Source organism: Aquarana catesbeiana, linkage group LG05 (assembly GCF_042186555.1).
Source record: "Aquarana catesbeiana isolate 2022-GZ linkage group LG05, ASM4218655v1, whole genome shotgun sequence".
NCBI classification, from domain to species: Eukaryota; Metazoa; Chordata; class Amphibia; order Anura; family Ranidae; genus Aquarana; species Aquarana catesbeiana.
In genome coordinates, this window is record NC_133328.1 from 453,045,131 (window position 1) to 453,117,219 (window position 72,089).

A 72,089-nucleotide genomic window follows, 5' to 3' on the forward strand; every position below is an offset into this window, starting at 1 on the left:
TCTGTCGGGGACACCGCGCATGGCCGTTAGTCACTGCTGCACGGAGACGGAAGCTAGTATTGTGAGTTCTCTGACAAATAGGCCCCAGGAACAAAGGCCCAGTACCAGTGCTGCCACCAGCGATAGGCCCCACAAACAAATGCCCAGGCCCAGTACCAGTGCTGCCACATCACACCTGAGTACCAGCACAGGAAATTCAACTCCCCCAACTACTGGAGTGTCACGTCCCCCCAAGAGTCAGGGCCGCTACATACATGCCAGATGGTCTTGCCAACCTAACATGGCTGCCTTCCAACTCGGGATCACCAATTATTCCCCCTTTCACAGCACAGCCAGGTGTGCAGGCCAACACCCAAAATTTCACAGAGATCGATTGCTTTCATCTGTTTTAGCCCGACACTTTGCTGCAATTAATTGTGGACCAGACAAATTTGTATTCCCAGCAGTATATTGCCAACAACTCCCAATCATCTTATGCCCGTCCGTTTGAGTGGAGAGATCTGAATTTGGAGGAGTTCAAATTGTTTTTGGGCCTTGCCCTAAACATGGGGCTTACAAAAAAAATGAAGGACATGCCTATTGGTCCACGAACCCCATCCACCATATGCCCATGTATTCTGCCGCAATGCCCAGGTCCCAATATGAGATGATTAGGAGATTCTTTCATTTTAACGACAACACCCAGTGCCCTCCCCGCGATCATCCAAATTCCGATAAGTTATATAAGATTCCCCCACTGATAAATTTATTTTCTCAACGATTTGCAGAACTCTATGTCCCCGAGAAGCATATATGTGTGGATGAGTCCCTGGTACAATTTTAAGGCCGGCTAGGAATAAAACAATATATTCCTAGCAAAAAGGCCAAATACGGAGTAAAATTTTACAAGCTCTGTGGGAGAGCCACGGGATATCTGTATGCGTTCCGCATATATGAAGGAAGAAATTCCCAGCTCCAGCCCCCGAGTGCCCGGCCTACATGGGCACAACTGGAAAAATCGTATGGGACCTGGCTTACCCACTTCTGAAAAAAGGATATCATATATACTATGACAACTTTTATACCAGCCTGCCCCTTTTCAGACACCTGTATATCGAAAAAACCCTGGCCTGCGGAACCTCAAGAAAAAATAGGAAGGGCTTCCCACAATCCATAGTAAACAAAAAGCTGCAAAGGGGGAAAGAGCAACACTGAAATGCAATGAAGTGCTGGCCTTGAGGTGGTAGGCTAACAGGAATGTGCACATGATGTCCATCATTCACAATGACACTACAGTTGTAGTTCAGCCAAGACGAGGTCTCATTGAAAAATCAACATGTGTCCAAGATTATAATCTCTACATGGGGGAGGGGGGTGGATTTCAATGATCAAATAATTCATGCCTATTTGTCAATAAGGAGGTCCCGATTCTGGTACAAGAAGGTAGCAATTTATCTCATCCATTTGTCTGTTTATAATTCCTACATAGTCTACACAAAATCCACAGAAAGCCCCGCCCCCTTCCTAAAATTCATAGAAGTAGTAGTCACGTCCCTCATCTATCAACAAAGACCCCCCCAGAAGACCTTCGCTCTGATGCTGTTAGCCGACTTCATAAACGCCACTTCCCGTACAACATTCCACCATCAGAAGCAGGCCGAAGACAGCAAAAAAGATGTTGCGTGTGCAGCAGAAGAGGATTTCGAAAAGATACCAGCTTGCATTGTTCCCAGTGTCCCTCCCAACCTGGCCTTTGCATTGATGAATGCTTCCAACTTTATCATACATCCCTAAAATATAAGCTCATATTTTCCCCATTTTCATCATCTGTGCTGACCATTTTCCATGCTTCCCCAAATAACCATGCCACTGCCTTCCACGTGAACTGACCCTGGCCTGCTTTTTGACTATGCCTCTGCCTACCGTTTGGACTGCTTCCACATGAACTGACCCTGGCCTGTTTTGTGACTATGCCTCTGCCTACTGTTTGGACTGCTTCCACGTGAACTGACCCTGGCCTGTTTTGTGATTATGCTTCTGCCCACCGCTTGGACTGCTTGCACGTAAACTGACCCTGGCCTGTTTTATGGACTATGCTTTTGCCTACCGCTTGGACTGATCTGTTGCCCTGCTACTGTAGTACACAGGGGTCTTACATATGTGAGGGGCTCCAGTATAGTTTTTCCGGATGGAGAAAACAATTTTTTTTTGTTTTCTCCGAGTTTTGTAATTTCCGGACTAGGGTCTGGAGTCCAGAAGCTTCATAGAGATTTGGGTGGGTTAAAGCCTCTACCCCTGTGCCCCTGTGCACAGGTCTTACCCGATTCCGGCTCTCAGCCTGCTGCTGACTTACTGCCATCATGCCTTTGCCTGCCGTATAAACGGACCACACCTCTGCCTGCTACCTGGGCTATGCAAATAATTAGCTGTAGCAAAAGGCAGTATGTTTATGAAGGGCTGGAGAGTGGTACAATAATGAGGGTCTGCAGGTAACAGTGTACTAGGGGTGCAACGGATCAAAAAACTCACGGTTCGGATCGTTCCTCGGATCAGAGTCACGGATCGGATCATTTTCGGATCAAAAAAAAAACACAAGACAAATAAACATAAGTTTCGTCTTCTTGTTTATTAACACTTTTACATTACTTGAAAATATATAAAATCAAGTTAAAGTGCACAAGGCATAATCTCTTCTTTGTAACATAATGAAAAACTTAAAGTGCAACATAAAAAAAGGCATATCTCCTTCCTTCAAACATGGACCGATGGGCAATGAGCCAAAAACAACTTAAAGTGCAACATAAGAAGGCACATCATCTTCCTTGAAACATGGTGTGAAAGCCTAGTATGTCCACACCATCAAAGAAGAATAAAAGAAAGAAAGCAAAGCATTCCTGAGCTTATAATTGCAAATTCTTTTTCAAAAAGACAAGGGTGTCTACATTGTCTGGGGAGAGTGTGGACCTCGTTGCAGTCACTATGTCCCCTGCTGTTGAGAACACTCTCTCGGAAGGAACTGAAGAGCCTGGCACAGCGAGATAGCATCTTGCCATCATGACAATATGAGGGTATCTACACTCATTGCTTTTCCACCATGTCAGCGGATCACCATCCACTGTAATGCCGCTTGCTGCCAGGTAGGATGCCACCTCCTCTTTGATGATGTCAGCAGGAGTCTTCTTGTCTTTGCTGGAAGTGGCAAAGGTCTCTCCAAAAAGCTCTGCCATCGCTGACTTCTTTTGTGGAGGACATGATGAGTCCAAGTTTGCTCCTGTTGGTTCTGCAGCTTGACCCTGCAGAAAAAAAAATTGTTGATTAATTAAACCTATTATTTATTTTCATGTTTCATAGACATGAAAAATGTGGCAATATTATTGCCACATTTTTCATGTCTATGAAACATAAAAAAAAACAACATCTAAAAAAAGCCATTATTACGAAAATAAAAAATGTATTTAGATTTAAATTTATGATTTTTAAATAATATTCTTTTTCTTTACCTCATCACAGTCTTCAGTGCCCAGACTGCTCACAATCTCAGTGGTGAGGTCACTGTATGTCCTCTGGCGTAGGGCAGGGTCCATGTGAGACAGGGACTTGAACCTCGGATCCAGGGCAGTAGATCTGTGAAGGTAGTCCTGTAGAGTAGGGGGTGAAGTGTATCTGTGCTGCAGGTCCTCTCTAATGGCAGTCTTGACATCTCGAGTGATAATGCTGTCTTCCACACTTGGAGCCATGGATTGTAGAATCCTTGTTTTAAGCGGCAGGATCATTGACACAGATGGTGAACTTTCAGTGCTCAGCAGAGATGTAACAGTTTTGAGGGGTTTAAGCACCTGGAGGACCTCCTCTGCCACTCTCACATCATCATCAGACAGGGTAATGATGTCTTTGACATTTTTCTTCAGGGTCTTGTCGGTCAATGCAGAGTATATAGCTGCCTGCTGCTCCAGATAACGCTCCATCATATCATAAGTAGAGTTCCACCTTGTTGAGACATCATGTATGAGCTTATGAGTAGGCAGCTTTAGCATTTCTTGCTTTGTCTTAAGCACATGAGCAGCTGTTGTGCTTCGGTGGAAGTAGGAAACCACCTTCCTGATCCTCCCAAGGAGGCGGTCCATCCTATTGATTGAGATTCCCTTCTGTGATGCCAAATTCACTACATGTGCAAAGCACCCTATATGTGGGCCCAGTCCTGCCTCATTCACTGCATTTATTTGATTTTTGGCATTATCAGTTGTGACTGGGATATTAGTACTGGGCCTCTTCAACTTTCATTCCTCCACTGCTTGAGTCAGTATCTGCGCAAGATGAGTGCTTGTGTGACTCTCGTAGAGGGGACGTGTCTGCAGCACCGGACTTCTCATCTCCCAGTCTGCTGTGATGAAGTGAGCGGTTATCGTCACATAGCTCTGTGCTCCCCTGGATGTCCACCCGTCTGTCGTTAGCGCAACAGAGGATGCTCGGGATAGTTCATCCACAACTTTTTTCTTCTCCTGCTCATAAAGATCTGGCACAATCTTTTCGCTGAAGTGGGTACGCGACGGGATGTTGTAACGTGGCTCAAGCACTTTCAGCATGTGTTTAAAGCCCTCGTTTTGGACAACCGAATATGGCCTCATGTCTGCACCTATAAACACACCGATGGCTTTTGTGATGGCTTTAGCCCGGTCTGATTGTGCAACAAGTGGCTGCGTAAATGCTGCGGTGATAAGCGGTTGTTGAGTAGCTTTCGTTTTCAGTTTCACTGCTGTCAGTGAAACACCGGGGTGATGTCGCTTCAAATGCGTAGCCATGCTTGATGTGTTTCCAGTGTCATATGGCTTTCTTGTGCCACAGTGCCTACACGCCGTCACGGTTTTATCCACTAACCTCTTTCCTTCATCATCATATTTGACAGGGAAGCCAAAATGCTCCCATACAGGGGATTTCAATGATGTGGGGCGTTCAAGCTCCTCTGTTCCTCCGCTCGCCATGACCACACTGTGTGTGTGGACTGATTCCTTCCCCAAAGTAGAGGCAGGATGTGGAAGCGCTTCGGTAGCCTGAAGGACGTTCCAGGGGAGGACGAAACAGTGGGCAGTCGTTTGCCCGACTCGCCAGTCAGGGAAGGCAGGGGAGCTCACCTGGAAAAAAAGGAAAGAAACTGCGCTAAGACCTAGAAGCGATCTTGTGCGGCCGAAAATTGCCTAAGACTCAGTGGAAGCAGCAATCCTTCTGCAAAACCCCAATACAAGGAAAAAAATATAGAAAAAATAGGATTGCGCTAAACGTAATATTACAATAGTGAACGACGTAAACACATGAATTGACAAGAACACCAAAAATATGAAAAGTAATTAGAACAATATATGAATCTAAAAGTCAATTTGGATAAATGTGCAAAATGCAATTCATTGAATTTGCAAAAACCTGTGAAAATTCCACCACCATATAGTTCCCACTGTAATCCAGTTATCCACAATCTCCCCCACTGCTGTAATATCCACGTCATCTCCCCCACTGCTGTAATATCTACGTCATCTCCCCCACTGCTGTAATATCCACGTCATCTCCCCACTGTAATATCCACGTCATCTCCCCCACTGCTGTAATATCCACGTCATCTCCCCACTGTAATATCCACGTCATCTCCCCCACTGTAATACCCACGTCATCTCCCCCACTGTAATATATCCACATCATGTCCCCCACTGTAATACAGCCACATGTCCCCCACTGTAATATAGCCACATGTCCCCCACCGTAATCTAGCCACATGTCCCCCACCGTAATCTAGCCACATGTCCCCCACCGTAATCTAGCCACATGTCCCCCACCGTAATCTAGCCACATGTCCCCCACCGTAATCTAGCCACATGTCCCCCACGTAATATAGCCACATGTCCCCCACCGTAATATAGCCACATGTCCCCCACCGTAATAGCCACTCCACATGTCCCCCACTGTAATATAGCCACTCCACATGTCCCCCACCGTAATATAGCCACATGTCCCCCACCGTAATATAGCCACATGTCCCCCACCGTAATATAGCCACATGTCCCCCACCGTAATATAGCCACATGTCCTCCACCGTAATATAGCCACATGTCCCCCACCGTAATATAGCCACCTGTCCCCCACCGTAATCTAGCCACAAGTCCCCCACCGTAATATAGCCACATGTCCCCCACCGTAATATAGCCACATGTCCCCCACCGTAATATAGCCACATGTCCCCCACCGTAATATAGCCACATGTCCCCCACCGTATTATAGCCACATGTCCCCCACCGTAATATAGCCACATGTCCCCCACCGTAATATAGCCACATGTCCCCCACCGTAATCTAGCCACATGTCCCCCACGTAATATAGCCACATGTCCCCCACCGTAATATAGCCACATGTCCCCCACCGTAATAGCCACTCCACATGTCCCCCACTGTAATATAGCCACTCCACATGTCCCCCACCGTAATATAGCCACATGTCCCCCACCGTAATATAGCCACATGTCCCCCACCGTAATATAGCCACATGTCCCCCACCGTATTATAGCCACATGTCCCCCACCGTAATCTAGCCACATGTCCCCCACCGTAATCTAGCCACATGTCCCCCACCGTAATCTAGCCACATGTCCCCCACGTAATATAGCCACATGTCCCCCACCGTAATATAGCCACATGTCCCCCACCGTAATAGCCACTCCACATGTCCCCCACTGTAATATAGCCACTCCACATGTCCCCCACCGTAATATAGCCACATGTCCCCCACCGTAATATAGCCACATGTCCCCCACCGTAATATAGCCACATGTCCCCCACCGTAATATAGCCACATGTCCCCCACCGTAATATAGCCACATGTCCCCCACCGTAATATAGCCACATGTCCCCCACCGTAATATAGCCACCTGTCCCCCACCGTAATCTAGCCACAAGTCCCCCACCGTAATATAGCCACATGTCCCCCACCGTAATATAGCCACTCCACATGTCCCCCACTGTAATATAGCCACATGTCCCCCACTGTAATATAGCCACATGTCCCCCACCGTATTATAGCCACATGTCCCCCACCGTAATATAGCCACATGTCCCCCACCGTAATATAGCCACATGTCCCCCACCGTAATCTAGCCACATGTCCCCCACCGTAATCTAGCCACATGTCCCCCACGTAATATAGCCACATGTCCCCCACCGTAATATAGCCACATGTCCCCCACCGTAATAGCCACTCCACATGTCCCCCACTGTAATATAGCCACTCCACATGTCCCCCACCGTAATATAGCCACATGTCCCCCACCGTAATATAGCCACATGTCCCCCACCGTAATATAGCCACATGTCCCCCACCGTATTATAGCCACATGTCCCCCACCGTAATCTAGCCACATGTCCCCCACCGTAATCTAGCCACATGTCCCCCACCGTAATCTAGCCACATGTCCCCCACCGTAATCTAGCCACATGTCCCCCACGTAATATAGCCACATGTCCCCCACCGTAATATAGCCACATGTCCCCCACCGTAATAGCCACTCCACATGTCCCCCACTGTAATATAGCCACTCCACATGTCCCCCACCTTAATATAGCCACATGTCCCCCACCGTAATATAGCCACATGTCCCCCACCGTAATATAGCCACCTGTCCCCCACCGTAATATAGCCACATGTCCCCCACCGTAATATAGCCACATGTCCCCCACCGTAATATAGCCACATGTCCCCCACCGTAATATAGCCACATGTCCCCCACCGTAATCTAGCCACCTGTCCCCCACCGTAATCTAGCCACCTGTCCCCCACCGTAATCTAGCCACAAGTCCCCCACCGTAATATAGCCACATGTCCCCCACCGTAATATAGCCACATGTCCCCCACCGTAATATAGCCACATGTCCCCCACCGTAATATAGCCACATGTCCCCCACCGTAATATAGCCACATGTCCCCCACCGTAATATAGCCACATGTCCCCCACCGTAATATAGCCACATGTCCCCCACTGTAATATAGCCACATGTCCCCCACTGTAATATAGCCACAAGTCCCCCACTGTAATATAGCCAGTCCACATGTCCCCCACTGTAATCTAGCCACATGTCCCGCACCGTAATCTAGCCACATGTCCCGCACCGTAATCTAGCCACATGTCCCCCACCGTAATATAGCCACATGTCCCCCACCGTAATATAGCCACATGTCCCGCACCGTAATATAGCCACATGTCCCGCACCGTAATATAGCCACATGTCCCGCACCGTAATATAGCCACATGTCCCGCACCATAACATAGCCACATGTCCCACACCGCACCGTAACATAGCCACATGTCCCGCACCGTAACATAGCCACATGTCCCACACCGTAACATAGCCACATGTCCCCCACTGTAATATAGCCAGTCCACATGTCCCCCACTGTAATACAGCCAGTCCACGTCCCCCACTGTAATATAGCCAGTCCATGTCCCCCACTGTAATATAGCCAGTCCATGTCCCCCACTGTAATATAGCCAATCAATGTCCCCACTGTAATATAGCCAATCCAAAACATGTTCCCCAATGTAATATAGCCAGGCAGTCCATGTCCCCCACTGTAATATCCACACAGACTCCAGCAGTATACATTAGTGCTGCTGTGCCTGTTAGTCATACCTTGCTTGCTTTAGAGAAGCCGACAAACCCACGAGTTGGGGGCGGGGTGATGACGTCAGCACGATGCTCAGCGCCGCCGGGTGTACCAAGATGGCCGCGGCTCCGGAGCTAGGCCGAAGCCGCGGCCTTTCCTAAAACCCGAGGCCGCGGAGCGCTCCGCGGATCGCGGGTGTGCCGATCCGAACAGGTTGGCCCGTTCGGATCGCGGATCGGTGACGATCCGTTGCACCCCTACAGTGTACCAGGACCAATATTATGGCTGTGCTGGCTGTCTCTGCCTGGACAATTGCTATGGACAAATGCTTTGGTTGTGCTGACAATATCCTTGTGCTGACTATAGACAATATTCCTGCCTGCTACCTGGATAATTACTATTGCTGTCGCTAAGCACATCCCTGACTGCTGCCTGGACCAGTGCTCTCTTCTGTGGACACTACTAAAAGCACAGGTAATACTTTTTTTTTTACCCTTTCTGCAATAGAATTTATTTTGGATTGTAATTCTTGGTATGTACGTGCTATGTGTTAGAAATATGAAGGGCCTTCAAAAATGATAGGTTGCCAGGAAATTATCTATGTAATGTATGCTCCTAGAACGTCTGATGGTGCTACTTGGATGTTGGGCCTCTGTATGTGGCCAAGCTGTGTAAAAGTCTCACACATGTGGTATCCCCATACTCAGGAGGAGTAGCAGAATGTATTTTGGGGTGTCATTTTTGCTATGTGTTGGAAATATCTTATAAATGGACAACTTTGTGTAAAAAAAATTGCTTTTTTTTTTTTCCACATTTTCCAAAAACTTCTGGAAAAAAAATAACCGTTCAAAAGACTCATTATGCCTCATAGATTATACGTTGGGGTGTTTGCTTTCCAAAATGGGGTCATTTTGTGGGCAATTCCATTGCCCTGGTGCTCCAGGGCCTTCAAAAATGTAATAGGTGGTTGAGAAATGAGATGTGCAATTTATGCTCGTAGATTGCCTAATGGTGCTACTTCAATGTTGGGCCTTTGTATGTGGCCAGGCTGTGTAAAAGTCCCACACATGTGGTATTGCCATACTCAGGAGGAGTAGCAGAATGTATTTTGGGGTGTCATTTTTGCTATGTATTTGCTATGTATTGGAAATATCTTATAAATGGACAACTTTGTGTAAAAAAAAAGCGTTTTCATTTTTTTTCCACATTTTCCAAAAACTTCTGGAAAAAAAATAACCGTTCAAAAGACTCATTATGCCTCATAGATTATACGTTGGGGTGTTTGCTTTCCAAAATGGGGTCATTTTGTGGGCAATTCCATTGCCCTGGTGCTCCAGGGCCTTCAAAAGTGTAATAGGTGGTTGAGAAATGAGATGTGCAATTTATGCTCGTAGATCGCCTAATGGTGCTACTTCAATGTTGGGCCTTTGTATGTGGCCAGGCTGTGTAAAAGTCCCACACATGTGGTATTGCCATACTCAGGAGGAGTAGCAGAATGTATTTTGGGGTGTCATTTTTGCTATGTATTTGCTATGTGTTGGAAATATCTTATAAATGGACAACTTTGTGTAAAAAAAAGCGTTTTCATTTTTTTTCCACATTTTCCAAAAACTTCTGGAAAAAAAATAACCGTTCAAAAGACTCATTATGTCTCATAGATTATAAGTTGGGGTGTTTGCTTTCCAAAATGGGGTCATTTTGTGGGCAATTCCATTGTCCTGGTGCTCCAGGGCCTTCAAAAGTGTAATAGGTGGTTGAGAAATGAGATGTGCAATTTATGCTCGTAGATCGCCTAATGGTGCTACTTCAATGTTGGGCCTTTGTATGTGGCCAGGCTGTGTAAAAGTCCCACACATGTGGTATTGCCATACTCAGGAGGAGTAGCAGAATGTATTTTGGGGTGTCATTTTTGCTATGTATTTGCTATGTGTTGGAAATATCTTATAAATGGACAACTTTGTGTAAAAAAAAGCGTTTTCATTTTTTTTCCACATTTTCAAAAAACTTCTGGAAAAAAAATAACCGTTCAAAAGACTCATTATGCCTCATAGATTATAAGTTGGGGTGTTTGCTTTCCAAAATGGGGTCATTTTGTGGGCAATTCCATTGCCCTGGTGCTCCAGGGCCTTCAAAAGTGTAATAGGTGGCTGAGAAATGAGATGTGCAATTTATGCTCGTAGATCGCCTGATGGTGCTACTTCAATGTTGGGCCTTTGTATGTGGCCAGGCTGTGTAAAAGTCCCACACATGTGGTATCCCCATACTCAGGAGGAGTAGCAGAATGTATTTTGAGGTGTAATTTGTTGTATGCATATGCTCTGTGAGAGAAATAACCAGTTAATGTGACAATTTTGTAGAAAAAAAAAATTGTGGGAAAAAATTACAACTTAAAAAAACTCACCATGCTACTTACTTAATACCTTGGAATGTATACTTTCTAAAAAGGGATCATTTGGGGGGTATTTGTACTTTTTTTACTTTTTAGTACCTCAAGAAATGAGATTCACCTGATGTACTGAAGGCCTGATCACATGTTTTCAATTTTCAGTGATCGGCACCATAGTTTGTAGACTCTATAACTTTCACAAAGACCAAATAATATACATTAATTTGGGAATTTTTACCAAAGATATATAGCAGTATAAATTTTGGCCAAAATTTATGAAGAAAAATTACCGGCTGACTCCTCTGGAGAACTGGACGTGCTGACTCTCTCACACTATCCTCTCCCTACTCCTTTCCTCTGTGTGTAGTAGAGGGCCCCTCCAGCACCCAAGCCCCAGGCCCAAAGTTACCCCCCCAGACTAGGGAGCACCCGCAAGGGCCACTGACAGCCTCCTCAGTACCCCTTCTCCATCTTCCACCCGACTGCCCCCGCTGGCATGACCCATGTGTATTTATGAGGTGCCTACCCCTTGACAGACTATTTTGCTGGGGATTGGCTGGGGCGCTCGTCAATACTCCAAGCAGCTCGTCCTAGAGTCCCCCCTCTACTTCTGGAAGCTTCTCCAATGTTCCAGAGAGTAGGGGGATTTACCAAAGGTGCTGCTTGCTGAGTCATCCAGCCTCCCTTAGTCACTCAGCCCTGACATAGATTCAACTTAGGCCTAGCTTTGTACTATGTACACTAGCACCTAGCTAGAGGGTGCTCCAATATGTAAACCCAACATTTCATATTCCTGATATATGCCTGCTGTACCAGGTACTTGTATGAAAAAGTATTCTGTTCTCTTTGTATTGCTTCCTTTGTGTGATATCCTTGGTGTTCCTGCCAGTCCCACAGCTTTCCTATTAAAGTCTGACCACACTAAACAGGGGAACACACTGTGGTCAGTTCTCTAGCTATTCTGGGGTCCCAGCCTGCTTTCCTCAAATGGTGACTTGTCCTGACACATCCCCCCTCTGGGGAACAGCCTTTCACTGGGAAGCTCAAGGTACTGCTGTTTCTCCTTCCCCAGGTGGCCGTTCCTTCAGAGCCCATGTACAGTAAATATAAATGAAATATATAAAAAGCTGCGCATTAAAAAATGATAAATCAAAATCAAATTATTAATATATAGTCCTTGTGATTGAATTTCCAACACCAGATAAGGTGAATAAAAATAAATGGTGAAAAAAATTATAATGTGAAAAAATATTTTCTATATATGCAGTGGCTGATAGTAGACGTTCAGGTAACGCAAATTCCTGTTAGATGAAATGCTTACCAGATAGCAAGCCAAATAAAACAGGTGGCTATAAACCCAGCCTGGGCCTTTGGGGAACCTTTTCGGAGACGTCCTGGACGAATCTCACTTGCAAGCCGAATCGGATCCACGAAGGTTCCCCATTGAAAACGTCAGCCTATGACGAAACGCGTCTGGGAGGGACGTGCTGACGTCACCACGTTGCCATATTGAGGACGAGAGTTTGTTTGTATGCCGGCCGGCGTTGCGATTTTAGTTTGCTACACTGTATGCCCCGTACACACAGTCGGACTTTGTTCGGAAATTCTGACAACAAAATCCTAGGATTTTTTCCGACGGATGTTGGCTCAAACTTGTCTTGCATACACACGGTCACTCAAAGTTGTCGGAAAATCCGATCGTTCTAAACGCGGTGACGTAAAACACGTACGCCGGGACTATAAACGGGGCAGTGGCCAATAGCTTTCATCTCTTTATTTATTCTGAGCATGCGTGGCACTTTGTCCGTCGGATTTGTGTACACACGATCGGAATGTCCGACAAAATTTTATATCCTGCTCTCAAACTTTGTGTGTCGGAAAATCCGATGGAAAATGTGTGATGGAGCCTACACACGGACAACAAGGTCCTATCACACATTTTCCGTCGGAAAATCCGACCGTGTGTACGGGGCATAAGTGTTACTCTTTTATATACAATAAACAGTCTTTATGTATTACACTATTACCATCATTCTTTACCATATGTGCACTGCGGAGCCTGAGATATGGAAGGTCTAATAGATCCCCCCAGCCCCATGCCAGGATGCCGGTTCTGTGATTAAATCAGTCTGCCATTATAGAGTCTGCTATCTGGTAAGCAGGACTTTCATGCGGTTTGCTGCACTTTGGTATTCCTTTTCATTTATCCTCTGGTGGTCAGTTATATGCCCATTTTTACATAATTTCTGGTAAGCGGCTCCAGATACCTTCCTTTTTTCCATCTGTCATCTGGTGGTCAATCACATGCCTCTTTGGTTTCTATCTCTGGTAAGCGGCTTTTTTGGAAGGTTTTCTGCACCAGTTCTCCATATAGGAGATTTTTCACTTTACTGCATGTTTGATGTCACTCACTTTACAATTCCGTTTGTGCCTATAGGCACTGGATGGTTTATGATTTATATGATTTTATCACTGGTGGAGTGTCACATATATATAAAAAAATCTCCTTTTTTCTTTAAATACCACATAATTTGTGTCAGTATTACGCTATGTTATCCTAAAATTTATTTTGGGTACAACCTTCGTGGATCCGATTCGGCTTGCAAGTGAGATTCGTCCAGGACGTCTCCGAAAAGGTTCCCCAAAGGCCCAGGCTGGGTTTATAGCCACCTGTTTTATTTGGCTTGCTATCTAGTAAGCATTTCATCTAACAGGAATTTACGTTACCTGAACGTCTACTATCAGCCACTGAATATTGAAAATATTTTTTCACATTATAATTTTTTTCACCATTTATTTTTATTCACCTTATCTGGTGTTGGACATTCAATCACAAGGACTATATATTAATAATTTGATTTTGATTTATCATTTTTTAATGCACAGCATTTTATATATTTCTTTTACTATTGGTGTGGTTAACTTATAGCTGCAGCTTCACGTTTAGGTTTCTAGCGCAGTTTTCTTCTTCTTTTTCATACAGTAAATATATCCTAAACAGTAAACGTTTAGGAGATATTTACACTACCTATAGGTAAAAGTCAGAGATGAGAGTTTGCTCCCCCTTTAAAATAATCACATTTTGTTTCTTTGCCACCTGAAATGAAGACAGACACTATTTTTGTTTTAGGCAGGTTACTCAGTGCAACTTATAACATCCAAGTGAAAGATATCACACCATGTCAGAAAAAAATAGAACAGAATCACTGAGTTGGAAAAGGATCACCCCATTGTGTCAGTATTTTGTTGAACCACCTTTTGCTGTAGTTACAGCCTTTAGTCTGTTGAGATACCGTATATATTCGAGTATAGATCGATCCGAATATAAGCCGAGGCCCCTAATTTACCACAAAAAAATGGGAAAACTTATTGACCCAAATATAAGCCGAGGGTGAGAAATGCAGCAGTTACTGTAATGCCGCGTACACACGATCGGACTTTACGGCATACTTGGACAATTCGATCATGTGTGGGCTCCAGCGGACTTTGTTTTCTCAAAAGTTTGACGGACTTAGATTTGAAACATGTTTCAAATCTATCTGACGGACTTGAGTCTGGTCGAAAAGTCCGCTCGTCTGTATGCTACTCCGATGGACAAAAAACTACGCTAGGGCAGCTATTGGCTACTGGCTATGAACTGCCTTGTTTTAGTCCGGTCGTACGTCATCACGTACGAATCTGTCGGACTTTGGTTGATCATGTGTAGGCAAGTCCGTTCATTTGGAAAGTCCGCCGTAAAGTCCGTCGAAAAGTCCGCTGGGCAAAGTATGCCGTAAAGTCTGCTCGTGTGTACGTGGCATTAGTGGAAAAAGAGGGTCAACAATGCCCATCTGTAGCTACATGTCTCCCTGTGCAGCCTACCTGTGTCCTGTGCAGCCTACCTGTGTCCTGTGCAGCCTACCTGTGTCCTGTGCATGTGTCCCTGTGCATGCAGCCTACCTGTGTCCTGTGCATGTGTCCCTGTGCATACAGCCTACCTGTGTCCTGTGCATGTGTCCCTGTGCATGCAGCCTACCTGTGTCCTGTGCATGCCTCCGTGTGGTGATCTGCAATCTCCGTGTGGCGATCTGCATCCTCTGTGTGCCGCTCTGCATCTACCGATCAGAGTTTCATAATAACATTCGGCGGCCATTCCAGTGTTGAAAAGCCGCGCCTCCTCCTTGTCTGTGATAGACAGAACACTCAATTTCCCAGCAGTCAGTGTTCAGCCTATCACGGACATCCTCTCATCCTCGTCTGTGGTATGAGGATCAGCGGATGCCTGTGATAGACTGAACACTGACTGCTGGGAAATTAAGTGTTCTGCCTATCACAGACAAGGAGGAGGCGTGGCTTTTGAACAGTGGAATGGTCGCCGTCTGTCTGCATGACACGCTGATTATGTAGGCAGACGGCGATGACTCGAATATAAGCCGAGGGGGGCACTTTTAGCCTAAAAAAAAGGGCTGAAAATCTCGGCTTATACTCGAGTATATACGGTATGTCTCTACTAACTTTGCACATCTAGACGTTGCAATATTTGCCAACTCTTCTTTGCAGAACTTCAGTTAAATTTAACGGTGACCATTTGTGGACTGTGAACTTCAAGTATGCCACAGATTTTCAATGGGGTTTAAGTCGGGGTTCTGACTGGGCCATGCAAGGACATTCACCTTTTTCTCCTTCAACCACTGTGTGGTCATTTTTGCTGTGTACTTTGGGTCATTGTCATGTTGGAAGGTAACTTTCTGGCAGAGGGCAGCAGATGATCCTCAAGAGCTTGTTGTTATTTTGCCCATCCACTTTTCTTCTATCCTGACAAGTGCTCCAGTCCCCGCTGCAGAGAAACACCCCATAACAGGATATTACCACCTCCATGCTCTACTGTAGGAATGGTGTCGTTTGGATGGTGAGCTGTATTGGATTTCCACCAGACATATCGTTTAGCGTTGAGACCAGCCCATGACTCTACAGAGCTTTAAAATCCTTTAGCTGTCATAGCCTGCAAAAGCAGTACGAGGAAACACTTGTCATCACAACATCAAGTCATAGACAGTAAAGGGCTTGATCAGACCGGCATTGAGCCCTGTGTAGTGTTTTCCTTTCTAATAAATATGGACGTCTGTGATCCCTCCAGTGTGAGTTCGTTTTCTTCCTAGCACCTGGTCTGTCAGCGGAGATGGCTTGTATAATCCCCGGCACCCAGGTTTGAAGTGGCAGTGAGGAGGATCAGCTTGGAGTGGAGAATTTTTTTTTTGTAGAGCTGTTATTTATATATATATATATATATATATATATATATATATATATATATATATATATATATATATATTTTTTTTTTTTTTTACCATCAGTGAGCTGCATCCAGGCAGGCTGTAGAAAGTGAACATGTATGCACCAGCTGTATGCAGTATGCAGACTCACCCGCCACGTTTGACAGGTACACAGACCTGAACACACAGACTCTGTGTCAGACTCAGGCGTGCTCCCGGATCTCGGGTCTGTGTGTCCATTCACACATGGAGCCGCAGCTCGGCCCTGCACCCTCCATCTCCTGATTGGCTCACTGGCTGTGATTTACAGCCAATGACTCCCGCTGCTAAAAGCTAGTCAGGAGTAAAAGTCCCCAGAGAGGCAAGGCTCTCGTGAACATCACTGAATCAAGATGGGACTCAGGTAAATATTAGGAGGGGCTTTGCACACAGTAGGTTTTTTACCTTCAGAATCCATGAAGATAAAAAACCTTGTGCCTTTACAACCACTTTAAACACTCAGCATAACTTTCATTTGTTTTTTCATGTACTGTAGATACCCTACACTCTAAATTTGCAGTGCCTAAATTTAGTTCTGCATGGCTGCAGTCAGTTAATGCTAATGTATAGTCTGTGTCTTGTTCAGCTTTCCTCTAAGACCCCATACACACTATAAGATTTTCTGCAGATTTTTGTCTTCAGATTTACCAAAACCATGTAGTGCAAGGGCCTGCCTGATTGCATACAAATTGAAACTCATTGCATTATGGTAAAGGGTATAAATATTTGGGGCTGACTGATGCAAGCTCTCTTCCCCTCAGTCTCTGGCCTGGGGAGGGTGCATGTACTGCTTCTTTTGGGCTCACCTGCCTAAAAGGGCCTAAAGGTGCATGAAAATAAATAGATTTGGAGCTGTTCTTCAGGATGGAGGCGGGTTGACTCTCCTGGACAAGAAGGATGCTGTTGCTACCAGTGATGTCTGCCTCAAATTGAAGGTCCTGCGCAGTGATGCATGAAGCACAAAAATCTGCTTTAATCTGAGCACCTGCAACCCTAACTCTCTCCTTCATGGACTGTAAGTAATAAAATCCTTTTTTTGTTTCACCTAAAAGTGACTGGCGCCATCTTTCTTTATATACCTACTACACCTAATTGATCTACCCCTGCGGTAAATGTCAGCCCACCCTGTCTCTGGGGGTACCATCATGACTCTGGGGGTCAGGAGGGTACTACAATACTAAATGTAACCTTGCCACCAAGGGGAAGAGGGGCAAACCATTGTTATGGAGTGCAGACACGTAGAGGTGCCTTCGTATATTTGCAGCAGCAGGCTCCCAGACTCTTTTCTCACAGATAAATTAGGGACTGTTCTGAACAAGCTTCCTTGAAATAATAATTTTCCAGTACTTTTGGATGAGACTACAGTCTTATCATATGATTTGTTGTTGGCAGCTTCCAGAACTACAGAGGGTTATGACAATCCTCTAAACATCAATGCTCCAGAATTTGGTCCATAATCCAACTGCAAGACATACCGTATATACTCGTGTATAAGCCGAGTTTTTCAGCACATTTTTTATGCTGAAAAAGCCCCACCTCGGCTTATACTCAAGTGAGGGTCCCACTTACCTGTTCTCCGGTGCAGTGTGGGTGTTCTTCAGTCTCTCCCGCTCATCTGCGGGCGCCTGCAGCCTCTGTGGGTGGTCTGATGACTACTGATATCACCTCTCTTCTCAAATCCAGTCTGCAAGGCCTTGTTATATATCACCCAGTTTTGCAGCCGGAACGTGGTGGAACTCCATTCTACCATCTCCGGCTCTCACCTTTTGTTCACGCTCCCAGCTGTCACTTGTAAACACAGAAGACTTCTGTGTTTACAAGGGATGACAGCTTTGCTCTCAGTGGCTCCCAGATCTAACAGATCCCTGCAAACAAGCACAGCGGGGACAAATCTCCAGAATCTGAGAGAGAGAATGATCTGCTTGCGAGGCAAGGCAGAGCTGCCTACACAGGGAGGTATTAGAGCCGAATACATGGGTAGTAGAGCCGCTTACACAGGGAGGTACTAGAGCCAGGCCAGGTAGGAGAGAGTAGAGATTCGAGGAAGCTTTGGGAGGTGAGGAGTTGGGGTTGTTCTCCTTAACTCTGTACTCTGTACTCTGTATGTAACACCCTCCTTACACTCTGCACTCTGTACATAGCACACCCCTGAACTCTGCACCCTGTGCTTAGGACAGCCCTGGAACTGCACTCTGCACATAGCGCACCCCTGAACCCTGTACTGTGTACATTATGCACTTCTGAACTCTGCACTCTGTACATAGCCTAATCCTGAACTCTGCACTCTGTATGTAGCGCACCCCAGATATAACCATCCCTTTGAGGGCAACCATACTGCTGATGTGGCCCGCAATGAAATTAAGTTTGACACCCCTTGCCTATGCTATCACAGGTTTAGGCTTAGGGACATTTAGAACCTATGTTTACCAACATGGGAGTGCACCTCTCCAAAGTGACAGTGGTGCAGTTAGTCTGTATTGCCCTGTGATGCTTTGATGTTCATTTTTTAATAAAGGTGAACTTTTTTGGAGTGCGGCTATCCAGCGTTCTATTTTTCCATATGTTTACCAACAATCATAGAGATTTAGCGAGCAGCTAAATGCCAAGATGAAAACTACAGCCACTAAAAGTGTACCCAGATTGAGTTTAAACGCTGAACTTTCATGTTTGACTGGAATTTATTTAGAAGGAATATCCACAGATGCTGTACTTACAACTGCTATTTTACCTTGATGCATTCCCAGAGTTGTGCTTCTCTGGTAGCTGTGTGAGTTTGCAAATTACAATTGCACTTCAAAATGACGTGCATGCTTGGTCACATCACCATGGAAAACCACCATTCTCCCAAAGAAACACGGAGTGCTACAAAAGCATGTTGTTTGCCTCGAGCTTACTTGTTTCATCTTACTGCTTAGAGCAGCTATATGCCCCATAACAGTGAAATGGTTCTACATCTAATCTCATGGAGGACATGTGCATGTCTTAAACTCATTTAAAGTGTGTCCCTTTTTAAGATCTTCATGGAATGGTTTTATCTGCTTGTCACACCAAGAAATCTAAAGTAGATTACAAGAAAGCCCTGTCAGGTATCAATGATTCAGTTTGAGGTCCACACTCTGATGGAATGACTCTTGCAGAGTAGCGGCTGCATCCTACTGAATGATAATGAGAGCAACTTCCCCAATGCATACAAATCTCATGCCGTGTAGCCTGATCCGTGACTAATTCCACCCCCGTCCTTTGACCCTCCAATGCCATCCCGAGATCATGACTAACATATTAAAATGCATTCAAAAGACATTTGCAATTATTATGTAAATGAGAAAATGTCTTCTACATTCCATAAATTATATGTTTGTTATTGTGTTTTTCTACCCTGCACAATAAGAGTTCACCTACCAGCTCTCTAATAGACTAAAAGTCGTTTATACCCAGGAAAATCTAAATTAGTTTGACTTTAATGGTAAGCATGTAAGATCTTTATAAGGTGATGCATTTGAGATTTAAAACACAATAATAGTGGCTTTCAAGCAATGTTGTTGAAGGTCTTCTAATTGTAATTGACACCTTTCAATGTATTCGTCCTAGTGGGCTGCATAATATTTTTTGTGACATTGCATACAAGCTAAAATTACAAGTGGAATATAAAAAGACTATTGGTTCTGGAAATGGGTATTGGTTTGCTCACTTGATTATGCCTTACTAGTAAAAATGTCTGACCCTGTAACAACCTCTCGCAAAAAGGATGACTGCAACTTTCTGGCTTTTGGAATGAAAAATATAGGGTGCTCTTCCAGATAAACCATAAATAAAACCAGCTATCTACCCATCAGTTGATTCACCCACAAACACTGGGAGCAACGACCCCAGACACCTGTTGTAGTGGACCATTCACTCACACGTTAACCTTGTTGACCTTTAAAAGGGAAGCCTGTTTTTTTTATGTGTCAATGTGTACATATAGTAAAGGTTTTGCATATGCTGTCTTGATGTTTGTAAACATACGCACAAAAAAATCAATTTTTGTATGAAATAAAAAGGCTGTAAAGAGTTAAATATCTGCCTTGTTTAAATCCTGTCTGTGTCCCTATTGAGGAGATTTTCTATTATCTCTTGCACTGCCTGACAACTGATACCGGTACAGAGAAAAGAAGCAGTTTAAGCTTACACTGCATAGAGGGTTCTTTACTGTCAGAGCGGTATGGATGTGGAACTCCCTTCCACAAGTGGTGGTGTCAGCGGGTAGTGTCGATAGTTTCAAAAAACTGTGAAATGGGTATGTAACAATGGCAACAGAGGGATATGGGAATTTTTATTGACATAAACTCACGCACACCCACACAGGTTGAACTGGATGGACTGGTGTCTTTATTCAACCTTACCAACTATGTAACTACAAAATGTCAGAGAAGATCGCCTAACTGGGAGTAGACAGCATCAAAATCCAGAGAGGGATGACCCAACTACTTTTAAGAATAAACAATCTTTAGACTGGCTTATAGTTCCAAGCCTCAGCTTAATCAGCACTGACGGATACCACAGGAAAACCTATTGTAATGAAATTTTTAAGAGACTTAACCATAAAAAAAATCTTTGTATGCACCGATATCAGTTTTTTAAGACCAAGTACAAGTACTATTACTTTTTCTCAAGTATTTGCCATTACCAATTATCGATACTTAGTTTTAGTGTCATGTGACAGCCTCGGTTCACACATGTACGTTTTCATAGTGCAAATTTTCATGACAAGTAAAATAGAATGGTTTTCTATTGAGGCCGTTCAGATAGATGCGGGCGAATTCACATTGCATTTCAGAAAAAGAGTCTTGTGCGAGTTTGGTCCGGTGCAATTTGAAATCGCACTCTATAGATTAGAATGGGTCTATTGAGAAATCAATGAGTTTTTGCTTTGAATTGTCTTTTGTACTGACTTTCCTGGGGGAGGCAGAAGATGCTATGTGGCAGAGAGAGAGTCTGTCGGTGGTGTTTATGTTCCAGCGGCTGCCTCAGCTTCCTTCTGGTGGTGCTTCCTCCGGTCCATCTTTTCAATGAGGCCCTTTGTGGATCAGCAAAGCTGTTGCTGGTCAACGGTGTCTGTGGCTTTCAGCGACCTTTAGCGGTGCATTCCACAATCCATCCCTCAACACAGCTCTCTGCTAATATGTGTTGATTGGCAGCTTCACACATCCCTCTGATGGCTACTGACAGACTCCTCTATCCTGATCCCCTTTGCACATGTAGCGGTACCCCCGTGAGGGCTTCTGATTGACTCTATACCCCACTGGCTACCCCGACTCTGCAGATCCTCTCTTACCTCTGACACCTTCCATTCTGTAATAGGATGTTATCAATGAGAAACTCACACAGTGTCACTGAAACACTCAGAAAGTTTACTAGAGTGAATAATAAACACAATGAACCATGTGAATAAACACAAACAATAAATGACAGTTGGTAACAAACAATTTCAGATATGAAACTGTGGATTAAATAATCAGCGTAGGGAGTATATGTAGACAGGTGCACAATGGGACAAGTGTTCAATATCCTCCAATACCTATATTATACACCTTCCCACTGAGGCCTCAATACACACACCAATTTGCAATATAATGTCACTTACACTTAATTATACAATGCAATATATAAAATGTACTCAATGGCTCCCCCTAGGTTGCAATTCAAAGTTCAAGTTGCAAGTAGAACAGTAATGTTCTGCAGAAGATGATAAAAGTTTCTTGACTCCAGATATCTTCAGCTAGCCTGTAGTTTAAACTGCAGTATTTGTAATCCAAAAGGCAAAAGAGAGAAAACGCAAACTGTAGAATAAATGGTACGTTGATAACTGCTTAACTGAAGAAATATGGCACTTGTAACTTTCTCCTTATGTGTGAGTGTAATACAGTACTGACCTTACAGTGCAGGGCACAACAAACCCCAGAGTTCAGCTGTATGTTGCCTGTGAAGAAGTAGATTCACATCCGTGGAACTACAAGTCTCACCAGCAGTCTGTAAAAGAACTCACTCAGCAAACAGTGCACTTTACTGAAATGGGCAGGTGCCCTCTCACCACAACAGACTCAGAGGCTGTGAGGCTCCATCTGGACTCCCCTCCTGATGTCTCAGTCTGATGAAAAGATGGTCCTGCCGCGCTGTACCGCTACTTCGGATGGCTGAAGTGCAGGAAACTTCCAGATGTTCTGGTACTGCAAACGATCCGCTTCCTAAGCTGGCAGGGCTGTACTCTGAAATACCTCAGAGGCTAGCGATCCGGCTCCGCACTGTACAGGCCGCAGTCTCTCACTTCTGGTCACACACACAGACCTCCAGCGTCCAGAGAGGCTGAAAGATGGCCGCGCTGCTCCTTTTATTACTGCTCCCAGCATGCAGTGCTACATGCTTTGCATTGTTGATATTGTAGTTCAGGGCTGATACAGCTAACAGAGACACTTCCTCCTCCAAAATCTCCCACAATGCCTTGCTGCGTTCCTTCTCAGGAATTAAAAGAAAGTCCTAACAGCATTAAGAAGACAATAGAGGGAGCCAAACTCATTTGAAACAAAAACAACTGTAATGCCTTATATTAGCAAACCCTTGGCTACACACACATAGAGAGAACCAATAACACTGCTGTAAAATCACATCAAAAATGGACTAGTATTCATATACAACCATAGGTAAATTGCATAGCTGAATCGCACTACAAAACAGTGTGCTTTTACATTGCATATATATGAACCTAGCCTGAAAGTATCAGTTTTAGTATCGGAGCATTTGCACAAGTACAAGTCAAGTACTCGTGCAAATGCTTAGTATCGACACCGATACCGGAATCGGTGCAGCGAAACTCTATAAGCCTGCCTTCCCAGGTTAGGACCTTGTTTTTTTCATCCAGCCCATAACATCAGAACAGTTTAAATAAATGTATTTCTTTTTGATATCCCTGTGGTACTTAAATTGTATCCCTTCTAACTGAGGTCACTTCAGCACAGGGAGTATTACAGCTGATTACATAATACGTCCAAGGAGTGAAGGGCTAAGCAAAAGCTGATGGCTGCAGTAGTAGTCATCAGCTTGTGCCCATTTTCCTCAGCCCGCTACTAGCAGTATCCACCAGATCATTTTCACAGTGCGGGCGACGCAGCTCCCCCTTCATTGTGGTTCTCCTGGTAAGAGAGGGAGATCCCCGGACCTCATCCTCTGGTTTCAGGATGGCGAGAGGGATTTGACTGAAACATCCGTTCCTTGATCTCCTCTGCAATGACTGAAGATGGAATTAACAATTATTTCTCCACTTCTAGTTTTTGAGTTGTCATTCCCTGGCTTATACAGCCAGGCAAGCATCTAACCAAGTGTAGTGCAACCTCTTAGGAGCCACAAGAATACTGGGATCCTCCACCCTGCACAGCCAAACACACCAAATTTTCACAGACACTTCAGAGCCATAGAACAGTCCATGACTTTGTTTTTGTTTTATTGAGGGATAATAACTTGGATAGGATATCCCATCCAATGACTTGGATGAGATATTATGGAGTGCCCACTTGACTTCTGAGTAAACTTCCGAACAGTCTCTATATACAGCTCCTCTTCCTCCTCCAGCACTCACTTGCTTACAGATCCCAGCTGGAACACTGTGAATTATCCAACAGTCACTCAGCTAGATGAAGCAATAGCCCATTTCAGTCAGGAACCCGAGGCCCATATGTTGTGTAGCCAAATGTTCACTGTCCAGCATACATTCCTACTGTGGCTACAGATCCCAGCACCGCCTCTTCATGCGCTGCCAACCGGCCTGGCTGCAGCTGCCCCTTTCACTAGCCCTCCAGGCTAACATCTTCCCACAGTCCTCCAGACTGCCACTCTATCCACAATCCTCCAGACTGACACTCAGGACTCTCACGAGATCTCCCAGATGTGCTGACCTGCTCCTGCTGTCCTCTCTCCTGGCTCCTGTGCCTCCAGGAAGGGTTTCTTCAGTGTGTTTTAGGGGAATCTTCCAGCACCCAGGCTCCAGGTCACCCCCCCCCCAGACTAGGGAGCACCCCAAGGGCCACCGACAGCCTCCTTAAAACTCCATCTCCATCTTCCACCCAACTGCCCCTACTGGCATGACTTATGTTTATTTATGAGGTGGCCTGCCGCCCTCAAGAATCTTTTTGCTGGGGATTGGTCAGGGCCCTCATAAATATGCATGACAGCCCCTCCGAGCTTCCACCCGCTACATGTGGAACATTTTCCAATGCTCCAGAAAACAGGGGGAGGCACCAGAAGTGCTGTCAGGATGAATCATCCAGCCCCGTGAGCCACTAAAGCCTGACCCAGATTTAACCCAAGCCTGGCCCTCAGCCAAGCTAAATTTTCCTACACTAACAACTACTTCTAGCACACACTGTAGGCTGCTACATAAGCAAGACATGTGCTTGGTTAGATGCTTTGGAGAGCAGAGGGGACAATAGAGTTTCCCAATGTCTCCATAAAGAGTACCTTTCATCTGACCAATGCTTTCGCATGGGAGTTTGTTAACTCCTTGTGATGGCAGTAAAGTTAAATAAAAATAAATACATACAATTATAATAAAATGTATAAAATAAAAATTAACCATAACCCCCACTGCCCTGCACACACCTACATATGCAAATGCACACAGGGTGCACATGTGTATGTAAACCATGATTGCACCACACATGTGAGGTATTGCTGCAAATTGTGTGAGAGTAATAATTCTAGCACCAGAGCTCACAGTTAACTCTAAACTGATGAGCTGTAAAGGTTTATAAAGCATCGCCAATTGAGATCAGGGTCGCCACCAGGGGGGGCAGCCTATACACATGTAGGAGGCGCAGGCATCCCGAGGGGCCCCGTCACCCAGCAGGGCAGGGGGAAGGCAGGGGCGCCACGTGGCTGCGCTGGGTTTCTGTATACGTACACTACAAGAGGAGTCAGCAGCTGCTGCTGCTCTGTGTCATTGAGCTCACATTGAGCTCATTAATTCCACCAGGCTACTTCCTACATTTGCACTCTTTGTGTGTGTGCTACCTGTACTGTATTCTGGACTGTGCTTGGCTCCAGCTCCTCTCTGTGTCTCAGTGACATGTGTCAGTTTTGTGTAAACAGGAAGTGGGACTAGGAGGACCTCCTCCACAAGTAGGGGTTGTGTGTACAAGTGAATAGAGGGGGCTGTTTGTGTACAGATAGGGCCAGAGCTGTGTGTGCATTTACAGATGTGTGTGTGTAGGGAAGGGCCTGCATATATACAGATGTGAGTGTGTACAGGTGTGAGGTTGACTGAGTGCGTACAGGTGTGATGTTGGCTGAGTGTGTACAGGTGTGAGGGGGCTGAGTGTTTACAGGTGTGAGGAGGGCTAAGTGCGTACAGGTGTGAGGGGGGCTAAGTGTGTACAGGTGTGAGGGGGGCTAAGTGTGTACAGGTGTAAGGTTGGCTGAGTGTGTACAGCTGTGAGGGGGCTCAGTGTGTACAGGTGTGAGGGGGGCTGAGTGTGTACAGGTGTGGGGGGGCTGAGTGTGTACAGGTGTGAGGAGGGGCTGAGTGTGTACAGGTGTGAGGGGGCTAAGTGCGTACAGGTGTGAGGGGGCTGAGTGTACTGGTGTGAGGGGGCTGAGTGTGTACAGGTGTGAGGGGGCTGAGTTTGTACAGGTGTGAGGGGGCTGAGTGTGTACAGGTGTGAGGGGGCTGAGGGCGTACAGGTGTGAGGGGGGCTGAGTGCGTACAGGTGTGGGGGGCTGAGTGTGTACAGGTGTGAGGAGGGGCTGAGTGTGTACAGGTGTGAGGGGGGCTAAGTGCGTACAGGTGTGAGGGGGCTGAGTGTACAGGTGTGAGGGGGCTGAGTGTGTACAGGTTTGATGGGGCTGAGTGCATACAGGTGTGAGGGGGTGAGTGTGTACAGGTGTGAGGGGGCTGAGTGTGTACAGGTTTGATGGGGCTGAGTGTGTACAGGTGTGAGGGGGTGAGTGTGTACAGGTGTGAGGGGGGCTGAGTGTGTACAGGTGTGAGGTGGCTGAGCGCGTACAGGTGTGAGGTTGGCTGAGTGTGTACAGGTATGAGGTGGGCTGAGTACGTACAGGTGTGACAGGTCACTCTGCTACGTGAACTGCAGAGTGTGGCCTCAACTTGTGTGGTGGGACAAGCGAATATAAGCCACACCCTCTGCCCAATCTAAAGGTGTGAGGGGGCTGAGTGTACAGGTGTGAGGGGGCTGAGTGTGTACAAGTGTGAGGGGGCTGAGTGTGTACAGGTGTGAGGGGGCTGAGTGCGTACAGGTGTGAGGGGGGCTGAGTGCGTACAGGTGTGGGGGGGCTGAGTGTGTACAGGTGTGAGGAGGGGCTGAGTGTGTACAGGTGTGAGGGAGGCTAAGTGCGTACACGTGTGGGGGGGCTGAGTGTACAGGTGTAAGGGGGCTGAGTGTGTACAGGTTTGATGGGGCTGAGTGCATACAGGTGTGAGGGGGTGAGTGTGTTCAGGTGTGAGGGGGGCTGAGTGCGTACAGGTGTGGGGGGGCTGAGTGTGTACAGGTGTGAGGAGGGGCTGAGTGTGTACAGGTGTGAGGGGGCTAAGTGCGTACAGGTGTGAGGGGGCTGAGTGTACAGGTGTGAGGTGGCTGAGTGTGTACAGGTTTGATGGGGCTGAGTGCATACAGGTGTGAGGGGGGTGAGTGTGTACAGGTGTGAGGGGGCTGAGTGTGTACAGGTGTGAGGGGGCTGAGCGCATACAGGTGTGAGGTTGGCTGAGTGCGTACAGGTGTGACAGGTCACTCTGCTATGTGAACTGCAGAGTGTGGCCTCTTTTTGTGTGGTGGGACAAGCGAATATAAGCCACACCCTATGCCCAATCTAAAGGTGTTAGTGGGCTGAGTGTACAGGTGTGAGGGGGCTGAGTGCATACATGTGTGAGGGGGGCTGAGTGCGTACAGGTGTGGGGGGGCTGAGTGCGTACAGGTGTGAGGAGGGGCTGAGTGTGTACAGGTGTGAGGGGGGCTAAGTGCGTACAGGGGCACTTTTCTTCTGTCTATGGATATTTACAAACCATCCTTAAACTTATGGACGGTTGGCAACACTTCTTCCACCACTACACTGCGGGACCTTTTTCCATGATAGGCTTCCAGCCGTACCACCAACTCAGAGACAACCCCCTTCCCGCAGTGCAACCATTACCGTATTCCAGCTAACTGTTCTACTGGAATACACCAGAGGGGCACATACTACCGATGAGCCCCCCAACACTTGCACTCGTATGTTTTCTGACATCATCAAAGACCAAAAATATTGCCGTTACTCCACTGCTATGATGAACTGATTTCCATTGAACCTGAAATTAAATAAAAACAGACAGACAAAACGAACAAGACAACCACACAGGGAGGGAGGGTGGGAAACTGCTTCCTCCTCTCTGTCCCTTCCTCTGCTGCCCAGAAGTCCCCACCTCCTCCTTAAATAATGCTCTACCTCCTCAGTCTTTCTCAAACGGTTCCAACCCCTTCCTGTTACACTTTCTTGTTTCACCATTTTGTTAACCCTTTGTTGTCTCCCCTTGCACACTGTCATGCCCGGCCCTGCACTACTTTCTTCTTTTCTTTCCGTTCTGGGCCTCACTATACAGTAAAAACATAATAGTGAAAACAGAAAAAACGTAACAGAACAAACTTTCAGAAAGCACCTGCTTGCATGTGGATACATGCTTTCCTACAGCAATGATGGGTCTAGGCTAGGCAGCTATCACTGCTGAGTCCCCAGCTGCCACAGTCCCTGTTGCTGATTCTTCTGGATCCTGCTGAGATCCTCTTTGGCCATTGGGTGGCTGATGATGATGTAAACTCATGCACTTGCAAACCTGCCTGGTTCCCTTACCAGGAATGGCGGAGTTGATTTGGTCAGTTAAGGCTGACGTTTAGATTTTTCTCCCTGCAAACATCACATCACTGCAAGCAGTGAGTTGGCTTTTGGAAATTATGCAAATACTAAAATATCTTATGCCGCATACACACGTTTGGAATTACCGACAGAAAAAGTCCGATGGAAGTTTTTGGTCGGATAATCCGACCGTGTGTATGCCCCATCGGACTTTTGCTGTTGGCATTTCTGACGGACTTAGAGAACATGCTCTAAATTTTTCCGTCGGAAATGCCAACGGAGCATGTCCCGTTGGCAAGTCCGAACGTGTGTACGCGGCATAAGGCTCTATTCACACCTGGGCGTTTTGGGATTGCGGCAGATTTGCTGCGATTCTGTCCGTGATCTCAAAACGCACAACAATGGCAAAACACATGTTCGGGTGCCATTATTTTCAATGGCACAGTTGCAGCAAATTGCATCATGTGAAGCTTGTCGCCCAAAAAGGAGCAGGAGCTTCTTTTGGGCGACAAGCTTCAGGCAATGCAAATTACAGTGCAATTGAAAATAATGGCACCTGAACCTGTGTTTTGTCATTGTGTGTTTTGAGATCACAGGTAGAATTGCAGTGATTCTGTTGCAATCCCAAAACGCCCAGCTGTGAATGGAGCCTAATGGCTCGTACGCAGGATCAGAAAATCATACAAAAAATACCGCTTTTGAAGCAATCGTACGATAATTTGATCTTTAGTACACAGCTTTCGAGTGCCGATCACGACAAATCATGCAAAATTATCCGAAGCATGAAAATCTTTCTCTTACGATACCAGATCGTTTAATCAGTACAGTTGTCGTCCAAAAATACAGTACAAATACAATACAATACATTACATCACTTCTGAATTTTACGTAGAGAATTTTCATCACTTTAGTAACTGCTTTTATTTTTTTTATTTTTATTTTTTTTATAATTTTGTTTATTTGGTATAAGTACATATCTTAACATACATTTGCAGTATTCTTTTTTTTTAAAAAGGTTTTTATTTGCCAGATGTTCATACATTGCATGTAAGGTATATTGTCGGTTGCAACCGTCAAAATATAATTAATATTCAAGGGTAGTTTCGGATAAACATCCTATGATAAAGGACAGTACAGGTAGAAATTTTTTTAACTCTAAAATACCAGTTATTTTCTGTAATCGTAATGCAAATTATCAGCAATCCAATATCTGGTAATAAACATAAAATAAAGTAAAAAAATAATATAAAAGTATATATATATATATATATATAAAGTTAAAGAACTAAACTAAACTACAACGGCCCGGGATAAACCCAGTTTGATCCGAGTTGATCAATTTAAGGATTACTGACTGCAATCTACCAGCCAAGATTTTGGCCAATATTTTGACGTCAGTATTGATCAAGGAGATCGGTCTATATGATTCACATTCACTTGGGTCTTTACCGGGTTTTGGTATCACAACAAAAAGGGCCTCATGCATGGATTCCGGTAGTATACCTTTTTTTTCTGCATTTACAAACACTTTTTGCAGTCGCGGGATTAAGCTTTCTTTGTGTAGCTGATACCATTCTGCCGGGAAGCCATCAAGTCCAGGTGACTTACCCGGCCTAAAGGAGGAAATAGCACCAGCTATCTCTTCTGAGGTAATGGAATGTTCCAATGCTACACTATCTTCCGGTGCCAAAGATGGAAGGTTCAGGTCCCCCAAATAGGAGGAAAGCTCCTGATCAGTACATCTTGATTGGGACTGGTATAGGTTGTCATAAAAGTCTACAAACGTGTTCAGAATATCTCGTGAATCCCTCACCAAGTCTCCCCCTGGTTGTTTAAGGTGCAGTACCGATGTGGGGGCATACAGAGGACGTGCCAAGCAGGCCAACAGGCGGCCACTTTTGTTGCCAAATTCAAATATGGATCTAGCTTGTTGTAGTTGTTTCTTCATAGTCTGGTCAGTCAGAAGTCATTTAAATTACCTTGTCAGGTCTTGCCAAAACTGATAAGTCTGAGGTGAGGGGTTTTGTATATATTCCTGTTCAGCCGTTGCAGCATCACATTAAGCCTGTTTAATATCTGAGTTTAAGGCATTTGCAATAGCTCTCATCTCTTTATTGAACACCCCCCTCATGGTGGCTTTAAAAGCCTCCCATTGATTATGTATCGAGGTCTCAGCACCGTTCTCCCTCCAGTAATGATTAATAGCCGTCTTGCAGCCAAGTGTCACGTATTCCTCCTGTAACCATTGTGTTTTTAGGCGCCATTGTCGTCTTCCAATGGGCACATTCAAATTTAATGTGACTTTCATTGGAGAGTGATCCGACAGAGCTCTAGGAAGATACCTGACCCTGGATATAATTTGGAGACCATCCATGGAGGACAGGAGCATATCTATTCTAGTCAGTGTCTTATGAGTTTCCGAGTGGCATGAATACATTCTGACTCCTGGGTTATTGCGACGCCATACATCAATAAGTGCATAACTATCGAGCCAGGATGAAAGGGTGTGGTGCACACCAGACGCACATCCATGCCTGTCAAGATCCCCATCCCACAATACATTAAAATCGCCCATTAACAATAGCGAACCTGTGCTATCTTCACAGTTTCATTTAGAATGCTTTCTAGTGCTTGGAAGGAGAACGGTGGTGGAACATACACACACACCAAAGTTAAACATATACCAAACATTTGACACACTAATATGGCATATCTACCATTAGGGTCTGATTTGACCTGTATAATTTGTGCCGCTGCTTTCTTAGTAACCAAGATGGCCACTCCCCGAGAATATGTTGAATATTCGGCACGTATGACCCTCATAATGTTAGCTTTCTTTAACGCCATGACTTTGGACCCCTGTAGGTGTGTCTCTTGTAACAGGACAATATGGGGTTTATATCTTCGGATAAAGTCAAAGACAAGAGACCTCTTTATCTTTGAGTTCATACCACAGACATTCCATGATAATATATTTATCTTACCCGCCATTGAAAGAGGAGTGATACCAGAACTCGCTTTCCAGGAGAGCATCGGCTAACCAGCCTTTGGCCAGCCACTTCAATGTGTGAGGACTAAAACAGAGAGAGACAACAGCACACAGCACAAACCAACAGAGCATAACTTTCGTTCCCTTCCCACCCTGCACACAGCCCCAACATGCCGTGCGCCCATATCCCATAACTATAACAATAATAGACGACCTCAGGGGGTCATAGGTCGTGGTCAATTTCTAAAGTTATAGTTCTTCAGCACGGGGGGGACCCACTGCTTACCAGTTTGTAGTGAATCTTGCGGTGGTAAGGGGAAAAACAAAAAGAGTGAACCACCGCTCCCTGTATGTATTAGGGAAACAATTTCTGTAGCTAATACCGGCGACAAAAAAACCCAGAAAAGAAGCAAAAGAAAGAGAAAAAAAAACACCTCCTCTTCTTCTGTATAAAAGGATCTTAAAAGTACAAGTTCCCGGCAATACACAGTTCAGTACCTCTCAGGGGGGTAGATAATAAAGTTCCCCAAAGAAAAAAATAATAATAAAAAATGTAAAATAATAAAAGGAAGGAGAAAAAAACCTCTTGTATCCAAGAGAAATTTAGTAGAATGAACTTTGAACCAACATGTAGAACCGAGCAGGACAAGCACGGTGTAATTGAGGTGTCAGAGCTCAAGGACACTATTTTGAGCCTCATGACTGATAAGCAAAAGAAGATTGGAGAGGTATGCTGCAGTGGCAGGGGCGACTGACCATTAGGGCTCTCGGACACTGCCCGAGGGCCCGGGGCCAGCAGGCTCCTGGTACTCTGTGTCGATCCTGGAGCCCAGTGCCATAACAAGTTCCAGCACTGAGCTCCGGTAACTGGTCCAACAGGGGCACGCTAGCGTGGGCACTCAGGACACCTTCTCCAGATCTGTTGCAGGGTGCCCCGGGTTCCCCACGCAGCGATCGTTCCTCTGTAGCACTAGCAGCCGACACTGGCATCTCTCCCCACTGAGCCTGCACACATCACACAGAAAGAGCTTACAGAGGATCCCCCTCCTTGGCTCCGATGTACACAGACAGGACGTGGGAGGAGCCGGGGAGGAAAGACATCCACTGCAAGAGCTGTGCTGTTCATCTGCAGTGTGTATATAGTTTGTTGATAGGGGAGGGGAACACACCATGACCGACACAGTAACCAGGAAGGGGGGGTCAGGATGCACACATTGAGAAGTGATGGTGGGGGTTGCTTTTGGAGAGCAGTTGACTTGTGCTGCCCCCTCTCTGCTCTTGTTCCAGGGCCCCCTCTCTGCTCTCGTCCCAGGGCCCCCTCTCTGCTCTCGTCCTAGGGTCCCCTTTCTGCTCTCGTCCCAGGACCCCCTCTCTGCTCTTGCCCCAGGACCCCCCCTGCTCTCATCCTAGGGTCCCCTCTCTGCTCTCGTCCCAGGGCCCCCTTTCTGCTCTCGTCCCAGGACCCCCTCTCTGCTCTCGTCCCAGGGCCCCCTCTCTGCTCTCGTCCCAGGGCCCCCTCTCTGCTCTCGTCCTAGGGTCCCCTTTCTGCTCTCGTCCCAGGGCCCCCTTTCTGCTCTCGTCCCAGGACCCCCTCTCTGCTCTCGTCCCAGGACCCCCTCTCTGCTCTCGTCCCAGGACCCCCTCTCTGCTCTCGTCCCAGGACCCCCTCTGCTCTCATCCTAGGGTCCCCTCTCTGCTCTCGTCCCAGGGCCCCCTTTCTGCTCTCGTCCCAGGACCCCCTCTCTGCTCTCATCCCAGGACCACCTCTGCTCTCATCCTAGGGCCCCCTCTCTGCTCTCGTCCCAGGGCCCCCTCTCTGCTCTTGTCCCAGGGTCCCCGTTCTGCTCTCACCCCAGGGCCCCCTCTCTGCTCTGGTCCCAGGGCCCCCTCTCTGCTCTGGTCCCAGGGCCCCCTCTCTGCTCTTGTCCCAGGGTCCCCTTTCTGCTCTCGCCCCAGGGCCCCCTCTCTGCTCTCGTCCCAGGGCCCCCTCTCTGCTCTCGTCCCAGGGCCCCCTCTATGCTCTCGTCCCAGGACCCCTTCTCTGCTCTCATCCCAGGACCAACCTCTGCTCTCATCCTAGGGCCCCCTCTCTGCTCTCGTCCCAGGACCCCCTCTCTGCTCTTGTCCCAGGGTCCCCTTTCTGCTCTCGCCCCAGGACCCCCTCTCTGCTCTCGTCCCAGGGCCCCCTCTCTGCTCTCGTCCCAGGGCCCCCTCTCTGCTCTTGTCCCAGGGTCCCCTTTCTGCTCTCACCCCAGGGCCCCCTCTCTGCTCTCGTCCCAGGGCCCCCTCTCTGCTCTCGTCCCAGGGCCCCCTTTCTGCTCTCGTCCCAGGACCCCCTCTCTGCTCTCATCCCAGGGCCCCCTTTCTGCTCTCGTCCCAGGACCCCTCTCTGCTCTCGTCCCAGGACCCCTCTCTGCTTTCGTCCCAGGACCCCCTCTCTGCTCTCATCCCAGGACCCCCTCTGCTCTCATCCTAGGGTCCCCTCTCTGCTCTCATCCCAGGGCCCCCTTTCTGCTCTCGTCCCAGGACCCCCTCTCTGCTCTCATCCCAGGACCCCCTCTGCTCTCATCCTAGGGCCCCCTCTCTGCTCTCGTCCCAGGGCCCCCTCTCTGCTCTTGTTCCAGGGTCCCCTTTCTGCTCTTGCCCCAGGGCCCCCTCTCTGCTCTCGTCCCAGGGCCCCCTCTCTGCTCTCGTCCCAGGGTCCTCTTTTTGCTCTTGCCCCAGGGCCCCCTCTCTGCTCTCGCCCCATCTCCCCCTGTCTGCTCTCGTCCCAGGACCCCCTCTCTGCTCTAGTCCCAGGACCCCCTGTCTGCTCTCTTCCCAGGACCCCCTCTCTGCTCTCGTCCCAGGACCCCCTGTCTGCTCTCGTCCCAGGTCCCCCTCTCTGCTCTCGTCCCAGGACCCCCTGTCTGCTCTCGTCCCAGGACCCCCTCTCTGCTCTTGTCCCAGGACCCCCTCTCTGCTCTCGTCCCAGGACCCCCTCTCTGCTCTCGTCCCAGGACCCCCTGTCTGCTCTCGTCCCAGGACCCCCTCTCTGCCCTCATCCCAGGACCCCCTGTCTGCTCTTGTCCCAGGACCCCCTCTCTGCTCTCGTCCCAGGACCCCCTCTCTGCTCTCGTCTCAGGACCCCCTGTCTGATCTTGTCCCAGGACCCCCTCTCTGCTCTCGTCCCAGGACCCCCTCTCTGCTCTCGTCCCAGGACCCCCTCTCTGCCCTCATCCCAGGACCCCCTGTCTGCTCTTGTCCCAGGACCCCCTCTCTGCTCTCGTCCCAGGACCCCCTCTCTGCTCTCGTCCCAGGGTCCCCTCTCTGCTCTCGTCCCAGGACCCCCTCTCTGCTCTCGTCCCAGGGCCCCCTCTCTGCTCCTGTCCCAGGACCCCCTGTCTGCTCTCGTCCCAGGACCCCCTCTCTGCTCTCGTCCCAGGGCTCCCTTACTGCTCTCGTCCCAGGACCCCCTCTCTGCTCCTGTCCCAGGACCCCCTGTCTGCTCTCGTCCCAGGACCCCCTCTCGGCTCTCGTCCCAGGACCCCCTGTCTGCTCTCGTCCCAGGACCCCCTCTCTGCTCTCGTCCCAGGACCCCCTGTCTGCTCTCGTCCCAGGACTCCCTCTCTGCTCTCGTCCCAGGACCCCCTGTCTGCTCTCGTCCCAGGACCCCCTGTCTGCTCTCGTCCCAGGACCCCCTGTCTGCTCTCGTCCCAGGACCCCCTCTCTGCTCTCGTCCCAGGACCCCCTGTCTGCTCTCGTCCCAGGACTCCCTCTCTGCTCCTGTCCCAGGACCCCCTGTCTGCTCTCGTCCCAGGACCCCCTCTCTGCTCTCGTCCCAGGACCCCCTCTCTGCTCTCATCCCAGGGCCCCCTCTCTGCTCTTGTCCCAGGGCCCCCTCTCTGCTCTCGCACAAGGGCCCCCTCTCTGCTCTCGTCCCAGGGCCCCCTGTCTGCTCTCGTCCCAGGACCCCCTCTCTGCTCTCGTCCCAGGACCCCCTGTCTGCTCTCGTCCCAGGACCCCCTCTCTGCTCCTGTCCCAGGACCCCCTGTCTGCTCTCGTCCCAGGACCCCCTCTCTGCTCTCGTCCCAGGACCCCCTGTCTGCTCTCGTCCCAGGACCCCCTCTCTGCTCTCGTTCCAGGACCCCCTGTCTGCTCTCGTCCCAACACTCCCTCTCTGCTCTTGTCCCAGGACCCCCTGTCTGCTCTTGTCCCAGGACCCCCTCTCTGCTCTCGTCCCAGGACCCCCTCTCTGCTCTCATCCCAGGACCCCCTGTCTGATCTCGTCCCAGGACCCCCTCTCTGCTCTCGTCCCAGGACCCCCTCTCTGCTCTCGTCCCAGGGCCCCCTCTCTGCTCTCGTCCCAGGACCCCCTCTCTGCTCTCGTCCCAGGGCCCCCTCTCTGCTCTTGTCCCAGGGCCCCCTCTCTGCTCTCGCCCTAGGGCCCCCTCTCTGCTCTCGTCCCAGGGCCCCCTGTCTGCTCTCGTCCCAGGACCCCCTCTCTGCTCTCGTCCCAGGACCCCCTGTCTGCTCTCGTCCCAGGACCCCCTCTCTGCTCCTGTCCCAGGACCCCCTGTCTGCTCTCGTCCCAGGACCCCCTCTCTGCTCTCGTCCCAGGACCCCCTGTCTGCTCTCGTCCCAGGACCCCCTCTCTGCTCTCGTCCCAGGACCCCCTCTCTGCTCTCGTCCCAGGACCCCCTGTCTGCTCTCGTCCCAGGACCCCCTCTCTGCTCTCGTCCCAGGACCCCCCTTTCTGCTCTCGTCCCAGGACCCCCTCTCTGCTCTCGTCCCAGGACCCCCTGTCTGCTCTCGTCCCAGGACCCCCTCTCTGCTCTCGTCCCAGGACCCCCTTTCTGCTCTCGTCCCAGGACCCCCTCTCTGCTCTCGTCCCAGGACCCCCTCTCTGCTCTCGTCCCAGGACCCCCTGTCTGCTCTCGTCCCAGGACTCCCTCTCTGCTCTCGTCCCAGGACCCCCTCTCTGCTCTCATTCCAGGACCCCCTGTCTGCTCTCGTCCCAGGACTCCCTCTCTGCTCTTGTCCCAGGACACCCTGTCTGCTCTCGTCTCAGGACCCCCTGTCTGCTCTCGTCCCAGGACTCCCTCTCTGCTCTCGTCCCAGGACCCCCTCTCTGCTCTCATTCCAGGACCCCCTGTCTGCTCTCGTCCCAGGACTCCCTCTCTGCTCTTGTCCCAGGACACCCTGTCTGCTCTCGTCTCAGGACCCCCTCTCTGCTCTCGTCCCAGGACCCCCTCTCTGCTCTCGTCCCAGGACCCCCACTCTGTCCTCATCCCAGGGGCCCATCTCTGTCCTCATCCCAAGGGCCCATCTTTGTGCTCATCTCAGGGGTCCCTCTCTATCCTTATCTCAGGAGTCCCTCTCTGTCCTCATCCCAGGTGTCCCTCAAACACCAACTCTGATAGGGGGCGCAGGACAGTTAGGGCTTGTCTACATTCACAGTTTGGGGGTGGTAAAACCTCATAGTTGAGTCCTGTTTTTACTTACCCCCAACCACACCCCCTTTAACTGTAGTGGCCAGGGGTTTACACATGTTGCAGCTGCAGCAGGAATTTTACATGCTGTTACGCTTGGCAGGTGTAGTGCCTGCCAAGCGTAACCCATTCAAGTGAATGGGGCTGCTCTACAGAAGGCCGTGCAACCTTGTGCATTACAGCGAAAAAAAGGGTTAAGCTTTGTATTGCCTTCTCATCACCTGCTTTAACCCCTTGGACCCACACTAGCATGCTGCAACTTCGTGCATTGCACAAAGTTGCAGGGTGTTTGCAGAGTGGCCCTATTTACTTGAATGGGTCACAATCACCCACCAAAAGCAACAGGAGGTATAATTCCTGCTGCAGCATCTGTACATCCTTAGCTGTAGCCACTGTAGCTAAAGGGGGAAGGGACGAACGTATGTAATGTGGGCGCAGTGCAATAAGTAGGTGGTGTTTTGTGTGGCTTGTGTGTGGACAGGGACACAGGGGCCCCATGATCTCCTATTGCCCAGGGGCCCCATAAGTTGTCAGTCCATCCCTGTGAAGTGGCATACATCAAAGGGATGTGTGTCTTTCTTTCGGCGTCTATCTTCAGGGCTATTACGCCCCCTAGTGTCCAGCCAGCGAGAAGCTTCCGTGGGAGAATTAAAGAAGGAAACTTTTCCCCTATCCACCACTCTCAGTTTTGCAGGATACAACATGCTATAGACCAGCTGGAGATCTCTGAGATCTGTGGTAACCCATCCAGGGAGAGTCCTTTCCTCATTCCCTTAGTTCTAGGAGGCAGTGGGCTTACCTTGCCAGAGTGAGAAGGGGATTTATCTGGTCCGCTCTGCTGTGTATTGCTGTGGTGTCTTTCCTCTGCCTCATGGCCGCCTCCATCTTGAGATCCCCAGGCATACTGAGAGAGACGGTGTGCCGAGGATTCCATGGGCGCTCGCCCGTATTTAACCATACTGCCATGTTCAGCCAGGTCCAGAGAGGGTATTGAAGGCTTTGGTGTGGAGATAGCACTGGATAGCACTGATTCCCAGTGCAGGAGTATAAAGCATAAAAATCGAACCAGATGGGTGGCTGTACTGACGTCACGAAGCCCCTGCACGTGTATCGTCCGTATGGACGTGAAAGATTCGCTGAGGAAGTCCATACGGACGATACGCATGCGAGAGGCTTCGTGACATCAGTACATCTGGTTCGACTTTTATGCTTTATACTCCTGCGCTATATCTATTTCATGTAGTCATTTAGTATAGCAGGTTAGATTTGGTACATGAAAGCCTCCGTACTTTCAATCCCATCAGGCCTTGCATCAGCTTCCTCCACCATTTTCATCTTTTCCTATCATGGAAGCATACACATCTGCTGCTAAGCTCTACGTTAGCCATCTGGATCCATCTTCGGTATGTTTACTAATTGTATCTTCAGCTAGATAGATAGATAGGATGGCACTAATTTTATGATCTTTGTTAATTGCATTTTGTCTGTATCTGTTACAGTTTTACTCTATCTTATATCAATAAAAGTTCAAAAGGATTCTGCACCTACTGGAATGCATTGGTATGAGAGGAGTTAACAGTGTGCCCGAATACACCTCAGTCACGTGTAGTGAGGGGCATAACAGTAAAACGAAGGCTTCCAAGCACGGCTGGCATACAGAACAGCAGCAAAGCAAAGGCTTCTAAGCACGGCTATCATACAGAACGCCAGTAATACAGCAGTGTTATCAGCTTCCATATAGCTGGACACCATGTCACAGACAAAGTCAGAGCACTTCACAACAAGGTCAGAAGTTTACTCCATGAGCACAAGGAGGTCAGTGAAAAGCGAAACAATTGCCATTGCCCGCGCAAAGGCGGAATCTGCAAAAGTAAAAGCTGACTTTGCGGCAAAGGAGGCCAAAATAAAAGCTGCATTCGCCGAAAAAGAAATAAAAGCTGTGGCCGAGATGCAACTTAAATTAGAAAAGTTACGTATGGAAACTGCATTGGAGGAACTAGCTGCAGAGAAGGAGTCAGCGGCTGCTGCGGCTGAGGCAGACATCTTAGAAGAACTTGCAAAGCCCACCAGTGAGCGGCTCAGCAACGTACTTGAAAGAAAATCTGTTCCTGACGACGGTACAGAGCATACCTCAGAATATGTGCGGCGACACGCCGAACCAGACAACTGCCCAGCACCGAGAGCGGAATCAACCCCTGCCATTCACAGGCCTTACGTCAAGCAAGAAAGTAAACCCGCACTCAGTCAGTTTTCAGCACATTGTGAAGCCAGGCTATCAAAACACTACGTCACAGTTGACCAAATCGAAAATGGAGAACGACGGGTTAAAAGACACAGCGGCTGTATCTCTGATGATCGCAAATACCCACCAAGTTCCTGCCACAACAGAGCGCCCCCTGGCTACTCACACAACGATCAAGGTATGTCAGATTTCTTCAAGTTCTTAGCACGACGTGAACTGTTAGCAAAGGGACTTGCAAAGTTTAACGATCGCCCTGAAAGTTATAGAGCATGGCGTTCGTCCTTCAGAAATGCAACTAGAGACCTTGAGCTAAATGCAAGTGAAGAAGCCGATCTCTTAGTCAATTGGCTGGGGAATGAGTCGTCAGAGCATGCAAGGAGAATCAGAGACATTAACATTAATTACCCAACCAGAGGGCTGAGCATGACATGGGAAAGGGTTGATGAATGTTACGGTTCCCCAGAAGTTATAGAAAACTCTCTTTTTAAAAGAATAGAGGACTTTCCCAGGATTCCTAACAAAGGCTACCAGAAGCTGAGAGAATTGAGCGACCTAGTGACAGAACTCCAAATAGCCAAAGCAGAAGGAGACTTGCCAGGCCTTGCCTTTCTGGACACAGCCCGTGGCGTTAACTCTATAGTGCAAAAGCTACCTTACAGCCTTCAAGAAACCTGGATTTCACGAGGCTCCAAATACAAGCAAAAGCACAACGTCCCCTTCCCACCATTCTCTTATTTTGTGGACTTTATTCGCTATCAAGCAAAGGTTAAAAATGATCCTAGTTTTGACATCTCATCATCTGATTATGCTTTCCCTAGGTCAAGTAAGCCTGCTCTAACCCGCAACTTCAAAGACGCACCTGTTGCAGTACGCAAAACAAGTGTATCTCCAACACAGGATCCAAGCAGAGATTGTCCTCTTCACAAGAAGCCTCATTCGTTGTCAAAGTGCAGAGGTTTTAGAGAAAAGACTCTCCAAGATCGCAGAACCTTCCTCAAGGAAAACAGACTTTGTTACAGGTGCTGCGCATCAACTTCTCACCTTGGGAAAGACTGTAAGGTGAGCATCAACTGCTCTGAGTGCAACAGCTCAGAGCACAACACAGCTCTACATCAAGGGCCAGCGCCATGGACTCTTACCCCCTCACCCACAGTGGAAGAGCACGGCGGGGAGCAACAAGACACAGTACCTCCTGTAGTTACACCCCGGTGCACCCAAGTCTGTGGAGAAGGTCTGTCTAACAAATCCTGCTCTAAGATTTGTCTTGTCACAGTTTACCCCACGGGTCGCAGAGAAAAGGCAGTGAAGCTATACGTGATCCTGGACGATCAAAGCAACAGATCACTCGCCAGCTCAGCCTTCTTTGACACTTTCAAAATCAAGGAAGCCGGCTCTTCATACTTACTTAAGACTTGTACAGGGGTAAGTGAAGAAACTGGGAGACGAGCCATTGGTTACCAAATCGAATCCTTTGATGGTCAGACAACCCTGCCTCTGCCAACTCTAATCGAGTGTAATCAGTTCCCAACGGATAGAGAGGAGATCCCTACACCAGAGGTGGCACTTCATCACGGACATCTGAAGGGCATAGCACATCTCATCCCTGAACTGGATCCCCAGGCCGAGATAGCGCTTCTCCTTGGGAGGGACATCATCAGAGTTCACAAGGTGAGAAAACAAATCAATGGTCCTCACAATTCCCCTTATGCCCAGAAACTAGATCTGGGATGGGTCATCATAGGCAACGTATGCTTAGGGAGTGTTCACAAACCAACCAGCGTGAACTCTCTCTTTACAAAGACACTAGAAGGCGGGCGTCTTCTAGTGTCTTTGTAAATCTGCACCAACATCTGCAGTATCTGCACCAACAGATTCCTTGTAAGAGAGAAGACTGCCAGTGTAATTCATTCCAACCCTTACACCGCTAATCTTCTTTGTCATGAAGACAGAGATCATTTAGGGTGCTCAGTTTTCCAAGGGACTAAAGAAGATCACAAAATTGGCCCATCTATTGAAGATCATATCTTCTTGGAGATAATGAGACAGGGATTCTACAAAACCAACGAAAACAGCTGGGTGGCACCCCTGCCTTTCAAAGCGCAGAGACCCCGTCTTGCTAACAACAGAGAACAAGCTTTGAAACGCTTTTCTTCCCTCAGATCCAATTTTCAAAGAAAAACAGAAATGAAAGGACATTTCTTCTCATTCATGAGTAAGATGTTTGAGGATGACCATGCTGAGATAGCCCCACCTCTAAAAGACAATGAAGAGTGCTGGTACCTACCAATCTTCGGTGTCTACCACCCCAAGAAGGCAGGTAAAATCCGGGTAGTGTTTGACTCCAGCTCACGGCTTTTAAGGGGTCTCATTAAATGATGTCCTCCTAAAAGGACTAGATCTCAACAACACACTTCTTGGTGTTCTCATCAGATTCCGCAAAGAAGCAGTTGCCATAGTTGCAGACATTCAGCAAATGTTCCACAGCTTCCAAGTCAAGGAAGAACACAGGAACTTCTTGAGATTCCTATGGTTCAAAAATAATGACCCTACTAAAAACATTACAGAATACCGCATGAAAGCGCACGTTTTTGGTAACAGTCCATCTCCTGCTGTTGCCATCTATGGACTTAAGCTATCTGCCCAAGAAGGTGAGAAAGACGTTACACAGTTTATTGAAAGAGACTTTTATGTAGATGATGGTCTGAAATCACTTTCTTCACCTGAAGCTGCAATAAGTCTACTGAAGAGGACTCAAAGCACGCTTGCCTCTTCAAATCTCAGACTGCATAAGATAGCATCAAACAGCAAGGTCGTCATGGAGGCCTTCCCTTCCCAAGATTATGCCAGTGACTTCAAAGATCTGGACTTAGCTACAGACTCCCTTCCTATGCAACGCAGCCTAGGACTCAACTGGGACCTCAAGTCTGACACCCTTACCTTTCAGGTTGACCAAGAGACAAAGCCCTTCACACGGCGAGGTGTCTTATCCACCATCAACAGCCTGTATGATCCACTCGGGTTTGCAGCACCAATTACCATCCAAGGTAAGATTCTGCTTAGAGAGCTTACTGCAGACACATGTGATTGGGATTCTCCACTACCTCCTGAGAAAGAGACATTATGGGTAACATGGAGAGACTCTTTAAAGACTTTATCCAACCTACATGTACATAGACCATACACCAACTTTCCTCCCACAAGGGTTCAGTCTACAAAGTTATGTGTATTCTGCGATGCTTCAGTTAAAGCAATAGGAGCAATAACCTACCTCAAGTCAGTAGACATTGAGGGCCAAGTTCATATTGGGTTTGTTATGGGCAAAGCCAAGCTAGCACCATGTCCTGAAACCACCATTCCAAGATTGGAACTGTGTGCTGCTGTACTAGCAGTAGAAATAGCAAAACTTATTACATCTGAGATGGATCTAGAACTCGAGGACACAGAGTTTTACACAGACAGCAAGGTAGTGTTGGGTTACATTTACAACGAAAGTAGGAGATTCTATGTCTATGTACACTACAGAGTCCTAAGAATCAGGAAGTCGACACAGCCCACCCAGTAGCGTTATGTCTCAACTGATCATAACCCAGCAGATCATGCTACAATGCATCCCGTCATGCATCCCGTCTCAAAGACACTACATGGCTCACAGGACCACCCTTCCTGTACAAGTCAGTGCCTACCACTCCAGTAAGGGAGACATATGTACTGCTGGAACCTGAATCTGACTCAGATATCCGTCCTCAGGTTTCCACACTACATACAACAATTTCTAACCAACTGTTGGGATCCAAGCGCTTCCACAAATTCTCCACTTGGAAGTCCTTACAAAGAGCTACTGCTTCAAAACTCACACATGAGACTCTGACAACCTTCATGGCTGAAGTATCAGCTGTAATGAATACCAGACCTTTGACATCTATACCTAATGATCCTGATGATCCTTTCTTGCTTACACCTTCCACTTTGCTCACTCAGAAAGTTGAGGGGATCACAGCTCCTCCAGTCAATCTAGACACAAAGGACTTATACAGATGTCAATGGAAAAGAGTACAAGTGTTAGCTGACACCTTTTGGAACAAGTGGAAGAAATAACACTTGTCTAATCTACAGACCAGGAACAAGTGGCAAGACAGCAAACCCACCTTACAGCCTTGCGCCATCATTCTCATGAAAGACTCTCAATTGAGGAGAAACGAGTGGCCTTTGGGTCTGATAACCCAAGTGTTTCCCAGTGAAGATGGAAACGTCAGGAAAGTTGAGCTCAAAGTCATTAGGCAAGGCCAGCCTAAACTTTTCCTCAGACCTGTTTCTGAACTTATTTTGTTACTCTCCTCCAGAGTGCCATGATGTGTGGTATCCGTGGGAAACCAAGCGGGGAGTGTCATGCCTTCTTTAATAAGGCTTGTGATTTTCCTATTGACTCTTTGATTTAATTAGATTGCTCTATGCTGCCATCTAGTGACCATTTTGCATAACTGCGCTATATCTATTTCATGTAGTCATTTAGTATAGCAGGTTAGATTTGGTACATGAAAGCCTCCGTACTTTCAATCCCATCAGGCCTTGCATCAGCTTCCTCCACTATTTTCATCTTTTCCTATCATGGAAGCATACACATCTGCTGCTAAGCTCTACGTTAGCCATCCGGATTCATCTTCGGTATGTTTACTAATTGTATCTTCAGCTAGATAGATAGATAGGATGGCACTAATTGTATGATCTTTGTTAATTGCATTTTGTCTGTATCTGTTACAGTTTTACTCTATCTTGTATCAATAAAAGTTCAAAAGGATTCTACGCCTACTGGAATGCATTGGTATGAGAGGAGTTAACAGTGTGCCCGAATACACCTCAGTCACGTGTAGTGAGGGGCATAACAGCTATCCTTGTGAGTAATATTTGTTTTATTCAATAAATTTTATATTTTTCGTATGGAGAGCACTATGTCCTGTTATTTTGTTTTAACATGACACATATCTACCGATGAGATTGATCTTGGGATACTGCAAGTGGACCTCCGTCTATATATTTTACCCTGAGGAAGGGAATGCATGAGTGACCTTGCTGTTAGCACAGAAGGTCTACTCAATAAGGTGAGCAGCCTAGACCCCCGGTGGAGGTACACAGTGGTGGTGATACACGAATGCATATTTTTTCCTATCACTGCACCCTTTCTTACCAACTGAGGGATTCCCTTTCTACAAGTGGGCAGTTATTCATCTCCTCGGATTAAGATACTTTTGATACCTTTGGGACTTTGCCTCATACGTCTTATATATATATACATTTCATGCGTATATGTTTTATTTTTATTGAGCGCTGCACTGCTATATTTTGTGAATTATCTTTTAGGTTTTGTATATTGGCCTACAGTGTTCAGCTGCTGAGTTTATATCAATCTGGTTTTGCGCTGTCTGTTTTTTCTGCTTAGTATTCCTGATCAAGAACCTAGATGAGAAAATACCATTGATTTTAACTTGTGCACTGGGTTCAGAATAAAGGGCCAGAATCCAAGTAAGATATTTGGTCCTAACCCTAAGGTTTCCAGCACCCCACGGAGATACGCCCAGTCAATGCGGTCGAACGCTTTCTCCGGGTCTGTGCATAATATCAAATAAGGAGGCAGCTCCTGTCTATGTCTAGCGCAATGTATCAGTTGAATTGCCCTAATGGAATTATCTCTGGCCTCATGCCCAGTGATAAAGCCCGTTTGGTCAGGATGGATGATGTGAGGCATGAGATATTTCATTCGATTCGCTAAGATTTTTGCCAATATGTTAATGTCAGTGTTTAGCAAGGATATAGAGTGATAACTTTGGGGGACAGTGGGATCTTTACCTTCCTTCAGTATCACCGAGATATCAACCACCAGCGCCTCTGGGGGGGATCTTGTTGCTGTTCGCTAGGGAGTTAAAATACCTACACATGGGGCCTATCAGTAAAGGGGTAAACTTTGCGTAGTATGTTTTAGTGAACCCGTCTGGGCCTGGGCTTTTCCCATTGGGCAGCGATTTCAGAGTTGATTCGATCTCTGCTGCAGTGATTGGAGATTCCATATCAGACCGCTGGTTGTCGGTCAAAGGTGGTAGGCCAGTCGTAGCCAAATAGTCCCGAATCCCAGTCAGCCTAGTGGCCTTAGCGTCGGAAGTCAAGTTAGCATCCAAATTATACAGTTATGCATAATAATCGTGGAACCCAGAGGCAATTTTGGATGACTGAAATACCAGTTCTCCAGAAGGGAAGCAGAGTTTATGCATGCATGTCTGAGCACGTTTCATACGTAGAGCTCTAGCTAGCATACGGCCGCATTTATTGCCATGTACATAGTACTTGTGTGACAAGTACCATAGCTGTTTCCGCGCCTGGTGGTCTAGCAAGCGCGAGAACAGCTTCTTTATCTTCCTCGGTTTTAGTATAGCCTCAGGGTCTCCACCATTCTTATGTTTGAGTTCCGCTTGTTGTAGCGCGGTCAGTACCCTGTGACAGTCTGCTTGGCATTCCCTTTTTAGTTTAGAGGGGAAATCAGTTCTCCCCTTACCACTGTCTTATGGCCTTCCCAGATCATCCCGTCACGAAGGTCGTCTGTTTTCCTTAAAATAATACGTCAAGGTGTCCAAGATCTTTGAAGCAGCTACAGAGTGGTCCAACAGATTTTCATTTAATCGCCAAGACCAGGCGCTATGGGCACCTGCGGGTACGGTGAGGGTGACCGTGATCGGTGCATGGTCTGACATAGTAATGCGCTCAATGGACAAGTGCTGCAGGAGCTCCAAAGTGGGGTGGTCAATACAGAGAAGGTCTATACATGTGTAGACATTGTGGACCTTAGAATAGTAGCTAAAGTCTCTTCCCGAGGGGTGAAGTACTCTCCAGCTATCAACCAACCCATAGGTCGGAAGTGATTTACGGAAGTGCCTAAGGAATGCGTGGAAATGAGTAGGTCTACCATGTGAAGTATTGAGGGATGGACAAACAAGATATTTGGGGGGCACACCCTAAAAGATGCATTGAAACTGGTGCAGCCATAAGACGATACAGCAAAGCAAAATATTACAGCGCACACATGCAAAAAAGACATTTACCTCCAGCAGGGCTAGTTTAAAACACCTAGACAATTTCAAAAAATATTATCAAAAAATATGGGGATTTGGTCACACCATATTTCTATATGGTGCTAAGCCACTTACTGCGACAAAGTACCCCATGATTAGTGGGTCCTACTCTATCCATAGATTGGGAGATCCTACTTCTCTGAACCATGAGAGCATACACTCCTCTATATGGGAGAACTGGAGAACTTTGAGGTCTCCACCCATGACACAAGTGGACACTAATGAGGAGAGGTACTTAATGAGAGAGTGGGGTGCTCCTCACCCAAAGTGAGGAGCAAAGGCTAGTTCTCAGCAGTAGAAGGCTGGGAGCAGAGGTCTGAGGTCACACACTGCACAGCTAGAGCACAGAGATTCAGTGTAATCTGAGAGCTAAACTGAGGGAATGGACACACCCCTCTCTATATACACTATATTGTCAAAAGTATTTGGACATCTGCTTTTACACACACATGTCCTTTAATGGCATCCCAGTCTTAGTCCGTAGGGTTCAATATTGAGTTGGCCCTCCCTTTGCAGCTATAAGAGCTTCAACTTTTCTGGGAAGGCTGTCTGCAAGGTTTAGGAGTGTTTCTATGGGAATGTTTGACCATTCTTCCAGAAGCACGTTTGTAAGCTCAGGCACCGATGTGGACAAGAAGGCCTGGCTCGCAGTCTCTGCTCGAATTCATCCCAATTCATTCCATCTGCACAAAGTCCTGACCTCAACCCGATAGACCACCTTTGGGGTGAATTTGAGTGGAGATTGCGAGCCAGGCCTTCTCATCCAGCATCAGTGCCTGAAATGCGCTTCTAGAAGAACGGTCAAACATTTCCATAGACGCACTCCTAAACCTTGTGGACAGCCTTCCCAGAAGAGTTAAAGATGTTATAGCTGCAAAGGGTTGGCCAACCCATTATTGAACCCTATGGACTAAGAATGGGATGCCAATAAAGTTCATGTGTGTAAATGCAGGCATCTCAATACTTTTGCCAATATAGTGTAGATTCATAAGGAAAAATACACAGCTGAGTCCGTCAGTCACCTGCTGTGTGCTGGAGGGGGGTGGGCCATCACCCAAGATTCTGTTGTCACAGCATAGACTATTAGATATGACTCCGAGGCGAGAAAGACCAGAGAGAAATTATGCCCAGAGCTTTGGATAGAGGCAAGAACACACTATAGAAGGGTATGCTTTGTTCATTTTTCATATCAGAGCTTTACAACCACATTAAGCCTTCAATCATTGGCTTATGCCATAGGCAGGTGCAGTCTATGTTCTCCACTGCAGGTGGCGCTGAACCGCAGTGGCAGTGCAGAGGGAGAGAAAGTCAATGGGAGGATGATTCATTTATGGTTATCTGGGTCACTGGAGCAGCCATCCATTTGGATGCTGACAGCCCATGTGACTCTGGTAGCCATCTTGGGTTGAGCAGAGTCTATTTAAGACACTGGCTTCTGCGTTTTGGTGCACATTTAACATGTGGGTAGTGTGGGGACAGGTCACCTGTCTGTCAGGGACAGTAACAGCGGCAGTGAAAGGTCCCAGACCAGGAGAGAAAGCCTAGGGATCCACCATTCTTCATGGAAGCCTTCATGCTTGGGCACAGACTGGCCGGGCCACATTCCACCCCTCAAGACAGATGATGTCAGTTTGGCTGTGTGAGATCTGCTGTGTTACAATCGGCTGTTCATCCATGTGTGTTTCCATTTGGGCTGCCTTCCCACCGGCAGTGAACTATTATACTCTGACTACAATACAAGTTCTCTCTATTGCATCTGGACTGTGTATGTGTTACTGCCGCCACACCACACTGCACCCATGTACATGCAGCTGCCTTCATGTAAGGAAAACCCTTTATAACGCTCCCAGCAAGCCTCATTTGTTTTTTTAAGCAACCACTGAGAGCGGTAGATCACAAAAAAAATTAGGGAAGAGGGTCTGTGTCCTGTAATGTACTCTAAGAAAAGGATTTTACCAAGACAGGCTCTTTAAGTCTTACACAGTTGGGATGCACAAAAGCAATCCAACCTAGAGTGAGGCAACACAGCAAAAAAATCTATGTGCCATATAACCCCTAATCTTTGATAATGACATTGCTAACAACTGGCTGAAATTCAAAAGAGAATGGGACGTGTACAGCAAAGCAGGACTCTTGGACAAGTCAAAAAAGGTACAAGCTTACACTCTTCTTAATTTTGCTGGTCCAGATGAACTAGATAAATATGAGTCATTTCATTTTCAAGATAATGAGGACAGAGAGGACCCTGATGTCTAAAGCCTCATACACACGGTACGATTGTTGGCAGGGGATTGTCTGTTGACAGACTGTTGTCCTAAAATCTTACCGTTAGTACGCTCCTTTTGACAATTGTAGTCCAACTTTCGGCCAACAAATGTTGGATGACAGGCTAATAAATTTTCAGTGGACAATGGTTTGACGTCAGATTTTCGTATGGTCAGTACACAGATCCGTCACACAAAAGTCGAAAGTACAAACACGCATGATCTGAATCAAGGGGCCCAAAGGGTGGCGCTCAAGAGCTGAAATTCCTCGTACTACGTCACTGCGTTCATGTTTGTGGCACGACAATTGTGTAACGTTAGTATGCAAGATAAGATCTTGGCACACACCCTTTTGACAAAAATCAGACGCTCGGTTGGCCAACAATCATACCGTGTGTATGAGGCTTTAATCAAGAAATTTGATGAGATATGCTTAGTACAACATAATGTGATAATAGACAGACATGCATTTAACATGATGGCTCAGAAACCTGATGAAGGGACACAATCCTATGCAGCCACACTGAGACTGCTGGCTAAAAAAATTTGATTTTGGTGCAGTTGCAGATGAACTGATTGTATGTGGGATCTACAATGATGCAGTTCGTGTTCAGTTGTTCAGGGATAAAGATTTAACACTGGAAACAGCCCTCAGAATATGTCTGTTGTTTGAACATTCTGAAAGGGCCACTAAGGAACTAAAAAGAGAGGCAGAAGTGTTTGTGGTGCAACAGAACAAAAGGCAATGAAGCAACTGTGGTAGTGAACATGCTATTGAGCGCAACAAGTGTCCGGCTTTTAACAAAAGATGTAACTCATGCAACAAATGGAATCATTCTGCAAAATGTTGTAGGTCCAAGCCTCAAAATAGAGGTGCGCGGATGACACCATCTAGTTAAACTAAACAACAAAATGTGCACAGAACTGATGAAGTGGAAAGTGAGGATCGCTAAAATTGTGTTCATTGTGAAAGTGTGGACCTAATTGCAAATAAAGGAGAAATATTCACCACTGTCTCAAGAGCATGCAACAAACATGTCAATCTGAAAATTGACACTGGTGCCAAATGCAATGTCATGTCCTTTTCCACATTGCACAACATTGACCCCAAAGCTGAAAATTGATCAGTCAAATAAAGTAAACCTGATAGCTTATGGCGGTCAAACAATTCAGACACTGGGCACTTTTACCTTGGATCAAGGGGACAAGCTGCTATTCCACATTGTGGATAGAAATGTTAAGAGCCTACTAGGCTTACCAGACAGCATTTGCTTAAATCTAATGCCGCATACAGACGATCAGACTTTCTGGCATACTTGGTCCGGCAGACTTTCCGACGGACTTTGTCCGCCAGGTGCGCCGGACTTAAAAACGGATGGACTAGCCCACACACGACCGGACTTTTGCCAGAGTTACGGCGGACTTTCAGATTGAGCTGACTTGCCCACACACGGACAAGTCCAGTTCATTTTGAACGTGACTCAGGTACAACGGGACTAGAAAAGGAAGTCAATCTTGCCGCTTTTATCGGCGAGATTGACACCTTGCGAGCCCCGTCGCGGGTCATACCGGACCAAGTATGCCGGAAAGTCTGCTCGTGTGTACGTGGCATAATACAACTCAGTCCAGAAGTACATGCAGTACAACAGGCTCATGAGATAAACACGCTTATTTCAAACTGACACTGGTGGTAAGCTTCCAGTCATGTATCACATACGCTTAGATGAAATGATACAGCCTACCATGTGCGCCCCATGAAGGATCCAACTGGCTATAAAAGAGAAAGTCTTGCAAGAGTTGGAAAGGATGACTAGACTGGGCATCATTACAGCAGTGCAGGAGGATACCCCCTGGGTGTCTGCCATGGCAGCAGTAGTCAAGAAAGATGGCACTGTCCGCATATGCATTGATCCTGTGCACCTCAAAAAGGCTCTCCTGAGGTCTTATAACCCATTAAAAACTGTAGAGAAAGTGAAAGCTGACATGCCACAGACAAAGGTCTTCAGCATTCTAGATGCAAATTGTGGATTCTGGCAAATCCCTCTGGATGAGGAATCATCATTGCTCTCAATATTTATGACCCCATATGGGAGATACAAATGTTTATGAATGCCATATGGAATTTCAACTGGAAGAAAAGTCTTTCAGAGATGTATGGAACAGCTCTTTGCTGGACAGCCATGTGAAATAGTCGTTGATGATATCTTGACTTGGAGATTCTCCGTTGAAGAACATGACAAACAACTTAAATGCATACTAGCAGTGGCAGCTGGTGAAGTTTTAGGATAGGGGGGTGTCAGACCCTGCTATTCCTTTTTGACCCCTCCCACTTCGCATAAGCCCCACCCCTTATAGAATCTACTCACTCCGTCCCCTGTATTCCACTTGTTTCCACCCATAGTGTCAGGAGTATACAGCCGCAGCATCACAGCACAGAGTATACAGCCCCAGCATCACAGCACAGAGTATACAGCTCCAGCATCACAGGACAGAGTATACAGCCCTAGCATCACAGGATAGAGTATACAGCCCCAGCATCACAGGACAGAGTATACAGCCCCACACCGCAGGACAGAGTATACAGCCCCAGCATCACAGGACAGGGTATACAGCCCCAGCATCACAGGACAGAGTGTACAGCTCAGCATCACAGATCAGGGTATATAGCTCAGTATTACAGATAGGGTATATAGTGCAGCATCACAGATCAGGGTATACAGTGCAGCCTCAGTCACAGATCAGGGTATACAGTGCAGCCTCAGTCACAGATCAGGGTATACAGTGCAGCCTCAGTCACAGATATATTACACCCCCCTGTACATATTACCCCCACTCCCTGTACATATTATCCCCTTCTGTACATATTACCCCCCCTGTACATATTACCCCTCCTGTACATATTACCACCCTCCCTGTACATATCATCCCCTTCTGTACATATTACCCCCCCCCGTACATATTATCCCTCCTGTACATATTACCACCCTCCTGTACATATTACCCCCCTGTACATATTACACCCTCCTGTACATTTCACCCCCCCTGTACATATTACCCCCTCCTGTACATATTAACCCCTCCTGTACATATTAACCTCCTCCCTGTACATATTACCCCCTCCTGGACATATTACCCCCTCCTGTATATATTACCCCTCCCTGTACATATTACCCCTCTCCTGTACATATTACCCCCCTGTACATATTCCCCCTTCCAGTACATATTACCCCCTCCCTGTACATATTACCCCCTCCTGTATATATTAACCCCTCCTGTGCATATTACCCCCTCCCTGTACATATGAACCCCCCTACCTGTACATATTACCCCCTCCCATACATATTGCCCCCCTGTACATATTCCCCCCTCCCAGTACATATTACTCCCTTCCAGTAGATTTTACACCCCCTCCCTGTACATGTTACCCCCCCTCCCGGTACATATTACCCCCTCCTGTGTAGGAGCTGGAGGACAGGGCGGAGGTAGGCTAGGAAGAGGTAGAGCTGGTCCGTACCGCAATAGCGAGTGACGCCACTGCACTCCACACAGCAGTGAGCCGGGAAACCAGAAGTGACGCGACAGTGGCTGCAAAAAGCACCACCCAGTCTTCCTCCGTCCCCGCCAATTAAAAATTGGAAAGGAAGCAATGTATGAATCAGTGACTGGGAGTGTTTGCAGGCGCACCGCTTGTACCCAGAACCCTCCCTTAACACGAGCAAATCAGCTTCCCAGCATGCAATCAGCTGATTGCAAGCTGGGAAGCTTCCCATAGACTGCTGTGTGTCCGGCGCCTGGACACTCTTAAAGGGCCATTTAGAAAAAAAAATTTTTTAGCTTGGGGGGGGGGGGCACGCCCATGTGCCCCCTATGGACGGGCTGCCACTGCGTTCAGGGTCTCAGAGGTTCCATATGTTGGACACCTTCTCACAGATAAAAATGTCAAGCCTGACCCAGAAAAAAGCCATCCATCAAATGCCTGCTCCAGAGGACAAACATGGATTGCAAAGGTTTCTTGGCATGACCAATTATCTCTTGAAGTTCATTCATCACTACAGTGAGATAACATCTCCACTCCGTCAGCTTCTGCGTCAAGATACCGACTGGTGTTGGACTGAACAACATGCTGTTGCTGTGGATACATTGAAAGCAGCATTAACTAGTCCACCTGTCCTACAGTATTTTGATGTGCATAAGCTGGTGGTATTGTCTGCTGATGCTCTCCAGCATGGTCTTGGCACAGTCTGTCTTCAAGAGGGGAGGCCTATGGCTTTTGCATCAAGAGCCCTCACTGAGACTGAAGCATGCTATGCACAAATTGAGAAGGATTTATTGGGACTAGTATTTGCCTGTGTAAAATTCCATGATTATATCTATGGCCGCTCTGTCTATGACTGTGGAGATGGATCATCAACCACTCATAACCATACTGAGAAAACCCCTGCACACAGCATCTGCACCCATCCAGCGAATAATGTTAAAGCTACCACCTGAATGTAATCTATAAACGAGGCCGTGAACTATTTGTTACGGATGCTCTTTCATGTGCACACGTAATTATGATGTGTTGGCTCTGGATGGGGCCTTGTTCATGGAAAGGCCTGCCAACCAAACAGCTAAGTTGTCCATTCTGATGGTAGGACCTATGTAAGGAACCGCCGTCACATCCTACAGGTACCTGAATCATACTGTACTGTCGCTGCCCATGTACTTATGATCACCTCAGGACCCCAAGCACAGTTGTCTGCTGCTGTGCCAATTGACACTTCCTTCCAACAGATACACACAACCACAACAAAATTATGATGGCAACAGGCAAGAAGTTTCAGACTCGCAAGCCCCACAAGTTGTTACTTGATCTGGAACAGGGCCAGATGAAGAAAATCATGGGCCTGGTGCTGAGGATTTTGGTGGGGCTTTTTGTAAAAAATAAAAATGCAAACAATTTTTTGTTATAACAAATTAAATAGTAATTAAATAGAGAGAGGGAGGATGAGAGAGAGAGAAAGGGGATGAGAGAGGGGTGAGAGGTAAGGGAGGGAAGATGAGAGAGAGAGGAGGGATGAGAGAGAGAGGATGCGCATGAGCATGCATGGGAATGACAGCAACACAGCCTGACCAAGGCAAGTGAGGCAATCATACTGTACTGTCGCTGCCCATGTACCTATGATCACTTCAGGACCCCAAGCACAGTCGTCTGCTGCTGTGCCAATTGACACTTGCTTCCAACAGATACACACAACCACAACAAAATTATGATGGCAACAGGCAAGAAGTTTCAGACTCGCAAGCCCCACAAGTTGTTACTTGATCTGGAACAGGGCCAGATGAAGAACATCATGGGCCTGGTGCTGAGGATTTTGGTAGGGCTTTTTGTAAAAAATAAAAATGCAAACAATTTTTTGTTATAACAAATTAAATAGTAATTAAATAGAGAGAGGGAGGATGAGAGAGAGAGAAAGGGGATGAGAGAGGGGTGAGAGGTAAGGGAGGGAAGATGAGAGAGAGAGGAGGGATGAGAGAGAGAGAGGATGCGCATGAGCATGCGTGGGAATGACAGCAACACAGCCTGACCAAGGCAAGTGAACGAAGGCACATAACCCGGAAGGAAGACCGGGTAAAGATGGAGGGCCCGGGACCCACCGGATTGATCACAGCGCAGCACTGGAGCGCTCAGGCATAACCTAACTTGGGGCCTCTAAAAAGTAGTAATGTAAGTGAAGTTTACTACCGGTTTAATATCACAGGATCCCAGGAGCCTCTCATGGGGCCCCATACTGACCCGGTGGCCCTTGAGCAGTGCCCAAGTGCATAGTTGTCAACATTTCAAAAATATTTTCAGGGACAATTTTTTTTACCAGTGGTATAGTTAGAGTAGTTGACATACCCTATGTTCCTCTATACATCACAGTAGTAATCACAAAATTAAATGAGTACTACTAATGGGCAGAACAAATATGGACTGAGAAGATTTCCTTTAGTTGAAGAGGCAGGGGAGGGGTATGGATGATATAAAAGTGGGAAGTATGTGCAGGTGAGGGAGAGGAATGTGGAGGGTATAACAGTGGGCACTATGTACAGGAGAGGAGTGTAGAGGGTATGGCAGTGGGCACTATGTACAGGAGAGGAGTGTGGGGAGTATGACAGTGGGCAGTATGCACAGCAGAGGAGTGTGGAGGGTATGCCAGTGGTTAGTATGTACAGGAGAGGAGTGTGGAGGGTATGATGGGGGCAGTGTGTACAGGAGAAGAATGTGGAGGGTATGATAGGGGCAGTATGTACAGGAGAGGAGTGTGGAAGGTATTATGTACAGGAGAGGAGTGTGGAGAGAAAGACAGTTGGCAGTATGTACAGTAGAGGAGTGTGGAGGGTATGACAGTTGGCAGTATGTACAGGAGAGGAGTGTGGAGGGTATGATGGTGCAGTATGTACAGGAGAGGAATGTGAAGGATATGACAGTGGGCAGTATGTACAGGAGAGGAGTGTGGAGGGTATCACAGTGGGTGGTATGTACAGGAGAGGAGTGTGGACAGTATGATACTGGGCAGTATGCACAGGAGAGGAGGGTATGACATCCGGTACTATGTACGGTAGAAGAGTTTATGAAAGTGGGCAGTATGTACAGGAGAGGAATGTGAAGGGTATGACAGTAGGCAGTATGTACAAGAGAGCAGTGTGGAGGGTATGAAAGTGGGCAGTATGTACAGGAGATGAGTGTGGAGGGCAAGACAGTGGGCAGTATGTACAGGAGAAGAGTGTGAAGGATATGATATCACTAATATGTCGAATCAATTTATTAAAAATGATATGGATGCCTCAGCTTCTCTATTTTTTACATAATGCTCCGATTTGGATACCTATCCGGATCTTTATTAAGATAAACACTATATTTAGGCGATTAATATGGCGGAACAAAACCCCTCGTATCAAACTGGAGACTTTACAGCATCTCAAAAATGCCGGCAGCCTGGCAGTTCCTAATCCAAGGCTTTATTTTCTCGCCTCCCAATTACTGCATTTTGTCGGATGGGAGTCTGAACAGATATCCTTTCCTGCTCGACAAATATCTTCTTTTGCATTTAAGGGTCAGTCTCCACTCTTTGTCCTCGATGGTGCAAGAGGGGGTGTCTCGCTTGCTGATATGCCTGCTTGTTTGTTAATCTGTAAAGTATGGGATACAGTTAAAAAAATGTTGGGTGTCTCATATCCCACTAGATACACTCCCATGTGGGAAAATGATAGACTTTCTCAAATGTCGGCTCTTAGAGGCTTTCAGAGATGGGCAAAACTAAGAATAACTACTTTAGCTCAGCTATATCAGAATGGTATCCTTTGAAGATCTGAGGGGAGAGTTCTCTGTAGAATCCAAATGGTTTTACCAATTCCTTCAATTAAGACATGCTCTACATGCCCAGTTTTCTTCTGTTAAGATATTTTCCCCCTCTATCCCCATCTTAGATAAAATAGTACAGGCAGGGTCAACAAAGAGTCTTACCTCGGTTATTTATAGGGTACTGTCAGATGGGTTTCTTTTCTATTAAACTTCCCTATCTGTTCTCGGGCTGGCTGGGAGAAAGATATTGGTCTCGTCTCTGAGGAGATTTGGGACGATGTCCTCCGGTCCCCGTCCAAGGTGTCTCTTTCTCCATCACACAGATTTTCTCCATAGGGTCTATAGAACTCCGCAGTTTCTCTGTGCAATTGGACTGAAATCTGAGCCAGCCTGTGCTAGATGCAGTAAAAAGGTACATTAATACATCTTTTGTGGCGATGTCCAAAACTTCAAACATACTGGGTGGAGATGATTGGTACCTTAAATAGAGTATTGGATATTAATATTCTGGTTGAACCGCTTATATGTATATTGGGTTACTGTGACACCTCTATCTATACCTCCCCTATTGGTAATACTATAAGGCGTGCACTTTTTGTTGCTCGTAGACAGATTGCTCTTAAGTGGACCTCTCCACATCCACCAACTGTGTCCGATTGGATTGAAGAGCTCAATAGGTTTATTCTTTTTGAAAAGCATACATATTCCCTAAGGGACTCCCTGAATAAGTTTGATGTTATCTGGTCTAGATGGCTTCAATCTATGACTTAGGTATTATGTCAACCAATGTGTACTGTGTACTTTGTAATGCTGCATATTGTTATTCCTTTTTTTTGTGTGTCATATATACTCCGAGTGTGTGTGTGTGTGGGGGGGGGGGGGGGGGGGGCTTGTTAAAGGGAAGTGGTTTGGGGATTTTTTTCTGGGGGTTTTTTGTTTGGTGTGATTTCTATTTTTGTGGTTTTGTCTGTATTGTGTCAATATCGTTTTCATTTTATCATTATCATTTATCATTTATCATTTTTAACATAATGAAAAGGATTTGATTTAAAAAAAAGAAGGATATGACAGTAGGAAGTATGTACAGGAGAGGAGTGTGGAGGATATGACAGTGAGCAGTATGTACAAGAGAGGAGTGTGGAGGGTATGACAGTGAGCAGTATGTACAGGAGAGGAATGTGGAGGATATGACAGTGAGCAGTATGTACAGGAGACGAGTGTGGAGGGTAAGACAGTGGGCAGTATGTACAGGAGAGGAGTGTGGGAGCTATGACAGAGGGTAGTATGTACAGGAGAGGAGTGTGGAGGGTATGACAGTGGGCAGTATGTACAGGAGAGGAGTGTGGAGGGTATGACAGTGAGCAGTATGTACATGAGAGGAATGTGGAGGGTATGACAGCCAGCACTATGTACAGGAGAGGATTATGGGGAGTATGACAGGGGGCACTATGTATAGGAGAGGAGTGTGGAGGGTATGACAGTGAGCAGTATGTACAGGAGAGGAGTGTGGAGGGTATGACAGTGAGCAAGTATGTACAGAGAGGAGTGTGGAGGGTTTGACAGCAGGCAGTATGTACAGGAGAGGAGTGTGGGAGGTATTACAGGGGGCAGTATGTACAGGAGAGGAGTGTGGAGGGTATGACAGCGGGCAGTATGTACAGGAGACGAGTGTGGAAGGTAAGACAGTGAGCAGTATGTACAGGAGAGGAGTGTGGAGGGTATGACAGTGAGCAGTATGTACAGGAGATGAGTGTGGAGGGTAAGACAGTGGGCAGTATGTACAGGAGAGGAGTGTGGAGGGTATGACAGTGAGCAGTATGTACGGGAGAGGAGTGTGGAGGGTATGAAAGTGAGCACTATGTACATGTGAGGAGGATGAAGGAATCTGGGAAGGAAAAATGTAAAGGTTTGTGGAATGATGTTTATGGACTGGCGTAACACAATAGCACTGCGGGAGTGATTCCCCCATTTACAGGTTAGCAAGTGAGAGGGTGTGTGGGGACAGGCTGGGAGAGATGTCTGTCAGCAGGGGGGAGTGAGGTGGTCATGGGGGGTTATCAATCAGCGGATGGGGGGAGTAACTGGGAGTGATATCTTTTGGAATAGGGTCTGTCATCTGCAGGTTGGGAAATGGTCACCTGTGATATAAGTTGAAGGGAGATGGCTAACATGGGAAGTGGCTGGGGAGTGACCTGGTTAGTGGTGAGTGTGAAATGAATGATGTTTTTCAAGTTTCTTTCACATTTGCGGTAATGCTTACTGCCCTCTGAAAAGTGGTCTGTGGTGGATTGCTTTTCAACAAGTGGTATAGCAGCATCTGACAGGCAATCACGAGGTGCTACTGCCGCCTCCTTGTTTTTTGTTTTTTTTTACATTGCTGAATGGTAGTTTTACAATGTTGGACTATGCTTCTACTGCGAGCGAGTTTGGCTTGCAGTTGCAGAGTGGCCCCTTTGAAATCAATAGGCGAGTTTGACAGGTGGTGCTGCCTGTCAAACTCTGCAGGCTCCAAGCTGTCCATTGGGATCAGTGCCTCTGACAAGAAGTGAGGAGAGGCACTGTGAGATCATCCTCTCAGTCTGCTGTAGAGTGTGCCAGCTTGTATTTAAACTGGCCGCTCTGTATGTATGTAGCTTCTGACAAGGCTGCACAAGGATCCCCGTATCTCCGGAACCATAGGTTGTAGGAGCCCCAAATTTTGACCAATGGTGGAGTAGGCCTTCAGCTACATACCCCCCAAATTGTGCCCCCTGGTCGACAAGCAAATGCAAAAAAATTGCATTTGTAAGACCGCTGCGCAAATACGGTGTGACATAAAGTATTGCAATGACCGCCATTTTATTCTCTAGGGTGTCTGGAAAAAAAATATATATATAATGTTTGGGGATTCTAAGTAATTTTCTATAAAAAAAAAATAGATTAACTTGTAAACACTAAGTGTAAAAAATAGGCTTGGTCCTTAGCAGACAGAAAAGCTACCACATTGCGCTAAATGCTTACAATACTCATCTAAACACTTCTACTTACATTTTATGTGACTGCAATCTAGTGTACCAGTACATAATGCTTGTTCATTTTCAAGTTATTGTAACTACCAATGGAAGCTGTGCTTTATGCCTGATGCTTTTAAATAACGACTGACAATCCCATTGGTTCATAAAAGACAGCTGAAAGCTTATGTGTGTTGCCAGGGTACCCATGCACCATGGCAATAGTGACTAAAAGAATTCTTAAGTACACCAAACAATTTCTGGCTAACAATTATTCTTTCAGTAAAACCTCTGAAGTGTTGCTCATGGCTTTGTTCTGGAAATGATGCTGTGTTCTCCAATGCTGAATGGGGAACCCAGATAAATTAGGGATTGAGTGGTCTGAAGGTGACTTTTCTTGTCATTCAGAAGACAGCCAAACTCTGGCTAAGTGGCCATCCCTAGATCTATAACATGAACTGAAAGGTTTTGAGAAAAAGATAATATTGTCAAGACAATGGTAAACCAAATCACTATTTCTAACCAGAAAATAAAATAGGAAAACAGTTCACAAAATGTGCCTATGGCTGCATTGCTTTTTGCTCAAAAGAACATTTTTACAGACTATATCAAATAAAAATACTACTTTATTATTCTTGTAATAGTGTAATATTGCAGTGATTACAAGATCGGAACCCATAATGTTTTTTCCTTTACAACATTACTTTGTTTCTTCACAGCCCAAAGAACAATTATCTCTAGGTCTCAAACATATTGGCCTTTATTCTATTTTATAGATACTAGAAGATAACCATTGATCTATCAGACTAGCATTCAGAGCCATACCATACCTATAACTATGTAGAGCATACTGCATAAGGTACCTTACACTGTATACATAATGCAATGGAGAACAGTATACAAATTCTGTTTTCGACGATCGTCACACTGATATTGGTAGATATCAAAACATCATCATAAATAATGCACCTTTGACTGTGCTTGTGCAGAACAATAGCAGTCAGGTAACATATGTTCTCTTTGTTCAAATGTCAATGTTCTTCTTTCTTATGTGCCTGATTTAGGCTCTGACCTAAAGATGACCATCACTCCAAAAAAGAGAAATTTTGACTTACCTGTAAATTCTGTATCTTGCAGTACAGTACAGGACTCAGGCAAAATTTTCACAGACCCTAGGTTATAAGCTCATACCTTCAGTTGATTGGACACTAGAAATGCTTTCAAGGACACGACCCCTGGGCGCCTCCCAATGATCCAAAAAAAAAAACAGTTTTGTGGTAAGCAATGCAAAGTAACCAAGGAATGGAAGGGGTGTCCTGTAATGTATTTCAGGATATGGAAATTACAGGACACCAAGTTCCTATTATCCTAATCATACAGTACAGGACACCTGTATGTCCCCAAGCAATAAATGAAAAGGGTGGGTGTGAAGGCAGTCACTTTGGGCGGATGGCTAGGGGAACTCAGCTTACCTTAGAGAGGTCAGGAAACTCCTTGTCCAGCTCCCCCGACCCCTTCTATGTGTAACTGACCCTGTGTCTATTAGGGGCACAGGGTGACCGAGAACCCCAGTCCGATCTGCACTAACCAAACTCACCGTACAACCACACTGGACTCAACATTTTTGTGTTTTACCCCTGTTATCCTGGGTCTTATATGTGTGGTTTGTGTTGAAAGAATAAAGGGGCTCTTTCACTTGGGACAGTAGTATTTCTGAACAATATCCCTCAAGAAATATATTCCACCATTCGTCTCAGACCGTTGCTAGATAGTTTGAGGTGGGGTGGGGGTTGTTATGTGTTTAACCAGTTAAGGACCGAGCCTCTTTCTGAGATTTGGTGTTTACAAGTTAAAAACAGGTTTTTTTGCTAGAAAATTACTTAGAACCCCCAAACATTATATATATTTTTTTCTAACACCCTAGAGAATAAAATGGCAGTCATTGCAATACTTTGTGTCATACCGTATTTGCGCAGCGGTCTTACAAGCACACTTTTTTTGGAAAAAAATACACTTTTTTAAATTAAAAAATAAGACAACAGTAAAGTTAGCCCAAATTTTTTTATATTGTGAAAGATAATGCTACGCCGAGTAAATTGATACCCAACATGTCATGTGACAAACTTTTACCCTTAAAAATCTCCATAGGCGACGTTTAAAAAAATGCATGTGTGGTTTAAACACCGTTTTCATATCCGGGCGCTACTCACGTATGCGTTCGCTTCTGCGCGCAAGCTCGGCGGGACAAGGCACATTTAAAAAAATGTATTATTTTTTTCTTAATTGTTTTACCTTTTATTTTATTTTTTTTACACTGCTCTTTTAAAAAAAATTGTGTCACTTTTATTCCTATTACAAGGAATGTAAACATCCCTTATAATAGAAAAAAAACATGACAGGACCTCTTGAATATGAGATCTGGAGTCAAAAAGACCTCAGATGTCACATTTACACTAAAATGCAATAAAAAAAAAAGAAAAAAAAATTTTGTCAAAAAGAAAATATCCCTTTAAGAGCTATGGGCGGAAGTGATGCTTTGACATCGCTTACTTGTCTCCATGCCTAACAGGAGAAAGGACCCGATTGCCTCTGCTGCTGTGACTGCTCCGGTAAGCGGCGGAGGGCACCAGAGCGCAGCGGGCCCTCTCCCGCCACCGATAAAAGGGATCTTGCGGCGAATCCGTCATAGAGACCACTTTTATCTGAAAGTGGACCGCCCGCTGAAGAAGAGGATACCGAATTATGGCACCTAGCTGCTGCCATAACAACTATATTCCTCTTCAAAGTAGCGGGCGGTCCGTAAGTGGTTAAGTGCCTGTATCCCATTGTTCTATTGTTTATGTCTGCCTTGGGAGCAAAGTATTATGGGGTGTATATGTGTATGTGGATTAGATGCTAGAGAGGGAGGGGGGATTTCTCCAGCAGCCCCTCCTAAAGACTATCTAGTGCTGAAAAGTTGAATACACCTGTGTGTCATGTTACTGTAAGAGGTAAAGTTTACCCTGCCCTGTGTCATTATGCTAGGGAAGAAGGGATTGTCCCCTGAGTGTATATCTCTTTGTGCCTGTGTTTGAATAAACAGTCTTATGTTTGTTACCACCCTACACTGATGCCTCAACAAGTGACTGAGTGGGCTAAGGAGTCTTGGATCGCGCTGGTACCGGACAAGGGAAGCTTATATGGTGGACATACTCCTCTTGAGTATGGGGGTCCGTTAGAGGGGTTAACAGCTAGGGAAACAAAACTGTGCCAACAGGCCTGATAAAAACATGGGTTAACAGACCCAACTTCAGAGAGCTACTTCAAGATCCTTGTGCCTGAAAGTTGCATCCACAAAAAATTGGACGTCCACCTGACAGAACTTAGAAAGGTATGAACTGGGTGTCAACCTCACCAAGATGGGCTACAGGGGCTTGGTGCTGGAATTCCCAGGAAGTGCTAAGATCTGGTAGATTGTGCACATAAAAGTGCAAAAGGAGATTTGTCCTTCGAGAGTGTAAGCTCTATTGATTAGATTTCTTATCCATCAACTGATGGTGGACTTGGAAGCAAGGTGTCCTATGTCTTCATTGAGATTGAAGACTAATACCACCTTAGGCAAAAATAATGGTTTTGGGTGTAAGACTACTTTGTCATTTTGAAGAATGAGCAACAGCTCCTTACAAGAGAGAGATAACTCAGACGGACATGATTGCAACCAAAAAGGCAATTTTGCAAGAGAGGTCATCTAGGGGTATATAATTACATATAATTATTGGTAAGGCTGAACAAAGACACCAGTCCATCCAGTTCAAGCTGTGTGGGTGTAAGTGTTTATGTATCTATGTCTCTGCCATTTCCCATACCCCTGTATAATGCGTTCTCTAAGATGCCCAGCTATAGAGGAAACCAGAGTACCTGGAGGAAACCAATGCTTGCAGAACATAGAATGAAAACATACAGTGCAGATGGTGCCTTGGTTAGGATTCAAACCAATTACCCTACTGTTGCAAGGTAGAAGTGCTAAGCACTAAATTAACTAACCATCTGTTAGCTAACTAACCACCATGATGGGTTCACGGGGTAGGGCAGAGAGAACACAGTTGATATCCCAAGGAAGTACAGAGTGCTGCAAGGGGGGGCTTGATGCACTATACTCCTTGAATAAAGGTATTGAAAAGGGCGAGTAAAGCCAGAGGCTTTTGAAAAAGAATGGACAAGGCTAAAATCTGTCCTTTCAGAGTGCTGAAGGCCAAGTACTGGCCAAAATGTGAGGCACTGAAGTGGAAGGCTTCATTGAGGACTGATATCACCTTAGAAAGAAAGGAAGGTCTTTGGTGTAAGACTATCTTGTCATTGTGAAGAATGAGGAGTGTCTCTCTTACAAGAGAAAGCTGCCAATTCAGAAACACATCTGACAGGCATGATAGGGACCAAAAGGGCCACCTTGAAAAATAAAATAGGTAATCTAGGGGATATCCCTGGTGGGTATAAAGGGTGGTTTCTGCAGGGCAAAGAGAACCAAGTTCATATCCTAGAAAGCACAGGCTTGGCACAAGATACAGCTTGAATAAAGGTTTTGATAATTGAGAGCAAAGCCAGAGGCTTTTGAAAAAGGATTAATAAGGCCAAAATCTGTCCTGCTTAACGATAAGTTCTGGTCAAGACCTGATTGTAGGAAGGGCAGAATATGAGGCACAGAGTAAGCTCTAGAATTTAATATCTTGTGTTCACACCAGGTAAAGAAGGATTTTGAGGTACAATAGTAGATCTTTCTTGAAGTGGCTTTTTTTGTCCTTACAAGGTAGGAATCACAGACTCGGAGACCCCTCTGTCTCTTAGGACCTGGGCTTTAACAGCCTTGCCATTAAAGCCAGAGACTAAGAAGCAGAATGGAACAGAGGGCCATTTGACAGCAGGTCTGGCCTGTTATGAAGAGGCCAATGGTCACCTCCCAGTAATCTGTGTACAAGTTACTTCTGGGACAGTTTGGAGGAATGAGATTACCGTACTGGCTTTTTCTCCTGCTTTATCTTGTGGAACAGACAAGGTAGAATTTGCACTGGGAGAAAGGTATAGATTAGCCTGAATTGAGACCAGGGGATTATCAAGGCATCCAATGCCAGTGATAAGGGGTCCTTAGTCCTGGCCACAAACCAAGGTAGTTTGTTGTTGCATCTGGAAGACAGGATGTCCATAGCTAGGGTCCCTATCTTAGATATATTAGGTTGAAGATGTCTTCAGAAGGGTCCATTCCCTGTGATCCAGGCAGTCTTGGCTGAGGTAATCCACTTTCCAGCTGTCCACTCCTGGGATGTGGACTGCAGAGATCGCTGGACAGTGTGCCTCCATCCAAAAGATTATCTGGCTTGCTTCCTTCAAGGCTGCATGACTCTTAGTGCCCCTTGATAGTTGATGTAGGCCACAGCCCTGACATTGCCTGACTGAACCCTGATTGGGTGTCCTTGAAGAAGGGGGATCCAATGTTGCAGAGTTATTTTTATTGTTCTGAGTTCCAGGATGTTGATGGGGAGCTTAGCTTCCACAGGTGATCATGTAACCTGGACCGTGAGGGACTGGAACACTCCTCCTCAGCCTGAAAGACTGGTACCTGTTGTTATCACTTTCCAGTTATGAGGAAAGAAGGATTTCCTTATTGTTAAGGCTGGGCTGGAGATCCACCAAGTTAGAGGATTCCTTACTTGACTGGATAGGAGCATAGGTAGGTTGAGAGAAGGAGCTTGCTTGTTTTAGGTTGACAATGGGGATGATCTTAGGCATACTTAGATACTAGTCCAAACCTGCCTGACCTGTCCCCGTGGCTGTGCATTGTCAGGACATTTGAATGATTAATTGGGTCAGCTATATCGATCGTTTATTCAATAGATAAATAGATAAGATAATTACACTGACCAATTAATTATTCCTGAAATTCATTGCTCTATGCAGATATTCTTTTAAGCACAGTAAAATTGTGTAAAAGTACAGACTGAGAAACTAGAAAAAAAAAATTAAGATTTATTTTACAATTAAACCGCTAACAATCACAGATAGCAGTCAGATTGACAGTGGAAACCCACTGACCCCAGATGACGGCTCTTTAGCAGAAACGCGTTGGGTGGACCCCTCACCATTACCGCTATTCGAATCTGTTTTAGATGTTCTTCTAACATGTGAGTCTATTTTCAACATTTTATAAATAAACCAGTGTTTACGTTATTACACTATGTGAGTCCTTATATCCATTTCTCGCATGGTATACGGAAATTCGTTTGTGGCCTCCCATTGGAATACTATTTTCTATGCTGTGCGGATAACTGTGGAAGTCGAACTGCCATCTTGGTTCAGAAGTTACTGCGGGTATCTGAGAGGACGCACCATTCTGACCAGTTGGTCTCTAAGCCTTTTTTGACTTGGATGACGTAAGTCTCCCCAAGTCAACAACATCTGGTAAGCCTCTCGATGTCTTCGGTGACTGTTCCTGTCTTCGGTGACGGCTTCTGAACTACCATCAGCTTTTCTGTTTACTTTTGTTATCTCCCAATCTCTACATACCTAATCTATACAGTTGATCCCTCAGCGCTTTGGACTTGATAGACATAGGTCGTGCCTGGGCATTTGCCCTTGGCAAGCCCCCTAAGACCCTGGGTGGTGTGGTTTTTATTTTTTTACTTAACATTCTTTACTAGTTTGGTGGACTTTTGTTATATGTGTTCTAGATGATGTCAACCCCATCTGATCTTTTTGGACTATATCGACATTTGTTTTTTATTTATTTTTAGGTTGTGTTCACACTATCTGTATATCACATACATATTATACACAGTGTGCTATACTTGATTCATACTAATACTACATGGTGTTTTTTCATATTTTTTCACTTTCTGTTTATAGTTTGTACAACTGTATTTGTACTATATATAGTGCATCATAATTTTTTATTTTCTTATGATAACACTTAATCGTAAGTTTACACACCTAAGCTGTGGTGTTAAAACTATTCACTTAATTTTCTAAATCTATAGCGCTACACTTTTTTGTATATTTTTAATTATTTGGGTCTATAGGTGTGTTGGCTGCTATTTACTTTCTTTTTTTACGCAGCGCTGTATTACCTATTTTTTGACAGTGGAAACCAGACACCGAACTGCATTGACAATGAATCCCTAACTTGATATGGCTAACACAGACATACAATAGATACTGAGAACATATATTATAACCTATATATAACCAACTGTAACTAAACCTAGCAGACAATAATCTGTGTTTGACAGACTATACTCATTAAAAAAAAGGAATTATCTAACCCTATAGGTTATGATATTGTGAGCGAAATATCACATTGCCAACAAAACTATTGCAATTAGAATATTAAATTAAACAGGCAAGAATCATCTAAGTAATAGCACACTATTAGTTACCCTGAGAAGCAGATGAAATGAATCAGTTGACTACCGGTGGGTGGAGCTGGATCAAGCATAAAATAGAGTCTGTCTTTCAAGATGGAGTCGATCTCAGATGGAGCTGAACTGGAGACCATCAATAGTGATAATGATGATGATGATGATGACTGGTGATCGTGAATGGTAGTGAATGGTGCTCCTCCAGCCTCTCTCTGAGCTTTCCTATTTATCCTCCCAAAATGTATTTACAGAGGGTGTAGTTTGTAATATTTACCCACTCCTGATTGGAGGGCAATATTTAGTGGGAATGCTTCAGTAGTCCCTCTATTGTTATTCGTTTTTATTTATCTAGTGGGAATGCTTCAGCAGTCCGACTATTGTTATTCGTTTTTATTTATTTTTATTTTTAATTTTATTATTATTATTTTGTATGTTTTTTGGCTCTGCGTAACTTCTGCATACTTTCAGCTATTAAAACCATTCAACTTTTAAAATGTTCAGCTCTTTCAGCTAATGATGGGACTTCTTCAACTTTTTTCCTACTATTTATACTTTTTAAAATATTAAGCTTTTTAACACTTTTTTTAACATTGAAGTGAATGAGAGCATGCTTCAAATCTTTAAAATCTTCTTCTGTTCCCAAAAGTTTCAGCTCCTTCATACTTTCACCTACAGACACCAAACAAACTTTAAAATGTTCACAAAATAGTCCGCTATCTGGCTATATCTTTTCAGTTTGATATCTTTTACAGTTTTTGTGAAAAAGCTGTTTAAGTTTAGTGATCATTTCAGAAAATTTTATCGATTAAACAGAGTGTGCATTGGGCTGCTTAGAGTGGATGACGTCATACCTAGAGCACAGAGCCTTAAAAAAAATATCTTAGTTCCTTCTCTATAAATTGCTCTCACGCCCACAAGATCTACTTGTCATACACAATTTATACATGAAAACGTAGGTATTTTTATCTAGTTTCAGGCAATGTGCTCAGTTTTGTGATACGCCTTTTACTTTTGGCTCGTTGAGCTTCCAAATGACAAGAGTTCTACACTTTCTTCAATTGACTGTCCTGTATAAAATTCTTCACATTTCCCAGCGAAACGCACAGCCAACTTCTTTTTTAAATCATTGACATGCCCACATTTTTAAATTTATCAACATACATTTTATACTGATATGTTCACAAAGGCCATGTGTCTCTAACGGTGAAGTTGCTGTTTCGATAGCATGTACTGTTGTGGATTTATTAAGGCTTGTTTGAAGGGTTCTCTCACACTGTCTCTCACTCATTAGGTGTGGGGATTAATGATCAAAAAGCTTTTCAAAAAACCTTTAAATATTCCACATCTTTCATACATTAGTGGTGTTGTTAAACTTTTTTAATGAAATTCATGTTTATTTTAAAACCATTCCTACTTTTCCAACTATTCTCACTTCTTCAACTTTTTCTTACAGATTTAAGCTATTCATCCAGTTACATAGTTACATAGTTACATAGTAGGTGAGGTTGAAAAAAGACACAAAGTCCATCAAGTCCAACCTATGTGTGTGATTATGTGTCAGTATTACATTACATATCCCTGTATGTTGCGGTCATTCAGGTGATTATCTAATAGTTTCTTGAAGCTATCAATGCTCCCCGCTGAGACCACCGCCTGTGGAAGGGAATTCCACATCCTTGCCGCTTTTACAGTAAAGTTACAGTAAAGAACCCTCTACGTAGTTTAAGGTTAAACCTCTTTTCTTCCAATTGTAATGAGTGGCCACGAGTCTTATTAAACTCTCTTCTGCGAAAATGTTTTATCCCTATTGTGGGGTCACCAGTACAGTATTTGTAAATTGAAATCATATCCCCTCTCAAGCGTCTCTTCTCCAGAGAGAATAAGTTCAGCGCTCGCAACCTTTCCTCATAACTAAGATCCTCCAGACCCTTTATTAGCTTTGTTGCCCTTCTTTGTACTCGCTCCATTTCCAGTACATCCCTCCTGAGGACTGGTGCCCAGAACCAGGTGCGGCCGGACCAGAGTCTTGTAGAGCGGGAGAATTATCGTTTTATCTCTGGAGTTGATCCCCCTTTTAATGCATGCCAATATTCTGTTTGCTTTATTAGCAGCAGCTTGGCATTGCATGCCATTGCTGAGCCTATCATCTACTAGGACCCCCAGGTCCTTTTCCATCCTAGATTCCCCCAGAGGTTCTCCCCCCAGTGTATAGATTGCATTCATATTTTTGCCACCCAAATGCATTATTTTAAATTTTTCTACACTGAACCTCATTTGCCATGTAGTCGCCCACCCCATTAATTTGTTCAGGTCTTTTTGCAAGGTTTCCACATCCTGCGGAGAAGTTATTGCCCTGCTTATCTTAGTATCGTCTGCAAATACAGAGATTGAACTGTTTATCCCATCCTCCAGGTCGTTTATAAACTAATTAAATAGGATTGGTCCCAGCACAGAACCCTGGGGAACCCCACTACCCACCCCTGACCATTCTGAGTACTCCCCATTTATCACCACCCTCTGAACATGCCCTTGTAGCCAGTTTTCAATCCATGTACTCACCCTATGGTCCATGCCAACGGACCTTATTTTGTACAGTAAACGTTTATGGGGAACTGTGTTAAATGCTTTTGCAAAATCCAGATACACCACGTCTACAGGCCTTCCTTTATCTAGATGTCAACTCACCTCCTCATAGAAGGTTAATAGATTGGTTTGGCAAGAACGATTCTTCATGAATCCATGCTGATTACTGCTAATGATATCGTTCTTATTACTAAAATCTTGTATATAGTCCCTTATCATCCCCTCCAAGAGTTTACATACTATTGATGTTAGGCTAACTGGTCTGTAATTCCCAGGGATGTTTTTTGGGCCCTTTTTAAATATTGGTGCTACATTGGCTTTTCTCCAATCAGCTGGTACCATTCCAGTCAATAGACTGTCTGTAAAAATTAGGAACAACGGTCTGGCAATCACTTGACTGAGTTCCCTAAGTACCCTCGGATGCAAGCCATCTAGTCCCGGTGATTTATTAATGTTAAGTTTCTCAAGTCTAATTTTAATTCCGTCCTCTGTTAACCATGGAGGTGCTTCCTGTGTTGTGTCCTGAGGATAAACATCGCAGTTTTGGTTACTGAAGCCCCCCGATTCACTCAGTTAGCTTTAGCAATTCAGCTATTCAGCATTCCCACTCATTTTCTCCAGGAAATTAATTTTCTAGTATAAATTAACCATTTGTTTACATAAGCAATAACTTAACTTGACCACTAAATGGCACACTAAACTAGAGATCCCTATATTAGGTTTTTGAGAATAAAAGGTGGATTTCTTTGATTTAATCTTTATAGGATAAACCAATTTTATCCTTAGATTGCTTTAAATGTCATTTTATTTAGATCCCTGTTAAAATATTTTGTATACTATTTCCATTTCCCTTCTGAGCAGGGATCCCTCTAAATTATGAGACACATAATTCTTATGATACTGATTATTTATATATATATATATATATATATATATATATATATATATATATATATGTAGCACTAACTCACGGTGGAGCTGCTGGTTTAAGTGGGTCTGTTACCTTCACTCTGCTTCCCTCTGTTTCACCGGCACTGGGTCTAGGGTTCCGTTGAGTTTACTTCTGGATGACACACGCACCAACACTGGAGTACGTTTTCAATGCTTTATTAAACAAACGACTTAGGAAGTAGCAGGAAAGAGGTAGAAAGGAAACTCACAGAAGAAACTCAAATATTCTCTGAAAGGGTTCTCTTGACAAAATGTCCTGGTAGGATTCAAATACTATTTGAAATGCGCTCCCCTCCTGGGACACACTCCTTGCTCGTCTGGATAGGCCTCTTTCACCGGTCTAGCAGCCAGTACGCAGCACGAATCAAAGTCTCTGCCACAGACTTGTTTGGAAATAAAAATCCGTACGATCCTCTGCCACAGGATGTATAGATTTGTGGTAGTGAAAGTCAGTCACAGTGCTTGAACCTTTAAGCCGAGCTATGCTGTATAGTTACTTTTGGATACGTCCTCCAACAGAGTCACCAGGCCCCTCTATAGACCAGCGTGCGGCGTGATCTCTCCAAGACGGGTCTTCCCCTGGGATCTCCTCGGTTGTCCAGCTTCGTCACACAGGACCGACAGCTCAGGTACATTCCTCGGCCGCGGTGGCAAGCTCCAGACAGGCCTCTGGACCCACCGCTGCGCCGCAGCATCGTGGGCCTCCTGGACGGAGGACCACGAGGTAGCTCCTTAACGCATACCTGTCGGCCAGGAGGGCCAGCAGGTGGCTGTAAAACGAACCCCAAAATATGGCGTCTGTCCCATAAATACCCTTGCCCAGAATGCAACTCGGAGGACCACCTCCACCGAGCGTGCCTCCAGGACAGAGGAGCATCCATACGCTTCAACACGTTGCCTTTCCAACCCTGACCAGTAGTAACAGCGACACCCACCGGTCAGCACGGAAACACCCGCAACGTCAGCTAAGCTGGAACAGAGGCGAACTTTTAACCTTCCTAACACACAATTTACTAAATTTACCTATATTTAAATTGACAAGTGTCTTGATACTTTAACTTGTTATAGTCTTTTCTAAAGTGTCCCAATAGCAGGGGCAGTGCAACCTTAGGGTGCCAGCATGGGTGAGGCGGTAAAATCTGTATCATCAGCCATATGCTGAGGATTTAGATATTTAATCAAACTGCAGACGTGTTTTTTTACTTACTCCCGGCCGCTATACCGACCAAAACACTTCAGTAATGCCTATTGTGTGTGTGGAAGTGATACAAGGGGCTGAGAATTTGCCTATCACTTTCACAACCGCAGTGATGTGCCGTCCCCCTGCCATGTTCACCAGGCTCTGCTGTCCCATCTGTGGGCCTGGTGCAGTCATGGTGGGTGTCGCTGGGAAGGGCGACCGGAGCTTAGCAGACCGCCGTCTGCTAAGCTTCTTTCCTGTGCACAGTATGACATCACTTCCTGGTCATAAGCTGTCAACCAGTGCCCAGGGAAAAGGCTGATGGAACATGATCTGTGTACCATCAGCTGCAGTGGAGTACAAAGAAGACATCCAGGGTCTAATAGACCCTGAATGTCTCATAAAGAGAATCTGTTACCTATATGTCATTATGTTATCACATAGGGGACCAATAGCTCCCTATGTGATAGCAATAAAATGTAAAAAAAAATCGAAAGTTTTAAACCTTTAAAGAAACACATGTAAAATAAAAATGTTTTAGAGCCCCCACTTGAACAAACTTTTTGCCCTTGGATCATTCGCATATACGATTGATCTGTATCCTCCCATTACAATGAACTGATATAGCTATTCATTACAACACCATCTTGTGGTCACTTTTCCAGATAGCGCTCTGGTTTGTGTGTTTTTTCCACAAGATTCTGTGCATATGAATAGAGATTAGGTCCATTCTGGAAATGTTGTAGGGCATCCACATAAAAGAGCAGAGCAGTAGGTAATTACTGTAATTGCTTCATTAAAACCTGGTCCTGTAATGCAGGATCATCTTGTTTGTTCATGGTCCCAGTCCAGTTTTCTGCAGTTTAATATATTGAAATTGCAGCCATAGCTGGTTGCAGGGCTGGTCCTGCAAGAGTAAAGATAGCCTTTTAGGAGCATCTCAAACTTTCTATCTGCAGAATGAAAAAACATCTTCAATTAGTAAAGTGAGATATTTATTTAAGACAGATGATCAGCTTACAGGAACATACCACTTTTTAGTGCTTTAGTTGTCCTTTTCCACTGGATAGAGTTCAGCAAAGATGTTTTGAGTTGTGAAAATCTTTCCAGCAGTGATCCAGTTATAAAAGATTGTGCATTCTATTTGTTCATGAACAGGGAATGATTTATAGATTTTACAGGTCTCTTTGTAGTCAAAGGTGCATGGCAAGATGGAAGAGAACCAAGTTCTACAATGCTGAGGCTTTTAAACACAGTAGCAGTAAGCGTATCCCAATTAGAAAGCATGTTGTGCAAAGCTCCTGCTTCAGGCATAAAAGAGTGTGAGGGAGAAAAATCTACCGCAGCCTCCTCTAACACTCCATTTGCATTCTCCTCATTTCCTTCTGTGTCTGCCTAGTCCAAGGCAGGTATATTGGGATCCAACTC